This window comes from Bubalus kerabau, chromosome 16, assembly GCF_029407905.1.
Source record: "Bubalus kerabau isolate K-KA32 ecotype Philippines breed swamp buffalo chromosome 16, PCC_UOA_SB_1v2, whole genome shotgun sequence".
Classification (NCBI taxonomy): domain Eukaryota; kingdom Metazoa; phylum Chordata; class Mammalia; order Artiodactyla; family Bovidae; genus Bubalus; species Bubalus kerabau.
The window spans coordinates 64,006,708-64,078,796 of record NC_073639.1 but is presented as its reverse complement, the minus strand read 5'-3'; the positions used below and the strand labels follow the sequence as shown (position 1 = coordinate 64,078,796).

At 43.9% G+C, this 72,089-nt stretch overlaps 1 long non-coding RNA gene across 1 annotated transcript; it reads left to right on the top strand.

The window, feature by feature from the left end:
• The first annotated feature begins 27,062 nt into the window (after window positions 1–27,062).
• Window positions 27,063–65,454, top strand: LOC129630101 (uncharacterized). The gene is made up of 4 exons (XR_008703535.1): window positions 27,063–27,195; window positions 51,231–51,288; window positions 57,805–57,850; window positions 65,205–65,454. It is a non-coding gene; the product is annotated as an uncharacterized LOC129630101 (long non-coding RNA).
• The last annotated feature ends 6,635 nt before the right edge of the window (window positions 65,455–72,089 follow it).

Sequence of the window (72,089 nt, the reverse complement as noted above, 5' to 3'; positions counted from 1 at the left end):
AGAGTTGACTCATTGGAAACAACTCTGATGCTGGGAGGGATTGGGGGCAGGAGGAGAAGGGGACGACAGAGGATGAGACGGTGGATGGCATCACTGACTCGATGGACGTGGGTCTGAGTGAACTCCGGGAGTTGGTGATGGACAGGGAGGCCTGGCGTGCTGCGATTCATGGGGTCGCAAAGAGTCGGACACAACTGAGCAGACTGAACTGAACTGAACTGAACCACTCCCTCTGGGGCTTAACCTCTCAAGAATCATTTGGCAGGGTGTATTTATTTATTTATTTATTTATTTGGGCTTCTCTGGTGGCTTAGATGGTAAAGAATCTGCCTGAAATGCAGGGTTTGTCTGAAGAATTCATAGACAGAGGAGCCCTGCGGGCTATAGTCCATGGGCTCACAAAGAGTCAGACAGGACTGAAGGACTAAGTACACACACACACACATTTATTTATTTATTACCTTGAATTTCAGTCATTCCTTTTTTTGGTCTAAACTCAGGCACAGAAGTCGGCGTATTCAATTGATGAGGCATGTGATTTGCAGGGATACTACAGTGGAGTGGTTTTGAGGTCAAGTTAAAATCCTGCCATACCATTTGCTGGCTGGGTGAACTTGAGCAACTGACTAAACATTTCTGAACCTCTATTTTCCCATCTGTAAAATGGGGTCAGTAATAGAAACTACTCCATAGTATTGACTTGATGGTTGAACGAGATCTGCCCTGTAAAAGCCTCTTCACAGTGCTTGATATACAAAGTAAGTGCTTCATGCATACATAAAATATTATTATTATTTATTCAATAGATATTAACTGAAAACCAGTTAGCTGTCAAACCTAGCAACATGTAGAAATAAAAAAAGATCCTTCTGCTGTTGCAGAAAACCCTTATCTTCCTACACTAAGGTGGATCAATATGGACAGGAAATTCAAGACAACACGTACCTCCTTCCTCTCAATTTTCAAAAAGTCTTCCCACGAGGTCACATTTGGATGAAATCCAAGGCTTGGGTGATGCTTGGACCTTGATTTTTATCAGAATCGGCTTTTCCCAACTAGACTGCACTTGCCGTTGATATAGAATATGGCGTTATTTATTACTTGTTGAATACCCACAGTCTGTTCAGCCCTTTACAAGAGATAAAGAAGATAAGTCCTGGGCCCCCCAGGGGTTTGCGATTCAAGTTCCTCAGTCTCAAAGTGCACCAGCTCAGAAAGACTTTGGATGCCCTCGGCACATTGACTCTGAAGTCATTTATTCCTCCCATAAAGAAGATGATTAAGTGAGAGGCTGAGCTTGGATCTTCGCAGAGTTCTTCTAGATAGAAAAACACAGTAACAGCAGATGCTATTAAAAATTAATTAAAAAAAAAAACACCTCTTTTTAAACTCAAAACCCTGGAAAAGGAAGTCATCACAAATCATGGAACAGAGGTGGTTTTGATTTCCTGTCCTCCTTTATAAGTCTTCAACTTTTTTTTTTTCAAGTCTCCAACTTTAAAACTTTACCATCCAGACTGTTTACCACGTGGAGGAGGGGAAGGGAGGATGACAGTTTTTTTAAAGGTGGAGAAAGAAATACAAATGGATGCTGTTTTGCCTGGAAGTTTGGCACATTTATGGACATTCTTTCGGTTCCAGCAAAATATGCCAAGATCCTATTAAATTAAACCCTGGTTCTCTCACTGTGGTCCTTGCTCAGTGAAATCATGAACTTACGTCCATAAAATACCATGAGTTCATCACTGTTGTTTCCAGAAGGGAGTCCAATTCCCATGGACCCAATGAAAGAAGAGTCTGGATGTTTGGTTGCAAGGTAGTGAACTTGCTCCCATGTTGGTTGATTCTGTCCAGAGTTGCAGGGAACTTACACAGATGTGAAACGTGAAGAGGTTTGTCTGAAATGGGAGCTTCTTATTGTGATGTTGGTCCAATCCCTCATCCCAGAGAGAAACTTAGGAATTACTCTGGACTCTTAATTGCTCAGTTTTCCTCCATCAATCACATTATGGCACTCTACATTCCAGGTAGCTCTCTAATCCAGTCTGCTTACACCCTGGTCCAGGCCACCATCGTCTTTTTCTTTTTTTGGGTGAGGGGTGGTTGAAGGACTTTTATTTATTATTGAAGTATAGTTGATTTATAATGTTTTAGGTGTATAGCAAAGTGATTCAGTTATATATATATATATATATATATATAACTTTCCAGATCCTTTTCCATTATAGACTATTACAAGAAATTGAATCTAGTTTCCTCTGCTATACAGTAGGTCTCTGTTTATTTGTTTTATATATAGTAGTGTTCATTGGAAGGACTGATGCTGGTGCTGAAGCTCCAATACTTTGGCCACCTGATGCGAAGAGCCAACTCACTAGAAAAGACCCTAATGCTGGGAAAGATTGAGGGCAGAAGGAGAAGGGGCTGACAGAGGATGAGATGGTTGGCTGGCATCACAGACTCAATGGACATGAGTTTGAGCAAACTCCGGGAGACAGTGAAGGACAGGGAAGCCTGGCGTGCTGCAGTCCATGGAGTCGCAAAGAGTCAGACACGACTGAGTGAGTGAACAGCAACAACATATATGTGTATCTGTTAATCCCCAATTCCCAACTTATCTCCCACCTTCCCCTTTTGGCAACCATAAATGTGTCTTCTATGTCTGCATCATTGTCTTTTATCTAGAAGACAGACAATTTCCTAACTAGCCTTCTTTTCTTGCTGCTTTGTTTAGATTCTCTCTCTCCCTTTTTTTTCATTCATTCTGTCTTTTAAAAAAAAGTATTATTTGTTTATTTGGCTGAGCTGGATCTTAGGTGTGGCACTGGGGATCTTTAGTTGTGGCTTTCAAACTCAGTTGTGACATGCAGGATCTTAGTTCCCCAACCAGAGATTGAACCCATGCCCTCTGCATTGGGAGTACAGAATCTTAACCACTGGACCACTGGGGAAATCCCTCTCTGACCCTCTGAACACAAAGTTAGGATTAGGGTTAGTTGATACGTAAGTGGAAATGTTTGTGATGCCTTGGGAAGACTAAGAAAGTTGACAACTGCTAAGCATACTGTTTTGTTCCCCACCTTACCCCTCCATCAACCCAACTCCCTCATTTCTGTACCTGTAATCTAGTCAAGGCTATGGTTTTTCCTGTGGTCATATATGGATGTGAGAGTTGGACTGTGAAGAAGGCTGAGCGCTGAAGAATTGATGCTTTTGAACTGTGGTGCTGGAGAAGACTCTTGAGAGTCCCTTGGACTGCAAGGAGATCCAACTAGTCCATTCTGAAGGAGATCAGCCCTGGGATTTCTTTGGAAGGAATGATGCTAAAGCTGAAACTCCAGTACTTTGGCCACCTCATGCAGAGTTGACTCATTGGAAACAACTCTGATGCTGGGAGGGATTGGGGGCAGGAGGAGAAGGGGATGACAGAGGATGAGATGGCTGGATGGCATCACTGACTCGATGGACTTGAGTTTGGGTGAATTCCAGGAGTTGGTGATGGACAGGGAGGCCTGGCGTGCTGTGATTCATGGGGTCGCAAAGAGTCAGACATGACTGAGAGACTGAACTGAACTGAATCTGGAATGTTTATGTGATGGCTAGAGCTCCAGCAGCTCCTTTAAGCCATGAGATAACTTGGAAATGGAGGACAAAGAGAGAAGGAGCATGTCTCTGCCTCCCTGAAATTTTGATGAAATTGCCATATTTCCCTGATTGCCCACTTCAGGGATTCTTTGATGAGAAGAAAAAGTGAAATCTTAAATGTTTAAGCGACTGTAGTTGGGCTTAAATACCTAGCTAATACACTTTGACATGTTATTTCCTTTGACTTATCTCTCTTTCTATCCCCCAACGTGGACCTCTCCTTTTGGTAAGACCAATCTAAGCACATCCTTTTGTGATAATTTTCCCAGACTTTCATCTTGGTCTGATGCTGTATCTGAGCTCTGATGTTGCAGTGCACCTGTGTCCAAGATTTATTTTCATTTCCTTCATCTAATTTAATTTTTCAGTTTGACACCTGCCTTCTATCTTTCTTCTGGAACACTTAGAGCTTGGAGAAAGGAGTGTTGATACTATTTTTAGAATGGGAACCAAATTCCCTTCTTTTTGACCTTTATCTGTTCATTTATCTGCGAGAAGCTTATTAACTTCCATTGTGTGCTAGGAACTGTGCCAAGCACATTCCTCCAGGGGTTTGTATTCTAATACCCTGAACAACATTACAATCATTTCTTTTGCTTAAAAATTTCTAATTATTGACATATCATCTAGCGATCATCAACTTTCTGTCTGTCTATCCATCTGTCTATTAAGACACTACATGTAGTAAAAGGGAGGTTTCAAACTAGAAATATATTTTAAACCAAAAACATAAATGACAAGATGATTTAGGCAGAGGTTGGCAAACTAGGTCCCATGACCCAGGCTCAGTCCCACCACCTGTTTTTGTAAGTCTTGAGAACTAAGAATGCTTTTTATGGTTTTCAGTGGTTGAAAATTGTTTTTGAAACAGCAAGAGCAAAAGAAGGTTAATATTTTGCAGCACATGAAATTTATATGAAATTTAAATTGCCGTGTTATTAATGAAGTTTTATTGAGATGCAGTCACATTTATTCATTTTAGGTATTGTCCTTGGCTGCTTTTGCACTGCAATGGCAGAGTTGAGTAGTTGTGACAAAGACCACAGGACCTATGAAGATGAAAATATTTACTCTCTGACCCTTTACAGGAAAATTTTGCTGGCCCCTGATTTAATGGAATCCCTTCCTGTCAAATTAAGTGAGAAAATAATCACAGGATTTGGTAAAGTCACTAAGATGCCTGGTGATCTGTTGTTAGGGATTTTCATAGTAAGTTTTCCTCTCATCCTATGATTTTCCACTTCCAACTTAAAACTTCCTCAGAAGCAATTCAGTGAGACCATGGTTCCTAGAACCTTCACCTGGAAAAATTCAAGAGACCTTCAAGGTGAGATATAATCCTCTCCAGGGTTGGGGAGGAGAAATGGCTGCAGGGACTCAAGGACTTACTGGCTTTCATCTTCCTTTCCTATAACCCAGGTTGCTCAAGCAACTCTTTGGGTTCACCAAGGTTGATGAGTTCAACAACAGTGGGAATATCTGATCGCTCAGTTCTAGGAGTGGGCCACAGAGGAAAGCCAGCCCTTGGTCAGCACAGAGTGTACAGGCTCCTAGGGCAGCCTCAGAGGCTAAGTGTTGCAAGCACACTAGATATTTGCAAAGTCAAAGTCCCCAATCCTAGCTTCGTTCCAAAGGGACTCGGTGTTTTTTCACTGTAATTGAAGTTGATTCGTTTTATATTTACCCTCTAAGGTCAGGGAGACCTGGATTCGACATCAATCCATCTGCTCTTCCCCTAAGCGTTTCTAATCCCTCCTCCGTGGTGTAAATGGTTGATGATTTCTTCATCCTTTTCTCTTCCCAATTTTGTTCCTGTCACTGGGCCAACTCAGAGTAAACCTTCCCTAAGCGTATGACATTCTTGTTTGTCAGGTCTGCCCCTGGGTGAAGTCAGCCAGTTTCTTTCATTTTTAATTGCTGTCATTATTTTGGTAACATCGTGCACTAGTAGAATCTATCACCTAGCATTTTTTTTTTTTTCCCTTGCAGAATGGCATTGCCTCGAATCTAGTAAAACTAATGAATGGTTGGTACCCATCTCAGTTAATTAGTTTTCTTGGAACAATCTGTGTATGTCAAAGAGGGGAGAGAGCTGGGTAGGGGATACTTTGAGAGGATGACGGAGTATGACATGTTTGCATTGTATTATTTATTACAATGGGAGTTCTGAGCTTTCCTGGTGGCTCAGTGTTAAAGAATCCACCTGCCAATGCAGGAGACTGGGGTTCGATCCCTGGTCCAGGAAGATCCCACATGCCAAGGAGCCACTAAGCCCGTGCACCACAACTATTGAGCCTGTGCTCTAGAGCTGGAGAGCCACAACTACTGAAGCCTGAGTGCCTAGAGCCCATGCTCTGCAACAAGAGAAGCCACCGCAATAAGAAGCCTGCACACTGCAAATAGAGCAGCCCCTACTCTGCACAACTAGAGAAAGCCCACAACCAGGGAAAGCCCACAAAGCCGTGAAGACCCAGTACAGCCAAAAATAAATTTTTTTTTTAAATGGGGTTCTGATCCCAGGGTTAAGCAATATTACACAATGTATGAATTCATTCTCTGTATAGAAGTTGAAATGAACAGAAAAATATTGAGTAAAATTTGCTATTTCTTTAATTCCCACCCCTGCCTCTTCTCCACCCTTAATGTAAAGACAAGAACATTTGGGTGTATATTTTTGAGCTCCTGTTTCTGTGATGGATTTTTTCCTTTGTGGGTTGCTTCTTATTTGGGGCTGTGATAAACAACACTGCTACAGACATGTTCATAAATATGCAAGTAGTTTTGCAGGACAGATTCTTAGAAATAAAAATGCGGAGTCCAAAAAATGTGTATTTCATATTTTGATAGAGAACTGCCAATTTGCTTTCCAGCAAGACATTCCTAATTTAAACACCTGATTCACTTTGCTGTACAGTAGAAGTTACCACCACATTGTAAGGCAACTATCAGTTCAGTTCAGTTCAGTTCAGTTGCTCAGTAGTGTCCGACTCTTTGTGACCCCATGAATCGCAGCACGCCAGGCCTCTCTCTCCATCATCAACTCCCGGAGTTCACCCAAACTTATGTGCTTTGAATTGGTGATGCCATCCAGCCATCTCACCCTCTGTCGTCCCCTTCTCCCCCTGCCCCCAATCCCTCCCAGCATCAGGGTCTTTTCCAGTGAGTCAACTCTTGGCATGAGGTGGCCAAAGTATTGGAGTTTCAGCCTCAGCATCAGTCCTTCCAATGAACACCCAGGACTGGTCTCCTTTAGGATGGACTGGTTGGATCTCCTTGCAGTCCAAGGGACTCTCAAGAGTCTTCTCCAGCACCACAGTTCAAAAGCATCAATTCTTCAGCGCTCAGCTTTCTTCACAGTCCAACTCTCACATCCATATATGACCACTGGAAAAACCATAGACTTTACTAGACAGACCTTTGTTGGCAAAGTAATATCTCTGCTTTTTAATATGCTATCTAGGTTGGTCATAACTTTCCTTCCAAGGAGTAAGCGTTTTTAAATTTCATGGCTGCAATCATCATCTGCAGTGATTTTGGAGCCCCCCAAAATAAAGTCTGACACTGTTTCCACTGTTTCCCCATCTATCTGCCATGAAGTAATGGGACCAGATGCCATGATCTTTGTTTTCTGAATGTTGAGTTTTAAGCCAACTTTTTCACTCTCCTCTTTCACTTTCATCGAGAGGCTTTTTAGTTCTTCTTCACTTTCTGCCACAAGGGTGGTGTCATCTGTATATCTGAGGTTATTGATATTTCTCCTGGCAATCTTGATTCCAGTTTGTACTTCCTCCAGCCCAGCCTTTCTCATGATGTACTCTGCATAGAAGTTAAATAAGCAGGGTGACAATATACAGCAACTATACTCCAATAAAAATTCATTAAACATTTTTTACCCTTTATACACAGAGATAGCTCATTATTTTTTTAAGCTTATTGAAATACAATTAATGTGCAGTAAAACATCCTTTGTAGAATACATTTTGATGACTTCAACCTGAATCCATCACAGAAATCAAGAAATAGAACATTGCCATTGCCTCATAGTGTTCCCTTGTATTCTTTTGTAATCAATTCCCTTCTCCCATCTCCAGCCCCCTGGTAACCACTGATCTGTTTTCTGTCCATTTAGATTGGACTTTTCCAGTGGGTCCTATAAGTGGAAATTATTTTACATAATTTTTGGTGTCTGGCTCTTAGCACTTAATAGAATGAATGCTCGTGAGATTCATCCATGTTTTGGTATATGTCAGTGGCCTGTTCCTTTTTATTGCTGTGTAGTATTCCATTGTATGGATATACCATAATTTGTTTAGTCATTCCTCAGTTGATGGGTACTTGGGTTCTTTCAACTTTTTGCGCTATTGTAAATAATTATTTTAAGCCCGGTGGGCTGCTGTCTATGGGGTCGCACAGAGTCGGACACAACTGGAGCGACTTAGCCAGCAGCAGCAGCAGCATGTTAAAATATTCATTTATAGGTCACATTTTTAGGTGTGAAAATGTTTTAATTTCTCTTGGGTAAATACTTAGGAATGGAATATTACTAGTATGAAAGTGAAAATGTCAGTCACTCAGTTGTGTCCAGCTCTTTGCGACCTTATGGCCTGTAGCCTGCCAGATTCCTCTGTCCATGGAATTCTCCATGCAAGAATACTGGAGTGGGTTGCCATGCCCTCCTCCAGGGGATCTTCCCCACCCAGGGATTGAACCCAAGTATCCTGCATTGCAGGCAGGTTGTTGGAAAATGGTTACATTTATAATAAATGGTGAACTATTTTCTAAATTGGCTGTACCATTTTGCATCCTCATTGTATTAGTTTATTGAGCTGCCATGACAAAGTACCACAGACTGGGTGGCTTAAGCAACAGAAATTTATTGTTTCACAATTCTGGAGGCTAGAATCCATGTTCAAGATCAAGGTGCTGGCAGGGTTGGTTTTTGCCCAGGTCTGCTTTCTCCATGGCTTGTAGGCTGTCTTCTCCCTATCACTTGACATGATCTTCCCTCTGTGTTTGTTCATGTCCTAATCTCTTCTTATAAGGATAGCAATCATATTGGATTAGCCCCCATCCTAATGATCTCATTTCAACTCACTTATTTTTTTTTTTAATATTTATTTATTTGGCTTCGCTGGGTCTTACTTGTGGCATGTGTGATTTTCTGTCTTCCTTGCAGCTTGCAGTATCTTTTTAGCTATGGCATGTGAATACTTAGTTGAGGCTGTGGGATCTAGTTCCCTGACCAGGGGTCGAATCTGGGCCCCCTGCATTAGGAGCAAAGAGCCTTAACCACTGAATTACCAGGGAAGTCCCAATTCAGTCACCTTTTTAAAGAACCTATCTCCAAATACCCTCACACTCTGAGTTGCTGAGAGTTAGAACTTGAACATATGAATTTCGGGGGACATAACTTAGTGCACAAGACTCATCAAAAGGTATGAGGGCTTCAGTCATTCCACATCCTCATCAGCACTTGGGCTCATCAGTCTTTTAAATTTTTGTCATTCTGGTAGTATGTAGAACACATGGTTGTTTTCATGTGCCAAGTTTCTTTTTAAGCAAAGAAAAGCCCCGGGACTTCCCTGGCTATCCAGTGGTTAGGACTCCGTGCTTTCACTGCAGGGAGCAAGGGTTCGATCCCTGGTTGGGGAACTAAAATCCAGCATGCTGCATGGCTCAGCCAAAAGAAGAAAAAACCACCTCAGTTCTGTGGCTGAGTAGATCAGGGTCATCATGGTAACCAACCAATATGCCAGCCATTCCAAAAGACTGTGTCACAGTTTAGCGTCCAAGAAAGTATGGATGGCTCAGGGCAAAACTTTGACCACTCTTTGCAAATGACTTTTGTCTGACTGATGTTGTGAGGTATTCAGAGATTTTGAAAGTCAAGAGGAATTGTGAAAACTCTTGAAGTCAGGTGCAGCCAGCATTTGGCAGAGGCCAGTGGTTTCAGTTTTCTCAAGATAACCCTGCAAAGGGAGATATGGCCAATGGGACACTCTAGAAAAACAGAACTAAATAAAATGAAGGACAGATTTATGACACAAATAAGCTGCTCTTTTGGTAGAGTGGGGCAAGGTAATTTATCAACTTATTGGATTGATTATGATCAAAGTTGCCTAACTTGACAGAAATGTCATTCAAGATGAAATTGGACATTTTCCTGGGACACAGGGCTTCAAACAAGCAGAATGAATTGATAAGTGACTTGCGTCTTAATAATTACACTCTCAAGTGATGGAAGATATAAGTACAGATATAGATATAATTCAGCCTATCTACCTATTACCTCTAAGTGTATGGATATATGTAGATATATATTTACCTATAGATAGATGGATATCTTTTGTAATATAATCTATTCTGTTTGCGTAAATGGTTCCATTTCAGATTCAATGCACAATAATATTCATCCATTTTTTCATCTTCCCGTTTTCCTCTCTCTGATCTATGCCTACACCCAAGCCCACAAAAGCACCTCTGATAGATGGAGAGTGATATTATGATTGATTGGTTTGCCCCTGCCAGTGCATCCGTGTTTGGTCATGAGTGCAGAGGCTGCAAGGGGGCCGGGGAATAGAATGACTCGGCCTATAAGACAGCTCCTCTTTGATGAACAATCAGACACAGATGTCAATAACAATTAGATTGTCTGTAAACTCCAGTCACTTAGGGCTCCCAAAGCCTGTCCACAGGGCCTGGATTGAAACCCTCAGCCTCGTGAACTCCAAATCAGGTTTGGCATTGGGAATGAAAAGCCATCAGCAGTAATAGTATTACGAAGCTGTTGGTCGAAGAAGTACAATGGGCTTGGAATGGTGCTCGGGCCCTTGCATGTTGCAGGGCAAAGAATGAGCCATGGAAGCAATGAGATGAGAGGGCAGGCAAGATGGGGGCTGGCGGCATCTAGGGGCACCTGGGAATGAACGGGCACTTTGCTTATAAGCATGGACTTCATTGCAGCAGTACCCTGAGTGTGCGTCCTGGCTTTGCCACGTGTAACTTGTGTGATCTTGGACCAATGTTGTCACCGCCTCAGTTTTGTCATCATGAAATAGGGATGTCACGGGACCTAAAACCTAATATCATAAGAGGTATTATCTTATAGGGTGGTTGTAATAAGTAATCATCCTAATGAATTACTATTATCGGCAGAGCCGCAGGTGGTCAATAAAGTTAGCTTTTGAGTGTCTGACATGGGCCTGTTTCATGTGTCATGGGTATTTAATCTCCACCACTGCCCATTCTGAAGTGGAGCAGATAGAATCATAGATGTCAAGCACTTAATCCAGTGCCTGGCATTGAATAAATTATGATTATCTTTATAAAACATCTCCCTTGGGTGGTGCAGGGGACACTCAGGAAGGTGAAAACCAGGAAGTATTGCCCAGAATATGAAAGAGTCTCATTTTCTCAGTCCCTGCTGAAGGGCCTATCTTTCAAGCAAGAGGGAGAGAGAAACGGAGTGTCACCAGAAGGAAGATGTTCTTTTTTAATATCTGCTTCCTCAGGGTCTCATCCACGTGAATCAGGTGCTGCATGTTTGAGGGAGAAAACTTGGGAGTGGGGAGAGCAGAAAGAAGTAGGATTCCAAGGACAAGTCCCCGATCCCTCTTGAAGGAAGAGATAGGAAGATGGAAAGAACCCTCCCAGTCCCTCTGACTTGGGAATCGAGTGCAGAGCCATGGATTCTCCTCTGGTATTTGCACAGTAGGAAGCATTCCTAGCTGATCCAGGTAGAGGTTGACCTTGAATGATTTTAATTCCAGTGGCAAGTCTGCTTATTTTTTCCAGCTTGCTCTGCTTTTTCTCTAAGCTCATTTCCTGGTCTATCTCTTCCATCACTTCCTCCCCTGTTTTTTCCCAACTCAAACATTCTACACCCTTTAGATTGACCTGCTGACCCATCACATCAACAAAGAATGTGGATTCTGAGAAGACAGGCTTTGGTTCAAAATCTGTGTTGCTGGTTGTCTATGTGAAGTGGGACTAGTGGCTTTGCCTTGCTAAGCCTGAGTTTTCTCATCTGTCAAAAGGCAGAAATTGTGCATTTCTCTTAGGGTTGTGGAGCTCTTGTGGGCTTATCTTATAGTTACCTACTGCTGTGTAACAAACTGCCCTGAATCTGAGTGGCTTAAAAGAGGGAGAGTTATCCAAGGACCTGCTGCACAGAGCAGGGAACTCTGCTCAATGTTATGTGGCAGCCTAGATGTGAGGGAAGTTTGGGGAAGAATGGATACATAGATATATATGACTGAGTCCCTTTGCTGTCCACCTGAAACTATCACAACATTGTTAATTGGTTATGTGAAATGAAAGTTGTTCTGTCGTGTCTGACTCTTTGCGACCCCATGGATTACACAGCCCATGGAATTCTCCAGACCAGAATACTGAAGTGGGTAGCCATTTCCTTCTCCAGGGGATTTTCCCAACCCATGGATCGAAACCAGGTCTCCCGCATTACAGGCAGATTCTTTACCTGCTGAGCCACCTGGCTACGCTAAGATAAAATGAAATGTTAAAAAAAGCTTATCTGATAAAAAAAAAAAAAAAAGAGGGAGTTATATTGATCTTCTAATAAATCTACAACTTGGGTCCAGCTCAATGGGGACAACCTCTATGCTCCACTTGGTAACAGGTGAAATGTTGGATGCTGTAATCAGCTGCAGGCTTGTCCGTTCCTGTGTCTAGTGACTGGCCAGGCCTCTGTTGGACCAGACAGCCAGAGCACCTACACGTGGCATCTTCCTGTGGCTACTTGGCCTCCTTACAAGATGGTGCTTAGGTTCTAAGGATGAGCATGCCAAGAGAGAGAAGACCAAGTGGAAGAAATACTTATTTCCTTTTATGATCTGACTTGGCTGCCACAGAGGGTCACTGCTTCTACTTCCTGCTCATGGGGAAGTAAAGACATTTTCCCTCAGTTTCAGGGGGAACAGAAAGACTCCATTGGCTGACAGGGGAGTGGCAAAATTCTGGAAAGGCATTAGGAACTGGCAATATGCCATGGTCTTTTTTTGTGGAAATCCAGTGTGCCACAGTTAATATACATACAACTCTTTAATAGGAACTGGCACATGGGAAGTCGATGTTATCTCAAGTTCAAGCTCTTTCTACAATCTGAAATTGTAGGATCCCGGAGGGCTGAGACCTCATCATTCTCTGTTACCCTGAACTGGGCAAGACCTGGAGGGGATATTTGGCAAGCGTTGGTTGAATGATCAATGAACAATTTTCAATAGTTCAGTTGAGTGGCTCTTAAAACTGGCCCTTGATCAAAATCACCGAGGAGCTAGGTTCAGATTATCCCCAAGCTCTGCACTTTACTTACTGAATCAGACTCTCTGAAGCTGGAGTTTGGGAATGAGTGCTTTTTAATGACCTTTCCCAGTGGTTCTCATGTAGCCAGTGTGAGAACCAGCATTTCTAAACCATACGCTTAACTCAGGAGAATCTGATATTCCTACTAGGAAAGAAAGTGTTAGTCATCCAGTCGTGTACCACTCTTTGCAACCCCATGGACTGTAGCCCACCAGGCTCCTCTGTCCATGGGATTCTCTAAGAATACTGGAGTGGGTTGCCATTCCCTTCTCAGGGGATCTTCCTGACCTAGGGATCAAACCTTGGTCTCCCATACTGCAGGCAGATTCTTTACAATCTGAGCCACCAGGGAAGCCCACTAGGGAAGAGCTGACCCATTTTATAGATGGACAAACTGAGACTCAGGAGGTGAAAGGACTTGCCCAAAGGGACATAGTGAATTAGACTACCTTCTGAGAAGCAGCAGTGCAAGAACTCTAGGCACTGTGGTTAGTTGGTGAAGGTAATATTTTTCCATCAGAGTTTTGGTGGTAGTGGGGAGAAAGCTTTAGCGGTTCTTTAAGTGGGCAATTCTCAAATTTGGTTTTTCGCTTGCTTACCTCCCTTTGATTCTTTTGCCACATTAGAGTAGCATATGCAGTTAACTCACATCCTATTTTTCTTTATTAAATAGACTCACTTTAAAAAAATATTGTTTTAAATTTTTATTATTATGTATTCAGCTACACTGGATCTTAGTTGTGTCACACAGTATCTTTGTTGCATTATACAAGATCTTTTGATGGGTCACACAGATTCTCTAGTGTGCCCTGTGGGCTCAGCAGTTGTGGCTCTGCAGCATGTAGGATCTTAGTTCACTGACCGGGGATCAAACCTGTGTCTCCTGCATTGACAGGTGGATTCTGTACCACTGAGCCACCAGGAAAGCCCTAATTTTTTTTTTTTTAAATTAAAAAATTTTTTTGGCTGTGCCATGCAGCATGTGGGATCTTAGTTCTCCAACCAGGGATCAAACCCACACCTCCTGCATTGAGAACACGAAGACTTAACCACTGGACCATCAGGGAAGTCCCAGGATTTGCTGCTTTAAATAAGACTAATCAGCCAGTCCAGTCCAGGTTCCTGGTGCAAAGGACATGGGGAATCTGCTCCCCACCATCATTCAAGGGGCACCCAGGACTCCAAAGACTGGATGCGAAGTCCAGGGTCTTCATGGATTCAAGAAAACACAGGGACCTTGCTGAGCCTGTAGCCCAGGAATCCTGAACCCAGGCGAGCCAAAAAACATGTTCTAGAAACAGTTTTCTTGGATCAGGAGGAATGGAAGAGAGGAAATGTTTTCCAAAGTGGAATTGAGAGTGATGCGCTTCTCTGTTTGGTGATGAGTTCTGTGTGGTTCATACTCACGTATGGAGATAAATATTTTCCTTCCATTGTCATGGAAGAGGGAGGAGTATAGAGAAATAAAAGAACAGAAGGGGGTTGTGGGGGGCAGGGGAGATAGGATGGATCAAAAAAAAGCAAAAAATGTTACTGCGGATTTATAGAATCCTGGAAATAGTTTCAGCATCCTTTCTGGCCTGGCTGCTGCTGTATTACCTTCAGGTGGTTGCCAATATCTGTGAAAAACTCGTGCTCTTGGCTTGGGGGCTCAGAAAACTGGGCGTACGTAGTGCTGAGAGAAGATGTCAAGGGACCTGTATGTTCTTTGGATTTTGTGTTATAGAACATCGGCAGCAATTTCAGAAGTGTTGCTGTTTCAACCGGGTTGGTATTTCACACCAATTTTTTTTTTTTTTTTAAATAGAGTCAGCCGAGCCCAGAGCATCGAAATACCCCTGGAAGGGCCAGCTATCCCTCCAAAAAGCCATGAGGTCGGCAGCAATTGTGTCTGCTGCTTGGAAGGGAACCAGTTCAAGCCGTTTTCAATTCACCGTGGAGAGTCTGTAGGAAAATCACGTTTTGTTGTAAAGGACACTAGCTCTCACAAAAAGTCTTGTCTTCATATTTTTTTGCTGTGCTCCAAGTGTTGAACAAGTAAATTTGGAAAACTGCCATTGCACAAAAAGTCAAGCTAAACTGCCCAATGGGGAGGGAGTGGGGTACATTTTTATAAAGAATGCCATCCAGGGACTTTTTCCCTGGTGGTCCAGTGGCTGGGGCTCTGAAATCCCAATGCAGGGGGCCCCGGGTTTGATCCCAGGTCAGGGAACTAGATCCCACATGCCACAACTAAGAGTTTGTGTGCCGCAGCTAAAGATCCCACATGCTGCAACTAAGACCCGGTGCAGCCAAATAGATAAATATTAAAAAAAAAAAAAAAAAGAGCACCATCCACTCTCTGCCACAGATGGGACAGCAGTCTGGAGTCCCAGCACCATTCCAGGTATTTCGGAGAGGTTATTTAATTCTTCTCAACAACAGGAGATAGGCATGTTATTTCCCATTTATAGAGGCTAAAACTGAGATTCTGATGGATGAAGGGATGTCCCCTAATTGAACAACTTGGAGGTGCTGACATTGAGATTTGAATCCATGCTGGTTTGACCCTTGAACCTTGTGATGAAGCAGGGACATTTTCATATTCTTACAAGACATATTGCTCTCATTCATGAACGTGTTCCTTTGACAAATATTTATTGAGCACTTACTATATACCTGGCATTGTCTTAGGCATTCTTGATGCAAAAGTGAGCGAACCCAAATGCAGGTGGTAGAACCCTTTGCTTTTCTTCTATCCATTCCCATCGACAGTGCTCTACAAAATTCACTTGGAAACAGGGTCCTTTTCTGCTTTCCTCTGGGGTAGCTGTTGTGCACTGGGCTTTAGTTGTGTGTTGATTTAGTTGCTTCTTTTCATCAAACGTTGAACTCTAAGAAAATGAAGGGCTATATCCCAGAATTTTGGAAAAGGCATCTCCCCAGCTCCAAGTAAACATGGGGCTCTGGACCTAGTATCATCATATTCCACCCTCAGCCACAGTGATTGGTCCAGGCAGGAGCATGCGACTCAGACTCAGCCAATCAAATTGCTTCCCTAGGATTTTTACAAGGGAACTGATAGCAAAGACTATGTTTGTGATGTTTACTCAGGTGTGGCTATAATTCCAGCTTCTTGATGGGAGCTGGCTTTGAAAAAGAGTGGAGACAGAGGACTGCAGGGTCTGAGTCCTTGATTCTGGGCATCCCTAGAGCCTGTTTCCTGCCTGCCTTTTTCTGTAGTTCAACAGAATTATTATCTCTCTACTTCCCTACTTGGATGAATGTCAATTGGAGTTGATTTTCTGTCACTTACACCCAGAGTCCTCATGAGTGTATCCTGCATAATTATCATGACAAATAGGTGGAAAATAACTAGATACTGTGCTAAGGCCATTTATATCAGCAAGTGTGGGAATCAGCTCAGACTTAGGTGGGCAGGGGTAGTGGCACTGCTAGGGGGGTTGAATATCACAGTAGGTGAAAGTCTGGGCTTTTAGAGACTAAAGGTCTTAGGTTTAAATACAGGCTGCAGTTCCAGACTAGCTGGATAACACTGTGCAAGTTACTTAACCTTTCTGAGCTCATGATTGTGAATCTGGTCAGCAATGGAAAGGGCCCTGCAAGATGATATATGTCTGAGTCAAAATACCTGGAGCTGAAAAGTATCTAAAAGACCCCTGCACTCTCCTTTGTGCTGGAAACTTGCCCCCATCATCTTTTACTTCACATTCATCAGCAACGCTGGTTGAAAGTCCCCTCTGTTTGTAAGGCACTGGGGAATAGCATCAAATAAAATAGACAACACCCCAGCTCTTTTGGAGCTTACACTTACACCTTATGGGTAACACTGCCTTGAGGCAGGAGGCATTCTGGGTGCTGTGGGTGCATTTGGGAGGGACCTGAGAGTTCCAGAAAGGCTACCAAGGGAAAGTGATATGTAAGCGGAGATGTGGACAAAACGTGAAGAAATAGGCTAGGTAAGCAGGGAATTGAGGGGAAAAGCATGCTGCTGGTGGAGAAGCTGGCACAGGCAAAGGCTTAGAAGTGAGCCTCAGTGGGGCTTCTTTCAGGAAAGCGATGGTGCATTGAACATGGCTGGAGTATGAAGCAGGCGGGGTTGGAAATGGGGCTGCAGAAGACCATAGGGAAGATATGCTGAGTTTGGGGTCTTATGTTAAGATGTTAGGACTTTATCTTTAGGGCCATGGGGACCCTTAGAAGAGCTTCTGCAAGAACCTTCCAGGTGTCCTCTGGAGGTCAGAGCAGAGGGCAAATCAGGACTAGAATCCTGGATCCAAGATGGAAAATTCTTAGGACTTCCCTGGCGGCCCAGTGATTAAGATCTGCCTTGCAGTGTGGGTTCGATGCCTGGGTTGGGGGACTAAGACCCCACATGAGCCTGTGCCTGCAACTGCTGAGCCCAGATGCCAAAACTACAGTCCCTGAGCAAGTCTCTGTGCTGCAACTACGACCCAACACAGAGAAATAAATTAAAAAAAAAAAAGATGGAAAAATTTTGAAGAGTCTAGCCTCCCATTTTCCAGATGGACAAACTGAGTTCCCAAGAGGCTGGTGAGCAGAGGGGCTGGAACCAGAGTCCAGGTCTCTGGATCTCAAACCAGTGCTTTCTTCTGCCCCTGGAGTTCCTCTCCTCCAAGTGTGAACCTGGGCCAAATCCGGCCCCCTCGTAGCTCTTCTGAACTCAAGAAATCTTCCATTCCTCACGTACACACAGCCATGCTGTCTCAGGAAGCTCGCAATAAATTTTTTTTTTTTCAGGCAACGCCTTGCTCCCATCCCTGCAAAACAATGTATTTATTATTGCTAAGCCTTTTCCATCTTTGAGGAGAAAATGCATACCACATGACTCCCCAAAGCCGAGCTGTCCCGGTTTACAAATACAGTACGTTAATAGCTTTGTAAACATTTATTCGGGATGACAGCTGAGGGAAACATGTGGCATTAATTAGAAGGCTCAGCAACTCAGCCTATTAAGAGGGAGTTTAAATCTGAATTAGCTGGCTTTGCTGAGACGAGAGGCTCTGGGGAACAAAACTTCGCTCTAATGTGTTCTGACTCTGTGGACGTTGGGGTGTGTCGAGGTCCACGGGAGCCTCTTAGGGATGAAGCCTGTGTCATGGCAAGATGGTCTCGGAGTCATGGGGCTGCAAAACGATCAGGGTTAGCCTTCCCAACGGTCTGCCTTACTGGGTCCTGAAACTCGCCATGGCTTCAGAGGATGGGAGCATGCCCGTGCAGGAGACATAAGAGATGTGGGTTTGATCCCTGGGTTGGGAAGATCCCCTGAAGGAGGAAATGGCAACCCACTCCGGTATTCTTGCCTGGAGAATCCCATGGACAGAGGAGCCTGGTGGGCTACAGTCCCTGGGGTCGCAGAGTCGGACATGACTTAGCAACTGAGCATGCAGGTTCTGCACAGAGTTCTCCCATCAGAGCATCCTGATTGTCTCTGCCTTGTGGTACCCATGAGCCTCCTCAATAAACTGAGTGCTCAGGGAGCCCAGAAGCTGGCCCTATTTCCCACTTCCTCTGTGTCCAGCAATGCTTGGTTTAAAGTAGATGCTGGAAGGGGTGATTTCATCTCAGCCTCTAGTTCATCAAAGGTTGCGAATTTTGATGTTTGAGATTATCCCCAATGGTTGTATATCTGCACATAGAAGTGTCCTGAGAACATTGAAAGGAGGTGACATTTGTCACATGACTCTGAACTTATGTCCTATGCTTGGAACATATCTCTTGTTGATATATGAACATCCTTTTATTATTTATTTTTTAAATAAATCTTTCAATTGGGCTATTCATGAATAGTCCAATGACATTGTTTTGTTGCACCTGGAATGGTGTTCAATATGTTCATTTGTTACATGCATTAAGCATTAACTCACATCCTGGTTTGTGTGTGATACTGTTTTGACTTTTCTTTATCTGTGAATGTTCCCAAGAGCTTCTAAATACAGAAGGGACCCAGGTCTGCTGTGAACTCTTAGAATCTGGATGGTGCTCTGTGACTGTATGTTGAGTGCATCTATGGAAGAAGGAATGACCTCGGGAAGTTGTGTGTCTTCTCTGGGGCTCAGTTTTATCATCTGTAAAATGGGACGGTAGACATGGAAGAAGGGCTGGGTAGTCAAGGGCTGAGGATGCAGTGAGTTGACTCACAGCATGCTACACAGTTCTGGTTTCTTTTTTTCTTCTTCTTTTATTTTTTGCAGTCTTTAGTTTCTTTCGTTTATTTATTTGGCTGTGCTGGGTCTTAGTTGAGGCACATGGATCTTTAGTTGTGGCATGTGGGATCTAGTTCCCTGACCAAGGATCAAACCTGGGCCTCCTGCATTGGGAGCTCAGAGTTTAACCACTGGACCACCAGGGAAGTCCTTACACAGTTCAGGCTTCTGTTCTGTTGGCTCTGCCCTCTGGCCCCTCTACCCTGATGCCATCACCTTTGTCCCCCTGCTCACCCCTTCCTGGTTGAGCCAGGCTCCCATCTTCCCAAAACTGCAAGCAAAGCCTCACCTGGTATCTGATTTGGCTGGATGACCCAGAAGCTGATCTGATCCTCTTTCATTTTGGCTTCATCTCCAAGCCACAACCTTCTCCCTCTCTTCTCCACTCACTGCACAGGCCCTGGAAGTTCAAAGACTTGGTGGTTTTCAAAGATTTTTTTTTTCCTTCTAGGAAACGAGATTGATAACACAAACAGTGTCTGTTTTACAGACACTCTGGAAGTGGCCCTGGATGAAGTGGGGGTCAGGAGAGTTCCTCTCCCTCTCTGGATTCTGGGATGTGGTAGAGCCTTGCTGTTATTCGTATTCTCATTTAATGGATAGAGAACCAGTGGTGTGAGGGGGCAGTGCCTCGCCGGGCTGAGAAGTGGCAGAGCTGGGGCTAGAACATGGCTCTTTTCACTGCATCTTGTCTAAGAGTGCAAGAGTTTAGAAGAGCCAAGGAGTAACTCTGGTAGGGATCATGGGAGATATATATATAGGTAGACAGAAGGTAAGAGTAGGTGGCCAGGAGTTAGACTTTCTGGATTCCCATCTTGCCCTCAGCACTTAGAAACCATGTGCCTGGGCAAGTTCAGTCACCACGCATGGCTGGTGGCTACCATATTGGATCATTTGGCTATTGAACACAGGCTGGAATCTAGGGGTACCCGGTTTACAATTGTAGCTCTGTTGCTCGTTTGCTGTGAAATTTGGATAGGTTACTTAATTTCTCTAAAGCTCAGTATCTGTATCTGTAGAGTGAGACTGAAATAGAAGTCACAGCACCTGTTCAGATCATAGTTCCTGGAGCCACCAAGCTCCCCGCCTCTGAGACAAGGTCTACAACAGACCACTTCAGGAAGATGGTGAAGCCTTCCAGAGACTCTTCAGGCATTTTCTGACAATTTCACTGAGCACTCACCCCGTCCTTGGGTCAAGGTAAAGAGGGGGCTCACTTGGATTCTTTGTTGTTGATTCTCTGCCGTGTGGACCACAAGTGGTTTTGTTTGGTCCTTGGAGTGTGCCATTTCCTGTTGGCTGGCTGACTGCATGGAGGGTGAGTCAGGGGATGGGGGTGGGCTGGGAGGGAAGAGATCGGTGCAGAGGCAGCCCAGCCTCCCCGGCACTAACCGTCTGTCCATCTAATAACAAAGGCCAAGTTCTGGGCCTCTCTTGGCCTTTTAGGTATAGATAATAAACAGTAGCTAAATGTAAGGGCAGAGAAGCCAGTGAATGGAGGACAAGGCCAACCCACGCCAGGGAAATAACCGAGACTAGTGGGCTGTAGGGTCTGAGCAGCTGCCTTTATAAACCCTCCCTGGCCTTTTCCTTGCCTTTCCCCCTGGCCCACCCTCTTTGTTTTCTTCCCATCCCCCCCTGCCCCTCTAATGTAGGAAAGAGGAGGTTGCTTTATTTATTCCGAGTGTTTAGGCATTTCTGTGGGTCCTCGTTGTAAGCACTTCACAGTCTCCTCTACCCCAACACTCTCCAGCACCCCATGGATCCCTGCAGATAAGAGTTATGATTTACAAGTCTTCAATCTTTCCCCAAAGAAAACAGGGATGTTTCTCAGAGTTTGGAAGATCTCCCAGGTTTGCCAGACTCACAGTGAAGTGGGCATCTCAGAGCAGTACAGAGAGTGGGAAGCTTGGAGATGTCTCTCCAGAGCTGACTTGGACCACAATCTACCCATCACACCTTCCTGCTGAGTCTGCAGCAGGTATGGGAGAGTGACCTTGAGAAAAACAAAAAACAAAAAATGAGAAAGCAAAGGAAAAGGGCTACTTCTAGACTAGTGCTCTTTCTAGATGGTTCTTGGGTTGGTAAAATGGAAGAATTCAGTTTTCCTTCCATTTTCTCCGCCTGGGCCTAGCTTTACCAAGTACGTCCCCAGCAGATTCATATGTTGGCTCTCTGCTTTCCTAGCTCCTTGATGCTAAAGAGGAAGGGTCGGGTATTCCCTGGTGGTCCAGTGGTTAAGGCACGAAGTTTTCACTGCTGAGGGCCCTGATTCGATATCTGGTCAGGAACCTAAGATCCTACAAGCTATGCATGTATACATGCTAAGTCACTTCAGTCATGTCTGACTCTTTGCAACCCCGTGGACTGTAGCCCACCAGGCTCCTCTGTCCATGGGGATTCTCCAGGCAAGAATACTAGAGTGGGTTGTCAGGCCCTCCTCCAGGGAATCTTCCTGACCCAGGGATCAAACCCACAGCTCTTATGTCTTCTGCATTGGCAGGTGGGTTCTATAGCATGGCCAAAAAAAAAGAAAAAAAAAAAAAAAAAAAAAAAAGGGACTTCCCTGGAAGTCCAGTGGTTAAGACTTTGTCTTCCAATGCAGGTGGTGTGAGTTTGATCTCTAGCTGGGGAGCCAAGATTCCACTTGCTTTGCAGCCAAGAAAAACCAGACCATAAAACAGAAGCAATATTGTAACAAATTCAACAATGACTTTAAAAATGGTCTATCATGGGCAGAGGAGCCTGGTAGGCTGCAGTCCATGGCGTCGCTAAGAGTCGGACATGACTGAGCGACTTGACTTTAACTTTCCACTTTCATGCATTGGAGAAGGAAATGGCAACCCACTCCAGTGTTGTTGCAAGAATCCCAGGGACAGGGGAGCCTGGTGGGCTGCCGTCTCTGGGGTCGCACAGAGTCGGACATGACTGAAGCGACTTAGCAGCAGCAGCAGCATATCAAAAAAATCTTTAAAAACAAACGAAAAGGAATAAAGAGGAAGGGTCATGTTGAAGAGAATGTTTGAAGCATACGGGAGAGCAGATAATTTCATAGGACATGGACCAGACAAGCGGAGGTCCTGACTTGAGTTCAGATTCTGCTGCTGACCACAGTGTGACCAGGGTCGAAGATATCACCGCATTCCTGGCCTCCACTTCTTCATCTCTAAACTGGTAAAAGAGTATTTCTCCTACGTGGAAAGATTTTCAAGGAAATCTTTCTTGGAAAGAGAAGACTCCATCTTTATTTAGTAATATCGAACCCTGTGTATGATGCAGGCCTCACCTCAGTTGTCTTTCCTCTGTAATTTAGGAACTTTGAGGTTCTCCTTTGTAGTAGGATGTAAAGACCAAAAGTAATGGCCATGTAAAGCACTCTTGGTTAAAAGATGGTAGGAGAGATGTGGAAAGTGTTGTGAACAATCACAGCTCAGATCACGTTCATGGCCAGGTTCCTAGCTGGGTTCATGGCCGGGTTGATAGCTGGGTTCATAGCCAGGTTCACGGTCAAGTTCATGGCCTCATTCTGCAGTTTGCCTTCAAGTCCTATTCTTTAAAAGAAGAAATCATTATTGGAGCTGCCAAATCAATATTAAAACCAGTGACTTATGAAAGGACCTGGCAGTCAGAACAGGGAATCTTTTTGCACCTCTTAATTTTGCAGAAGGAAGGAGGCATCTGATCTGGGGCTGGTCTTTCAGTAACACCAAACCCAGAGACGGAAAAAGAGTTTTCCCCAGTCATCCGGTCTCATTTCTCGAAGTCTGAGATGATTCACATTGGAAATATTCCAAGGAGGAGGAAGGATCAGAAACTTTAGTTCCCCATCTTCTATGTGGGAAAGATGCCCACATGACTGAGTGAAATAAGATGAACTTTCAGAAAATAAGAACTTTCAGAAATCCAGTGATGCTCAGTAAACCCATCCTGGTTTTTTTGTTTGTTTGTTTTTCTTTCGTAAGCGACATTTTACTCAGAGCCCTCAGACGCTGCCAATGGGAGGGTATGTCAATCAATCTTTCTGAAGGGGACGTTCTTTTATTTTATTTTTGCCAGAAGTATTTGGACTTTTATTTATTTATTACTTTACAATATTGTGTTGGTTTTGCCATACATCAACATGAATCCGCCACGGGTATACACGTTCTTTTAAAAAAACGGATATGCCCTTGGTCTCAGAAATCCCACTTCTGGGAGATTATCCTGAGGATGTGGTTGGAGCGGTTATCTTGAGGTGTGAGGACGAGATGGTGATGTCACGGCAGCATCGCTGATGGCAGTGAAACACCTCCCTAAATGCCCACAGTGGGAGACGGCGTGTGAAATTAATCTGTAATCTCCTGCTGGAAGATGAAGCAGCTGTTAGAAATTATTTCCTCCTCTTTTTCTCCTTCCCTTCCTCCTTTCCTTCCTTTTTTTTTTCTTTCAGTCTTTCTTTATACAAATATTTGTTGAGCGCGTAGTCTGTCCCAGACATGTGTCCAAGTGAACTCAGTGTAATAGCTAAGTGGACAGGCATGGAAAGATGTTTATGATGTATTAAGTAATAAACACACAATAAAATAAAATAAAAGGCTAGTTTCATGGATGTATTATATGATCCTACTCTTGTAAGTATATATATATATTTTCTTTCTTTTTTTTTTTCAGTTGTGCCATGTGGCATGTGGGATCTTAGTTCCCTGACACGGGATTGAACGCATGCTCCCTGCAGTGGAAGCGCAGCATCCTAACCACTGGACGACCAGGGAAGTCCCCTATGTATTTATATGATAGGATATGAAATAGAATGTTTGAAAAGACACACACCAAAATGTCACTGGTCAGTTTTCTCTAGAAGTTGAGATAATGAATGACCATGATCTCTTTAAATCTTTTATGTTATCTCTTTGTTAAATTGCTTATGGTGAGATTACGTCTCAGGTAATTCAAGTTCACTGAGGTTCTGCATGATTTGGCCTCAAACCTGCCCATTGTTTCCCGACCCCCAGCCTGTCCCACCCTGGCCACATAGCGTCTCTGTCTCTTAAACGTGGCAGGTTTGTTCCGACCTCAGGGCCTTTGCCCGTGAGGGTCACTCTGCCTGGAAAACTCTTTCCTCAGGTCAGTGCCAGCTCCTTCTATCTATTTCAGTCTCTACTTAAATACCCATTCCCCAGAGAGAATATCCCTGCTCACCGAACTAAAATTAGCATGCCCTGCACATTTTATTGCATTTCCCCATATTAGTGACTTCATAGTGCTTATAAATCCGAAATTCTCTGGATTTTTCTCTAACCTAATTTCTCTCTTTTCCACTTGAATGTGAGTTTTCTGTGCACAGTTGTGTTGTTGTCCAGTCCCTCAGTCGTGTCCGACTCTTTGTGACCCCATAGACTGCAGCATGCCAGGCTTCCTTGTCCTTCACCATGTCCTGGAGTTTTCTGTAACTCACAGGGATCTTGTGTACTTGGTTTCTGGAAGAAAACTTGACCTATAACAAGAAATCAATAAATATTTGTGGAGTGAACAAATTCTGGGAAATATATATATTCTAAAAAGAATTATTTTTCAACAGTCCTCCTTTGTTGCTTACCAGAGACATGTAGGAAAGTGGTAACTTACAGCGGGAAGATTCTTTCTACTCAGCCAGTGTACTGTTTCTGACCGTGCAAGTGACCTTGTGTTTCAAGTACCTGTACCACTGAGCGTGCCATGCCCAAGAGTTGGCATCTACCCAGCTGGAAGGAGGCACTTGAATCCTCACCCACAGATGGTACCCCAATGCCTCATCTATAGCTTTGGAGCTTTAGTCACCCAAGTTGCAACTCTTGCTCTGTGGGTAATTTGCTGTGTGACATCTCTCAAGTTTTAGAACCTCTCTGGGCTGCCGCTTTCCCCTGTGTGTAGTGATCTTATCCAGTTCCAGATCGATCAGGATGCTACAGCATCAGTAAGCTAAAGTCACACCATCAGTGCCCTTTCACAGCTGTCTTATTCCTTATTGGGCATCATTATTCCCATTGTAAACCTCTCAGACCAGGCTAGGATAGCAGAAAGGGAAAAGAATAGTATTATTTGAGCAACTCCTGAATGAATGCTATGTTAACTTCATGACAGCATCCCGAGGCACGGTTATACCCATCTTGCTATTCTTTAGTTGCAGAGTTGTGTCCAACTCTCTTGAGATCCCATGGACTGTAGCCCACCAGGCTCCTCTGACCATGGGATTTCCCAGGCAAGAATACTGGAGTGGGTTGCCGTACCCTTCTCCAGGGAATCTTCCCAACCCAGGGATCAAACCCATATCTCCTGGATTGCATGAGGATTCTTTACTGCTGAGCCACCAGGGAAACCCTATGCCCATCTTAGAGATGAGGAAAATGGAGGTAATGTCTTGCCCAGGGACTCAGAGTGAGCAAGGGGCGAAGAAAGACTTGACTCTATATCTATTACTATGATAACATTGAGGCAGGTCACCTCCAAGTTATAATGACACACAATTCTTAATGGATGCTAATTTCCTTGACAGCCAAGCCAAGTTGCTGAGCAACAGAGACTGACAAAGCCCTAAACAGCCAGCTCCCTCTATATCTGCTAGAATTATTTTTCTAATAATTCTAATAACAAAGGAAAAGATTTAAGGAAAAAAGTTTGCAATAATCCATGTCTTGGGCAGCCTTGGGCAGATATTGTACCAAAACCCTTCTGTGAATCAAGTCAGTTTGTTTACTCACCATCAGGGTCCATCCAGCTTAGTTTCAAGAGGGGAGCTATAGTTCGAAGGAGGCTAATGCTGGGGAGGCTAGCGCTATTGGCATTGAGCTGGAGACCCAGATCTTTCATTGCAAGGTCAAGAGTTCTTGGTCTTGGCAGGTGGAGGGGAAGAGAGTGAGTTCTAGCCTTTATTTTTATTTGCCTATTTATTTATATTGGGGTGAAATTGACATGACATAAAATTAACCGTTAAAATATTTTTCCTAGTTTTTTTTATTGGATTATAATTGCTTTAAAATGTTGTGTTAGTTTCTGCTGTATCGCAAAATGAATCAGCTATATGTGTGTGTGTGTATATATATATATCCCCTCCTTCTTGAGCTTCCCTCCCACCCCACATTCCACTCCTCTAGGTCCTCATAGAGCACCAAACTGAGCTCCCTGTTTTCAACTCCTTTGGGCATATACCCAGGAGTGTAATCGGTGGACCACATGGTGAGGAGCCTGGCGGGCTACAGCCCATGGGGTCACAAAGAGTCGGACACAACTGAGCGACTGATACACGCACACAAACACACACATAAGGTGATGCTATGTTTAACTTTTTGAGGATCTGCTACACCACTTTCCAAAGTGACTTCTACACCTTACATTCCCATATACAAGCATTCCTCCACATCTTCACCAGCTCATTATGTTTTATTTTCTTACTTACAGCCATCCTACTGCTACTGCTAAGTCGCTTCAGTCGTGTCTGACTCTGTGCAACCCCATAGACTGCAGCCCACCAGGCTTCCCCATCCCTGGGATCCTCCAGGCAAGAATACTGGAGTGGGTTGCCTTTTCCTTCTCCAGTGCATGAAAGTGAAAAGTGAAAGTGAAGTCGCTCAGTCGTGTCCGACTCCTAGCGACCCCATGAACTGCAGCCCACCAGGCTCCTCTGTCCGTGGGATTTGCTCCAGCACTGGAGTGGGGTGCCATTGCCTTCTCCGACAACCATCCTAATGGGTGTGAAGTGGTGTCCTATTATGGTTGTGATTGTATTTCCGTAGTGCATAGTAACGTGGAGCATCATTTCATGTGCTTATTGGCCATTTGTGTATCTTCTTCGTGGAAATGTCCATTCAAAAGTCCCTGGCCCAATTTTTAATCAGATGTTCGTGTTTTTGTTGTCAGGCTCTAAGCTTTCCTGACCTCATAGCTGTGTTGCTGTGGGGCCCATTGGTGAAGCTGCCAGATGCAAAGGAGACCTGCCTAGATAATCCCCGGACAAAACAGACTCAGGAAATGAAGAGAGGCTGCCCGGGTGAGTCTAACGTTTTGAGTTTGGCCAAACTTGCAAAAAATTAAGAAGCCTTCCCTTTATAGAATGCTAGAAAGACTTCTGCAATTCTGGCTTAAAAAAAACAAAAAAAACCAAAAAAAACCACCACTCTCATTCTAGGACACAAGCAGTTCTCATTATGAGAACATTCTACACCCTTAAGTCCCTTTAATCACTTCTAACACTCTCTCTTTATCTCTCATATGGAAACAATATGTCTTATTTTCCATACGCTGTAATTATCCCCTTTGATAAAACCATGTGCAGAAACATGTACAACACGCCAAGTATTATCCACCTGGCCCATTTACATAGACTTCCCCCTCCCTTTAGATTTTGCTTCATGTATTTTTACAGCCATATTACACAGCATCAGTCAGAGAGACAGTGAGCGGAAAATGTAGCGTGATTCCAAATTTCTCCCTCTCCTTTCATCTTCTGCTTCTTCCCTGTAATTCCATTAACCCGTCACACCAAGCAAACAAAACTTTGGAGCCAGGGAGATCTCTCAACACCTCTGATGGAGGGTGTAGGTCTCATTCTGTCTTGGCACCGAAAAGTCCTTGGAAGTCTGGGAGGAAGGCTCATCTTAGCTCACCTCCAGCCATGGCCATGAGGTTGGAGTGAGGCTCCCAGCACCGACCTTATTGGAAAATGAATCCCAGTCTCTGGAGTTTGATCCGTTCTGCTAGACTCTTGAGTCTTTTCGGAAAGCCATGAATTGCAGTGACAACACCTCTGGTTTTGGAATTATGAGGCTCTATGCTAAATCATGAGTCTACTATTTTAACGGATTTGGGACCTGGGATGAATGAATCATTCTTGGACCCAGTTTCTTGGTCTTTAAAATGGGGATAATATCCATGCCCACGCTACAGTGTTTGTGTATTATAATGATGGCCAGTCTTTTATTTTATATTTTGTAAGATTTAAGATTCTCCAGTCAAGAATACTGGAGTGGGTTGCCATTCCCTTCTCCAGGGGATCTTCCCAACCCAGGGATTGAACCCAGGTCTCCTGCACTTCAGATAGATTCTTTACCAGCTAAGCCATCAGTGAAACCATTTTTAAAGTCCTTATTGAATTCATGATAGTATTGCTTCTGTTTTATGTCTTGTTTTTTTATTGACCATGAGGCATGTGGGAGCTTAGCTCCCCGACCAGGGATCAAACGCACACCCCCTGCATTGGAAAGCAAAATCTTAACCACTGGACCACCAGGGAAGTCCCATGATGGCCAGTCTTGATCAAGTACTTATGTGCTGAGCACTGGATGAAATGTTCCATAATTTGAAAATGTAACCCTCACAGTTTTACCTACATGCCCCTTTCAGCTCCGTTTTACAGATGGGGAGACTGAGACTTAGGGACATTACTGTAACTTGGCCAGATGGACAAAGCTGGCCCTCGGGGGAGCTGGGATGAGCACCCCGTCTCCTTGGTGTCACTATCCTCTGTGGCCTCCTCTCTCTCTGGTGACATAAAGTGTGTCCCCTGCCTGGAGGGGTTCAGCCTATGGCAGCTGGTAAGTGCAGAGTTCTGAGCACATAGTAAATGGGATCTCTTTACCCCTTTCCTTCCCTTTCTTCCTCAGAATGAATCTTCCATTGGGGGCCTTTCTTGAAGACCAAAGTTCAGGAGGGCAAGGCAGAGTTCTGTATGGGATTTGCTTAACGTTGCCAAAGGCTTTCAAAGGTTTCGGGGGTCTACAAAGCCCCTGAAGAATTTGGCTTGGAGCAGTTTTCCCCTTCGTTTCTAAATCCACGAGCAGATTAGGCAAAATGGAATCCGTATGTTTCTGATTCATTTACACTTAACTCATCAAAATGTTCCTTTTTATGAGCTATTTGATGTCCAGAAAGCCTTTTGAGTAGACTTTATAAGCCTTTTAAAGACTTTGCTCTTAGAAACAGGCGGTTGCATTTTGCCAAGAATAAACAAACTTGAACCTCAAAAGTGCTGAGCTCGCCAAGGATCCTGATGCCAGAGGGCAAATTTGCGAAGTCACCCCTTCTTCACTCCTGACACCTTCTTCCATTTCTTCAGCTCACCCCCCTGCCCCCCAATCTTGGCCTCTGCTTTACTTGCAGAACTTTTTTACCCCAGTTCCAAACATTTGCACTTCCTTGCAACATACTTCTTTTATAGCCACTTATCCTAGCTGGGGCAGCCCCCAAGCATCTCTTCCCTACCTGCCTGGGTGCAATTGAGAACACATGAAAAGATGCAGTTAATCCCCAGTAGCTTGGAAATCAGTTCTGATATGCTTAGAAGCTCCCACTGACAACAGTGTGTAGCTGGAATATAATAGCCGTGTTTTGCTTTCCCTGTATTTCTTTTTTAAGGTGGTTATTGTTGTTCAGTCACTAAGTCGTGCCTGACTCTTTGCAACCCCATGGACTGCAGCACACCAGGCTTCCCTGTCCCTCACCATCTTCTGGAGTTTGCTCAGACTCATGTCCATTGAATCTGTGATGCCAACCAACCATCTCATCCTCTGTCAGCCCCTTCTCCTCCTGCCTTCAATCTTTCCCAGCATCAGGGTCTTTTCCAATGAGTCAGCTCTTTGCATCAGGTGGACAAAGTATTGGAGCTTCAGCTTCAGTATCCGTCCTTCCAATGAATATTCAGGGTTGATTTCCCTTAAGATTAACTGGTTTGATCTCCTTGTGGTCCAAGGGATCTTCAGGAGTCTTATCCAGCACCACAGTTTGAGAGCCTCAATTTTTCAGTTTTCAGCCTTTATGGTCCACCTCTCACATCCATACATGACTACTGGGAAAAAGCTTTGACTATACAGACCTTTGCCTTTCATTTATGGAGGTGATACTGGATATATGTATAGAAGAGTGGTGTGCAATTTCCTTGGGAGAGTAAATAAAGATTTAAGAAAAAATATAGTAAGCAAATGATTATAGAGATGCTGAAGTTGGCAAAACTTTTGAAGGTAGCATCCAAAGGATTGATGTTTGGGAGACATACATCAAGTCCGTTTTACAGGTGATGAAGTTGAGTCTTAGCAAAAAGTCACAGGCTCAAGAGATAGGCCAGGGTCAAGTTTAGATCTCAAGTGTACGGGTGAGCTTTGGTTGTTCAGATCATGTCCTGGATGGTATTTTCTTAGATGTCTTTAATGGGTTTAGTGGTTTTGTTCTGGGCCTGGGCCATGCCTCCAAATGGCTACCACACTCTACCAGTGGAGGGAGGAGGGAGTGAATAGGCAAGTTAATGAATGAATGAATGAAACATTTGATGGCTTCTTTCCAAATTACTGACTTCAAGAAAGAAAGATATCTTAGGAGGGACCAGGCCAGGCTAAGCTAGATCCTAAGTGGATCTTAACTGCTCCAAAATGTAGAGGTGCTTTTAGTCTTAGACCAATGGCTGTCAACTGGTGGGTGGTTTGGGGACACTCTCTTGCCTGGGGATGTCTGGAAATTTCTGGAAATGTTATTATTTTTAAAATATTTACTTTATTTTTTTGGCTGCTCAGGGTCTCTTAGTTGTGGCGTACAGGATCTTCAGTCTTCCTTGTGGCATGTGGGATCTATTGATAGTTCCCAGACCAGGGATCCAACATAGGCCCCATGTATTGGGAGCATGAAGTCCTAGCCACTGGACTACTAGGGAGTCCCCGGGGATGCTATTAGTTGTCATCATGGAGGGGGTGTTTGGATCAGGTGGATATAAGTCATGGATGCTTCTAAATATTCTATAGTGCACAGAGCATCCCCCAGAATGAAGACTTATCCAGAATGTAAAAAGTGTCCAGGCTGAGAAACTGTTTTAAGTAACTGATGGGATCATGGAGACTTGAAAATAGAGAGGGTCTGAGGATATTTTGAAGAGTCTGGTCTTGCTGAGGACTTAGAAATACTTTTTTTTTTTTTTTTCTTACTGGCTGGCTGTCATGTTGCGAGCTCTCTCACATTTTAGTTTGCTGATTGGTGCAGGTATGTAGTTATAAACAAAGATATTGATCGACAGGAGTAGTCATTTGTTGATATCATAATCTCTGTTCATTGCTGTGATAGTCCAAAAGCATGTTTGACTCCTGTATCCACAGTTTATACCTTCAATTGCCCAGTAGAAGCCCTGTGGATTTCTACAAGTGTTTTTTCTTTTTTTGGTTTTGTTTTTAAATTTTTATTACTTTTTGGTCACACCACATGGCATGTGGGACTCTTTGTTCCTCAACCAGGGATCGAACCCTCACCCCCCGGCAGTGGAAGCATGGAATTTTAACCACTGGACCACTAGAGAAGTCCCTGTTTTGTTTTAGAAGGGAGTGTCTGTGATGAAATATTTCTGGATAACTTTGAAATTATTTTGTCTGTTAGTGCTTTGGATGCTGGCCAGAAACTCAAAGATAATTCGGTACCTACATCAAAGAACGAATCAGAGGCAATAGTATTGGTCTCTTTGCATGTTTATCTCTTGCACCAGGCCATATGCATCTAGAGAGCAGGGGTTATATTCTTTTCATGGCTATTCCCTCAGCACCTGATATCTTGTCAGTCACCTAAGAAGGGCTGAGTGAATATTATTTAAATTAATGTATCATATTTCTTGGGCTTCCCTGGCAGCTCAGCTGGTAAAGAATCCACCTGTAATGCAGGAGACCTCGGTTGGATTCCTGAGTTGTAAAGATCCCCTGGAGAAGGGAATGAAAACCCACTCCAGTATTCCTGCCTGGAGGATTCCCATGGACAGAGGAGCCTGGCGGGCTACAGTCCATGGGGTCTCAAAGAGTTGGACACGACTGAGCGACTAAGCATAGTATAGCTCATCATATTTCTTTTTTTTTTAATTTTTATTTTAATTAATTAATTTATTTTAATTGGAGGCTAATTACAATATTGTAGTGGTTTTTGCCATACATTGACATGAATCAGCCATGGGTGTACATGTGTCCCTATCCTGAACCCCCCTCCCACCTCCCTCCCCATCCCATCCTTCAGGGTTGTCCCAGTGCACTGGCTTTGAGTGCCCTGTTTCATGCATTGAACCTGGACTGGTGATCTATTTCACATATGGTAATATACATGTTTCAGTGCTATTCTCTCAAATCATCCCACCCCACCCTCGCCTTCTCACACAGAGTCCAACAAAAGTCTGTTCTTTATATCTGTGTCTCTTTTGCTGTCTCACATATAGGGTCATCATTACCATTTTTTAAAATTCCATATATATGCGTTAATATACTGTATTGGTGTTTTTCTTTCTGACTTACTTCACTCTGTATAATAGGCTCCAGTTTCATCCACATCATTAGAACTGATTCAAATGCGTTCCTTTTTAATAGCTGAGTGATATTCCATTGTGTATATGTACTACAGCTTTCTTATCCATTGTCTGCCGATGGACATCTAGGTTGCTTCCATGTCCTGGCTATTGTAAACAGTGCTGCGATGAACATTGGGGTACACGTGTCTCTTTCAGTTCTGGTTTCCTCGGTGTGTATGCCCAGGAGTGGGATTGCTAGGTTGTATTGCAGTTCTATTTCCAGGTTTTTAAAGAATCTCCACACTGTTCTCCATAGTGGCTGTACTAGTCTGCATTCCCACCAACAGTGTAAGAGGGTTCCCTTTCTCTGCACCCTCTCCAGCATTTATTGTTTGTAGATTTTTTTAAACATAAATTTATTTATTTTAATTGGAGGCTAATTACTTCACAGTATTGTATTGGTTTTGCCATACGTCAACATGCTGACCAGGGTGAGATGGTACCTCATTGTGGTTTGGATTTGCATTTCTCTGATAATGAGTGAGCACATCATATTTTTTAAGCTCACATTCTATGTCGATGCTGGGCTGTGATATTTCTCTCTTATAAGAAAACTGATGTCCAGGAGGGTTAAGTTACTTATTTAAGTTCATACAGCTGGATCTGTGGAAGAAGATACCAAGAAGCATCATTGATGGAAGTTAGCTGGCCTTTGCATCCCATTGAAAAAGACTATGTGCCTCAAACGTAGAGAACAAATGTATGGATAACAAGGGGGCGAGGAGAGGTGGAATGGACTGGGAGATTGGGATTTACATATATACACCATCAGTAGTGGGCATAAAATAACCAAAGAGAGCCTACTGTATCAGCACTGAGCCTACTCAGTGCTCTGTGGTGACCTAAATGGGAAGAAAATCCAAAAAAGAAGGGCTAGATGTAAGCATCTAGCTGATTCACTTTGCTGTACAGTGGAAACCAACGCTACATTGTAAAGCTATCATACTCCAACAAAAATTAGTTGCAAAATAAAAAAACAATAAAAATATAAAGTCAGTGATTAAACAACCAAAAAGAAAGAAAACAAAAAGAGTAAGTGTCTTGTTAAAGGCTTTGTGAGACTGAGTTCTCTGCTGCCAGTTAGAATACTTATCCATCATAATAAATGAAAATCTTAACAGTGAAAGAAAACAAAAGGACAGAAAAGCAAGAGTGTCACCCAGAGCACTGACTTTTCAAAAAATATTAAATTTACTTATTTTTAATTGGAAGATAATTGCCTTACAATATTGTGTTGGTTTCTTCAAACATCAACATAAATCAGCCATAGGCATACGCATGTCCCCTCTGTCTTGAACCTCCCTCCCCATCACATCCCTCCAGGTTGTTACAGAGCACCAGTCTGAGTTCCCTGAGTCATACAGGAAATTCCCATTGGCTGTCTTTTACATCTGGTAATCAGTATGTTTCCATGCTGCTCTCTCCATAACATCCCATCCTCTTCAGGGCATTGACTTTGAGGAACCTGAGTCCTGGATCATTCTGAGTGTCTTTGGGGGAACTTACTCTCTAAGAATCTCCATCTCTTCATCCCTAAAAGGGGTACCCTTAGAGTTCTTGGCTCAGAAGCTTGTCCTGCAGGTCAACTGAAGTGATATGTATAAAACCCAGGTGCTGGGTAGGTAGGAAGAACTCTGTAACAACACAAGCTCTTATGTACATGTGTGTGTGACTTTTCTTTTTAAGGAACAACATTTTGCCTTGTGAAGACTAATAGGAAAAGAGCAGTTTAGTGTAGAAAGAGAGAAAGCCAACTTCCCTTCCCCTCTAATACTGTGAAAAATTAGCTCTTTTGCTTAAGAGCCCACAGATCCTTGAGGAAAGTAAGACATAAAACATGAGCAGAGAGCAGACGCTGGGAAAATGCCATCTTTTTATTGGCACTATTAGAGGGAAGTATATGAACTGTATAATACCATCATAAATACAGTTATTTGTAATGTCAAAGTAACAATGCTGGCCACAGTGTTTGTCTCTCTCATTCTCTCCCCTTGAAATGCTTCATAACCAAGCATAAAATCACAGGAAAATGTGAATAATATTTTCATTCATTAGGGGTTCATAATGATATATTAGTAATGTTATCCTGTGTTCTTTAGTATGAGGTTCTTTGCTTCTCTGCAAGAATATTAGTTCCTCTTTTTGTCTAAGCGGCAAAGCTTTTTCATTTAAAAACATTTGTAGAAGAATGAGGTGCTGGAGTGCATATCTTGACAAACCATCAAATGGCTCTCACACCCTCCCCCTCCCCCATTCCAGTTGGCATGGGAACCTGCCATTCCCACCAAGGAAGCCGGCTGAGAGGAAGCCATAACTTATTGGGACGGAGAGTTATCAAAGTTTGCTTTGAAAAGGAAAAAAATTGTTAGTGAACTTTGCTCTTTTGTTTCTCTCTCTTTTTCTGCCTGTTACCCACACACACACATACAAATAAATAAATATATATATACACATATACATATATATGATGTTTAGACATCTGGCCAACTCAGCATTCATGGACACAATGCATGCATCTCAGAACATCTGGTTGACCTGAAGAAGCAGATATACACGCATATACCACGTCCCCCCACTCTTCTAAACAACACATTAAGGGATGTCTGAATTCCTGAGAGATGCAGTGTGTGGATCAGGTAATAACTTCTAAGAATAGGGATAATACTCTAAAATCTTGGGATTAAAATGATTTGTTTGCCTCCATTTTAAAAAGTTTAATGTGTGTTTGTGCCCTGTAACCAAATCTGTTTTGGATTTCATTCTAAGCTGGAGCAGACTGTGATATTTCCCCCTAGCTTCAAGATTTCTTTATTCTAGGAGAGGAGTCTAGTGAATTATTTTAGCTTGTGGGGGAAATCATTTTTTTCTTTAAGTTTTCAGTAAAGACCAGAATTGAAATATTGTTTTCATGAATGGGGAGGTGGGATGGGACTTGGTGGCAATTGTGTGTGTGTGACTTGGGAGTGAATTTTTTGTTTTGTTTTAATTTTTATTTAGTTTTTTTTCTGGCCATGCCGTGCAGCTTATGGGGTCTTAGTTCCCAGACCAGAGATAGAACCCAAGCCCTGGCAGTGAAAGCTTGGAGTCCTAGCCACTGGACTGCCAGGGAATTTTCCAAGAAGTGAGTTTTTAATACCAGAACATTTACATTTGAAGCAAAAAAAGAAAGGAAGTAAGCTTCCCTTTCTGTCTCCCCTTCTCCCTTATATGAAAGGTATACATACTGACTCTATAAAATTTGGAAAATAGGCAAAGTAGGAAGCAAAGAAAATCAGCTATAATCTAACAGATCTCTCTAACAGAGAGATCACCATTGGCAAACATTTTGATTTATTTCCTTCAGGTTGAGATAATGCTGTACATACAATTTTAAGTCATTTTTCATGTACTGTCACATCATAAGCATTTTCTCCTGTCATTAAATATTCATTAGAGTCATAATTTAAAATGTTTTTGAAATACATCATTATACTACAATTTTACTTAAGCATTTTTAATTGATGGATATTTAGCTTTAAAACAGCTTTATGATAAACATCACTGTGATGACCATCTTTATGCATAAATCATTGCATCTATATTGAATTAAAAAAACAAAGAAGTTAAGAATGGCTGGTGCATAGAATGTAAGGGGTGAGTGAGTGGGCTTCCCTGGTGGTCCAGTGGCTAAGACTCTGTACTTCCAGCGTAGGAGGCCTGGGTTTGATCCCTGGTTAGGGAACTAGATCCTACATGCTACAACTAAGAGTTCCCATGCCACAACTAAGACCTTGCACAGTCAAATAAATAAATTAATTAATTAAAAAAGAAGAAGAAGAATGTAAAGCATGAGAACAGAGTTGAAGTTGGATAAATAGGCAAAAAGTAGATCTTTCCAACCTCTGTATCCTATACTGAGGGCTTATTGTTCAAATATAAGAATCCTAGTAATGAGGACTTCCCTGGTGGTCCAGTGGTTAAGACTCTGCACTTCCACTGCAGGGCGTGCAGGTTCCACCCCTGGTCGAGCAAGTTCCATAAGCTGCCCGAGTGGCCAAAAAAAAAAGAAAGAAAAAAAGAATAGTAATAATGATGATGAAGATAATAAAATAAGTACAATTTAATAAGTCTTTACTGTTCACCAGACACTTTTCCAAATAGCTTTTCTTTATTATCTCATTTCATCGTGACAACAACCCTGAGCCATAGGTGCAGACTGCAAAAACCAAAGCACAGACAAGGTGAGCCATCTGGCCAAGGTCATAAGGCTGGTAGGAAACTGGAGGGTAGAGCTGATGTGGTTCCTCACTTTGGCCAGTTAATTTATAGCAGTAGAGGCCATGGTCAGTTCAGTTCAGTCGCTCAGTCATGTCCGACTCTTTGCGACCTCATGAATCGCAGCACGCCAGGCCTCCCTGTCCATCACCAACTCCCGGAGTTCACTCAGACTCATGTCCATCGAGTTGGTGATGCCATCCAGCCATCTCATCCTCTGGCGTCCCCTTCTCCTCCTGCCCCCAATCCCTCCCAGAATCAGAGTCTTTTCCAATGAGTCAACTCTTCGCATGAGGTGGCCAAAGTACTGGAGTTTCAGCTTTAGCATCAGTCCTTCCAGTGAACACCCAGGACTGATCTCCTTCAGAATGGACTGGTTGGATCTCCTTGCAGTCCAAGGGACTCTCAAGAGTCTTCTCCAACACCACAGTTCAAAAGCATCAATTCTTCAGTGCTCAGCTTTCTTCACAATCCAACTCTCATGAGAAAACCATAATTCAAAAAGACACATGTACCCCAGTGTTCATTGCAGCACTATTTACAGTAGCCAGAAATTGGAAGCAACCTAAATGTCTATCAACAGATGAATGGATAAATGAGATGTGGTATATATATATAGAACGGAATATTACTCAGCCACAAAAAGGAATGAAATTGGGTCATTTATAGTGACGTGGATGGATTTATAGTCTGTCATATGAAGTAAATAAGAAAGAGGAAAACAAATGCTGGATATTAATGCATATGTATGAAATCTAGAAATCTAGAAAGATGGCGCAGATGAGTCTGTTTGCAGGGAGGGATAGAGATGCAGATATAGAGAATGGACACATGGACATAGTTGGGGGAGGGGGTGAGACGAATTGGGAGAGCAAGATTGACATAGGCGCACTGGCACGTGTGAAACAGCTAGTGGGAACCTGCTGTGTGGCACAGGGAGCTCAGCTTAGCACTCCGCGATGACCTAGAGGGGTGGGGTGGGGGAGGGCGAGAGAGAGGTTGAAGAAGAGGGCTATATGTATACACAATGCTGATTCATTTCATTGTATGATGGAGACTCAAAGCATTGTACAGCAGTTGTCCTCCAACAAAAGAAATCTGAAAAAAAATTTATAGCCTTAGGGAGCCATGGAAAGATTTTTGGAAGGGAGGTAGGGGCACAATGGATGGATTTGCATATTTAAAAGGCATGCTCTGTCTGCAGTGCGGAGAAGGGATGAAGGCCAGATGGAAGCAGTGAGACCAAAGCCAAGGGCAAGATGGAGATGGTGAAAGCCAGTGAGAATGGAGAGAATGGATTTGAGGACTGTTGTGGAGGTTGGGTTGGTAGGACTTAGATCTGAAGAGAGAGGGACAGGAGCTTCGAGATGGCTTTGCAGACTTGGGCAGCTGGGTGGAGGGTGGGGCCGTGTGTTGAGAGGCAGGGGCTATTGCATGATCTGCCCAGGGTCACTCACCTTCTCAGTGGAGGAGGGGAGGGTCTTGAGACTGAAGGCAGGAATCTATGGGTCTGGAGACAGTCTGAGAGAAGCAAGCTGTGCTCAATGAGAGCTTTTTCAATCGTGGAGAAGTGGAAAACAGTCAGAATTTGAAGATGGAGTCCAAACAACACACACAGGAATACGCCATTGAGTACGCCATCATGTCATGTCATGTCATGTCGAGTATGCCATCCCTTCCCTAGAGGGGCTGCACTACAGAACCGGGGTAGAGCAAGAGGTGCCTCATATTTATAACCCCCTGCAGAGCCCCTGGAAATCCCCTGTATATGAAGAAAAGCAAGGAGACAGCAAGAGAGGGAGGGTCAGGAGGGGGTCACTTTGTTCATTGCCTGACTCCGGGCAGCCACTCAGACAGAGATGACTAAGTCCATGTAGGGGCTTCTGTAAATGGCCTGACTGAGGCCTGGGGGTCTGTTTATTTTGAGGAGACAGGTAATGAAGACAGGTTAGGCCTTTAAATGTAAAATCCAGTTGAGTAAGTTGTTTTTTGGGGGAGTAGTTTGCACAAACAAGGTGACAAAGTGGGGGGAAAAATCTGGGTTTTAGTGAGTTTTTTAGTAGTTCAAACAAAAAAAAATTGGGGTTTTGACAATTCTAAATTTGAAAACCAATACTTTAATTATTATTATTATTTTCTTTTTGGTCTGGTGATAATGGGAACATTGCTTTGCCTCATTGAACATTTATTTATTTATTTATTCATAAAATGAGGATAGTATGGCTACCCCAAAGGATATCATGTCAAACACAGGACTTACCATACATTAGATATGTCAATGTGAGCCTCATTTTCTTTCTCCTACAATCTTTTTTTTTTTTAAATCATAACTCATTAATTAAAAAAATTTTTTTAATTTTTATTTATTTTTAAATTTTGGCTGTGTTGGGTCTTTGTGGTGGAGCAGGAGTTTCTCTAGTTGTGGTACATGAGCTTTCTAGTTGTGTGCAGGTTTAGTTGTCCCGTCTCAGGTCTCAGGCATCTCAGATCTCCTACCAGGAATCGAAACTACATCCCCTGCATTGAAAGGTAGATTCTTAACCACTGGACCACCGGGGAAGTCCCTCTTCTACAATATTGACTTAACCTTCTTCTCCAATTTGAAGACCCTGAGTCTCTTCTCAATGTTCCCAGCCTTGTAATTTTGTAGTTCATAATATGAGGGTTGGCTCCTGCCAGGCTGGTGGACTATCTCGTAGTCATGTAGCTCTTTAAAATGCGCAAAGTACTTTCCGTAAATATTCTCATTTAACACTCCTTATCACAGCTCTGTCACTTAGGTGTTAAGAGCATTCCCATGTAATTGATGAAGAAACTGAGTCTCAGAGGGGCAAAATGACCAACCTAAGCTCCAGAAAATGTGCCATGGGGACTTGGACCTTGGTCTCTTAAGCTTGGCTTGCTCTTGGTATAACCCATCCTTCTCTTCTGCAATCCTAGGAGGGAGGGAAGCCCTTTGCAAACTGTTCCCAGTTTAAAAAATAAAGCACTGTGTTTTCCATGATGACAGCTCTCTCTGGCGTGGGATTGGACTCTACCAGCCAGGATTTCACCCTTATTCCTTCTCTCATGCTGGCAATGACTCTGGGATCTCAGACATGCCAGCTCTCACCTAACCAGGGGTGGAACCTCTATCTCATTCCCTCCATCAGCCCTTTCTTTCTGGCCTCGCAACCTCCATCCCTCTATAAATGTATTTGAGCCTGCAGGACTATTTGTGTTTACATCTGATGGTAAGCAGCAGGCATCTGAGGCAGAGTTGCTGATACTGAAAACAAAAACCAGAAAACCAAAGTAAGTCCATGTATCCTGAATGGACACGAGTGACTTTTATAAAGGAAGGACAGGTAGTTGGTACAATCATGGCTGTGTGTATGTTTTGGTTTTGATTAAAAAAAATTTTTTTTAGCCTTCAATAGCTTAATTTTTTTTCTTTTTTACTAAACTTTTAATTTTGAATTGAAGTATGGCTGATTAACAATGTTGTGATCGTTTCAGATGAACAAGCAAAGGGACTCAGCCATATATATACATGTATCCATTCTCCTCCAAACTCCCTCCCATCCAAGCTGCCACACAGACTCACAGACTTAGAGAAAGAACTTATGGTTCCTGGGGTGGGGGTGGGGGAAGATTTGGGGGAGAGTTTAGGTAGGAAGTTTGGGATGGACGTGTACGTACTGCTCTATTTAAAATGGATGACCAACAAGGCCCTATTGTAGAGCACAGGGAACTCTGCTTAATGTTATGTGTTTGCTTTTTGTTTTCTGAATCACCGCTTTGGAGTCAGGTGATTCTGTGGCAGAGTCTGAGCTCTGCTCTTCACAGCTGTGTGACTTTGTGCAACTGTCTTAACTTCTCTGAGACTCACCTTTCCCTGCCACTAGATCAGAATCTACAGGCTAGCGAAGATTTTCCACTCTTGTTCGCTGCTGTTTCCCCAGGTCCAAGAATACTGCCTGAAACATAGTAGTTGTTCTGAAAATATTTGTTGAATGAATCCACCAAACAAAGTGAGCAATACTTTCTTCCCGGGGGCTTTTAAGAGGCTGTAGAGAGAAGAGGCCTGTGCAGTGCTTAGCTCAGCATCTGGCCCACTGGGAGCTGCCCATTCATGCGAGCTGCTCTTGTGATGGGTGTTTCTCCTCTTTGGAGGTGGAACAATGTGGTTCCATTATAAAAACCAGGTTGGAAACGTCCAACTGCTCAGAATAAGGTGCTCTGCTGCCAGTCACTTTGGATGAGGGAGGAAACTGTCTGCTGATGATCAGAGACAAGAGTTCTTGTGAAAGAAGGGAGAGGTCACATGCAGTCACCTCCAGCTCTTGTGGCTGAATCACCTCTGCCCCAAGTTCGAGGGAGCTTAGGAGACGTTTTCCAAGTGTACGAAGGAACAGGCAGGACTGGAGAAGCTCTTGGCTGGAAGCTCCATGTGGTTAGAGGAGTGGCTTGTAGTGAAGGAAACCAGGGAGGGTGGTAACGAAAGACCCCGTTGCACTTTGTAGAGGAGTCCTGGGCATTTGGAGTTGGTGTTCAGCTGATGGACAGTTTGGGTCACTGGGCTGTGATGACCTTGGGGTCCCTGTTGGGATTTCAGGAGACAGAATGCTGTCTCATGTCTCCTGAAAGCCGTCATCTTCTGTGCAAAGAGGCCATGTGGCAACCTCAGGTTTTTTTACTGGGGCAGTCAGTTGTGTTGGTGAACTAAACCAATGCTTGATGGTCTCATGACATGGCTTTCCCAACATGACACCACAGTCCAGCAGTCCAACTTAACACCCCTAAACGAACACAGCGTTGCTCACCAACGTGTGTTCTGAAATCATGTCACATCCAACATAGACATTCCACTCTGATATTACAACACCAACCAACAATGTCTTCAACCCTGCCCAGTTGTGAATGAGACAATACAGAGTCTCATTCAAATCCAATGTAACTCATAAATCACTCTTCACCCCCTCATGGCTCCCCAAGACAACTATGGCTCAACAAACCCCCGAGCTGTCCGGTGCTGATTCAGCGAAGTGTAATTGGCCCAGAGAAATGGAAAGAGAACACCAAATAGAATGATTTCTTTGGAAAACCCAGCCTCGCTCCTAACCAAACTCTGTGGCAATGTAGGACTGGGGTTTTCCCAGCCTTGGGGGAATGAAGAAACCCAAATCTATCCTTTCAAACTTGCCAACATGCAATATTTCCTCTGACTTTGACCATTGTCTCCCCTTTATCTTGTTCCCTCAGCCACCATTAGGCTTGGCTAACCACGGTTGTGATGTTGGTGCCAGATTGGGCGTTGGACACAGCTCGGAGAGAGGGAGAGAGAGAGAAGTGGAGGGAACATGCCAGGCCCCGGGAAGTGCTGTGGATGGCAATTCTCAGCCTCACTCGAAAGGGGGCTTTCCACTGGCAGCTCTGTGTGGTCTGCTTGTCCATCCAAGACAAACCTCAAACCCAACACTCGATTTGGCAGACGCGGGGCCAAAAAAAAAAGAGAGAGAGAACAAAGTTTGCTCCCTTTTTCAAAAAGTGGACCCAGGGATCCCAGGCTGTGTTCCACTCCTCTTGGTCTTTTTCCTTTTTAAACAAACCGCCTGGCTTTTAAGATCTTCAAAATCCCATTAAAGGCTTTTACCCCTTCATATATTGGAGGCGTTTGATGAAAGGAGGTAAGGGAAGGAAAGAGATAATGGGGCCTCGGAGAACAGAGACCAGAGGCCTTAATTTCGCCTGTCTCCCCTGCCGGTAATGGTGTTGGATGTAAACACTCCTCTGGTGAACGCTGGAGCGTGATTACAGGATGGCTGGGGAGAGAGGAAGTGTTTGCAAACCACAGGGAGGAATGTCGCCTTTGAAGGCGTTTGGCATTTATTTTTTGCAACCCCTCCTCTGTCCCTCCCCCACCCCCCAACAACCCCAACCCTAGTACTTTTCTCCACGGCTTTCTTCTCTGGGTTCCTTGTACTGTAAACACAGTGACAGAAATTAGATGTGGGTAGATCTGTTAAACATTTTAAGTCGAAGTGGGCTTGGCAGTTGTCTCTCTCCGCGGGATATGCGAGACGCAGCTAATAACTCCGTAATGGGTCTTTTGTTTTTGTCTGGGGACCGCTGGGAGGGAAGTGGAGGGGCCAGGGCTGAGGAAGGGGGCCGCAGGATGGAAAGGGGAGGGGGTGACCAGGCTGCTGTTATGGAAGCCACCCAAGCTTCCGATGTCGTGGGGCCAAGGAGGCAGAGCAAGGTCTCAGCCCTCCGTGCATTCCAGAAGGCTGGCCAGTGACCACTGCTCAGCCCGCATGCTCTCTGCCCTTCATGGTGGGGGCATGCTCTCTGGTCTCCTGGTCACAGAGCATCTCTTCTTGACAGTTTCGTGCTGCAAACATCTACTGCTGTCTTGCCTCTTCATTTGTCCCATCCGTGAAATTCCCAGTTACGTCAATGGGGGTTCCATATGCAAAACATGTGCGATCCGTGAGACCGAGGAGCTACACCAGGGAGCTAAAGTGTTGGCCTGGTGGGTTTTCTGCCGACATGTTTTGCTGTCTGAAAACCTCTGCTTGGGATCAAGTTCATGTTCTTAATTCTGGTCAGATGGTTGGAATGGGAGCCTAGAAACCCACAGCTGGAAGCTCCATCCAGTGATCACTTAATTAATTCAACTAATACGTGACAGAAAGCATGCTATGTGGCAAGTGGGGCAAGATGTTGGGGATGTGATGGGGAATAAGACCAGCTTGTCAATTTTGCATTCTTGAGGAGCTGGAGTCTAGTGTGTGGTATCAATTTATTTCACAATAAGACATTTTCACCAGTGGTGGGAGGTACAAAGAAAGAGAAAGCCATATGGTATAAAATGGGGTGCCTAATTTAGACTGGGGCATGGGGCAGGTTCAGTGGTCCAGTCTTTATCTTTAATGGGATGAAAGTTTAATGCACAGATTTGTAACCTGAAGTCTAAGGGGTTTTGGTTTTCAAGGGTTCCATGAATTCCAGCGCATCTACCATTCTCTAAACTATCCAGGGTAGATGTTTCCCATCTTTTCCTAGACCTTTCCAATGGTGGAAATAGCACACCTTTTCACCAAAGCCCATTTGGGTGTTTTAACCCTCCTGGCTATGAGCCAAGCATCATTTTTAGTGTGTGTGTGTGTTAGTCACTCAGTCATATCTGACTATTTGTGCCCCCATGGACTGTAGCCCACCAGGCTCCTCTGTCCATGGGAATTCTCCAGGCAAAAATATTGGAGCAGGTAGCCATTCCCTTCTCCAGGGAATCTTCCCAACCCAGGGATCAAACCCAGGTATCCTGCCTCTCCTGCACTGCAGGCAGATTCTTTACTGTCTGAACCACCAGGGTGCTTTATCAATAATAGCCACAATTCACAATAGTGGAAACATTTATTGGACGTCTACTTAAAAAGACCCTTATGCTGGGAAATAAAGTAAAAAGATGCTGATGCTGGAAAAGATTGAAGGCAAAAGGAGAAGCGGATGGCAGAGGATGAGATGGTTAGATAGCATCACTGACTCAACGGACATAAATTGGAGCAAACTCTGGAAGATAGTGTAGGACAGAGGAGCCTGGAGTGTTGCAGTCCATGGGGTCGCAGAATTGGACAGGACTTAGCAACTAAACAACAAAAATTTTAAATAAGTTTCTGTGCTAAGTAGGCTTGTTGCTTTACATGATATGACTTTTCATTGGAGACTTTAATAGAGGAATTGCAGCTCAGAGAGGTTAAGTCAGTTCTCCAAGGTTACACAGCTACTAAGCGATGGAATCAGGATTCCAACCCAGGACTTCAAACTCTTAGGCCATTATTTTTCCCAAGAAATATCCTATCTTTCATAGCCCTTTTGGTCCATTGGTACTGTCTTTCATGTGGGATTATAAATCCCCCAAAGTCAAGGAATATATTCTTTAACTGCTTTGTAATCAACATTCTCAAAAAATAGACATATACTTTATTGTATGGATGGCTCTTTGCTGTCACTGGGGTTACTTAATTCTTCCTTATGTGCAATTATAATCTCTCCTCTATTTTTGTTCATTATAATTCCATGTGTTGTGGGCCATCCAGTTATAAACCATGAGCACCCAGCTTTTATCTCCCTTGGATGTTTGCCCCCCTCCTTTTTTTTCCAGTTTTTCTCAGGACTATCACCTCCCTGACGATTTCTGCTCCTCTAGTATATTTCACTGGATACTCTACTGACTGTCTGCACAGAACTGGACAAGGTGATTCCAAAGGAGCTATTGTAGAATTTCCCAAAGGGGTTAACATTAAAAAGAGATATTTTCTAGTATTAGCAGAGCTGAGATGAAAGCTGTTCATGGGCTACAAGGGCTCCTGGGGTCTCTTGCTTTGTCCCGAGAATTGATGTTTTTAAAACAATTCTCTATATGGTTTTTCCATAAGCTTCAATTGGAATCCAAAAGACTTTCTGCTAAAATAAAAGCCCCCAATGATTATACTTAGTATTTTTTAATATTAAAATGCATTTACTATTTATTGTGCTTGTGCTCAGTCGCTTCAGTCATGTCAGACTCTTTGTGATGCCATGGCCTATAGCCCACCAGGCTCCTCTGTGTGTGGGATTTTCCAGGCAAGCGTGCTGGAGCGGGTTGCCATTTCCTTCTCCAGGGCATCTTTCCAACTCAGGGATCGAACCTGTGTCTCCAGCATCTCCTGCATCGCAGGCAGATTCTTTACCGCTGAGCCACCAGGGAAGGCCTTAATATTTATTAAGCATTATTATGTATTTATTTAAGTATTAAGTATTTGTCTGATATTTATTAAATATTTCTATGGCTTTCACAGCACTAAAAATGGGGTTCAAAGATAAAAGGATGATAATTAGAGTGAGGTGTTATGCTAAATGCTTCTCGCTAAAATACGTGATCTCATTTGATTTTCAAAATGATTACATAGGGTAAGCACTATTTTTATGCCCATGTTATAGATGAGGAAATCAAGGCTTAGAGAAATGGAGGAACTTGCTTGAGGCCGGATGGTTGGTCTGGCCACAGAATCTGTGCCCTTTTTAACATTTAAAAAATTTTTGTATTAATTAATTAGTTAATTTAATTTTATTAATAGCTGCAATGGGTCTCCACTGCATCACAAGTGCTTCTCTCTAGTTGTGGTGCAGCACGTGGGATCTTAGTTTTCCAACCACGGATCAAACCCATGTCCCCTGCATTGGAAGGCAGGTTCTTAACCACTGGACCAGGGAAATCCCAAGTCTGTCGTCTTCACGGCATTGTGCCAGGTTGTCTGTCACCTTTTGATTTTTCAATCTAGTGGGGGAGACAGACTAACAAACGGATGCCATATGATAACATACATACTCTAGATCAGGGATGTTACAAGGTGCTGGGCTGGGAGGGGTTGGAGGAGAAAACACTCTAATTTGCCCAGGGAAACAGAGGAAGGATTTTATTTTCTTTTTTAGAGGTGGTGACAACTTGGACACTCTTGGAGTTACAAGACAGAGGAGAGAGACATCATTCCAGGTGTGGGTGGAAAAGGTGACGGAAACTAGAAAGAAATGACACATAAGGGAAAACAGCATCAGATTTGCATTACTGCGAAAATCACGGGGCGAAGACGCTGGAGAAACAAGCCAGGCAGATGGAGAAGGGAGTTTTACCTCAAGTGTTTTGGGCTCATCTCTGCCCAAATGGCGATGCTTTCAAGGGAGTGAACACTGACTCAAAAAGAAAGGGCCATCACCCCGAGCCGGTCTCTTTTCCCAACATTTTAGTTCCAGCCCCTGCCCACTGTTTAAAAGCAGCATCTGCAGAAAGCAGAGGTCTCTGCAATTCATATGAGCCTGTCTCCCGCCCTGAGAACACATCATTTATTTCCTATAAGTGCCTGTCTCCCTCTTCCTCAAATATGCTCAGGGTTACAACTTTCTCTGCTTCCTGGGGGAGTTGCCCACTCTACACGGTCATTACTCACTCCATAAAGGCTGTCTCCAAACCCTCCTTCTCAGCCCTTTTCTCCTGACCCTTTGCAACTGACCAGTGAGAGGGTGAGCACGCCGCCTCTCTGACTGTTGGCAGCAGCTGCCATCTTGGATTTCATCTGGAAATGGATGATGACGCTGGGGGAAAGTGTCCTTTTCTTCTCCCTCCTTTTCTCAGCTGAAAGTCAGTATAATTTATTTAGGGGCCTTCCTACTTCTTTTCTACACATCCAACCAGGAAAAGGGAGATTTATTTCCTTCTAACCTAATTATAACATTGATTTCATGCCCACATCTTATGGTGCTGAGGTGGATCAGGGGTGGATCAGAAGCTGAATATGTGGGTCAGAAGCTTCTCAGTATGACTACAACTTCATTTAACCTCTCTGGGTGTTATTCTTCTCCTTGGTGAAATGAAGACATGATTTCTGCTCAGTTTATTTCTGTCACGTTCAGTGAGGTAGATGGGATAGATACACAAAAACATACGCTGTAAGGCAGGCTACACATAGAAAGTATCAAGAAGCAAATTAGTGATCATGAAGGTAATTGGATACTGAGTCTAAGAATCCTTAGACCGTATTGCAAGGGCTTGTCCTGTTATCTCCTCTATTTGGTAATTGTGTAGTCTTGGGCAAGTTGCTTAGCTTCTCTGTGCTTCAGTTTCCTCAACTGGAAAAGATGATGGCGGCTTCCTCAAAAGGTCCTCATAACAAGACATGAACACAGAAATGCTCAGAGAAGCTCCTGGCACATCATAAGCAGGGTATAAATGTGTTCTTGTTAGTATTATTATTGTCAGTATTATTCTTTACAACTTGTTGCTACTTTTGTATGTAGAAATCTGGACTTCTGCATACGAAAGCTCATATTCTGTAAATGTATTCTCGTTCATGATAAAAACAAATAATATCCAGAACTTGGTAGTAAGTGGAACCCTTTAACCTCACTGACTCAGTGGACATGAATTTGAGCAAACTCTGAGAGATAGTGAAGGACAGGGGAGCCTGGCGTGTTGCAGTCCACGGGGTTGCAAAGAGTCGGGCACAACTGAGCAACAACAACAACTTCAACAGAAACTGTTATTTACAAAAAGGGGGTTTTGCGACTAGGACCCTATCACACCAGGCTCTTTCTAGATTCTTTATCATGTGGCTTTAAGGTCTGTAGAGGGTGGAAATTGAAGCAATGCATTCTAATACAGTTCAGTTATACACTCTTAATAGGTAGTTGATAGATCCTGTTCACACGTTCATGGTGAGAAGCCCCCTTTGTGGTTTTCGTGTTCTTTTTTATTCATTAGAACCCTGTTAGCAATAGCTCTGATAAAGTTTTCTGATAAGATTCAAGCTTGGACTCATGATGAACTCAAACTAACACATTAAGAACTCTGGTTTTTGGGGGCCATGCACTGCTTAACTATCACTATATTTAACTTCACCCCAGGGATGGTAAAACTTTAAAAAAATAAAAAAGAGGCAAAATGTATGAAAGAGATTAAGGCCCGGTATGAAAACTATTTTTATAGGCAGTTTGGCCTCAGCTTTGAAGTTCAATAGGGAGTGATGTATTGCTATCAGCTTGGATTTCACACCTATTCAATTCTGTAGCCAGGTAGTGATGAACAACCTCCTTAGGGTATAGAAGAATGAAACAAAATTAAGGCAAGCTGTGAAATGGTCTCCTTGCTGCAATTTCATCTCCGGGAGAGATTTGGATTTTCCAGAGTGTGTTTAAACTTTTTTTTTTTTACTTTAAATTAGAATGATGGTGTGAGAGTATTAAAAAAATTTTTGCAAAAATCAAAAAAAAAAAAAACCCAGTCACTCCTAATACTTACACCCAGACAAAAACGTTTTCATTTCTACACATTACTTGCTAGCCTTGGTCCATAGGCAAACTTAGAACTACAGTGTTGTATGCAGAATTTACTTTTAAATGAGTTCCCCCCGCCCCCACATTCTTTAATTAGGCCCCTTATCCTCCTTTCTACCTCACTTCCCCAAGTGAAAAAACAAACAAATGTGAAATGCCAGCATTATTATCTTGCTTGGAACGTGACACTCACTGCATCCTGTCTGTGACAGTGTCCTTTCTCAAGCGGTACCCAGCTCATGGGATATGGCTTTACATTTTTGTCGTCCAAGGTTTTAAAACAGAGCAAGTGCCATGTGGTGTTTCTTTAACAAATGGTGTTAATTCAGAGTCTTTTCCCGTGTGGGAAGCCATTGTGCCCAAGATTGGAAATGAGGTTTTTCGTTGGCCTTCCGGTCTTACAGGGTGCATCATCCAACCTCCTAGATCCAGCTCAGATCCAGTAGGGTACCCAGCCTGCCCTGAGGTTGCCCTGGGAACACGGTCACTGCTATCAGCCCCTGGCTCAGAAATTACTCAGGGCTCCCCTTCCCTCATCCCATGTGTCCCCTGGACATTCCAAGCTTGTTCTGATCTCAGGACTTTTCCTTCTGCCACCCTCACTGCCTGCCATCCTCTTCCTAGCTCTTGCATGCGTGTGCTCCGTCGCTCAGTTGTGTCCAACTCTTTGCAGCCTCTTTGTAGTCCGCCAGGCTCCTCTGTCCATGGAATTTTCAAGGCAAGAATACTGGAGCGGGTTGCCATTTCCTTCTCCACGGGATCTTCCCTACCCAGGGATCGAACCCACGTCTCTTACGTCTCCTGCATTGGCAGGCGGGTTTTCTTTATCACTGGCATCACCTGGGAAGCAGCTCTTGTATGGCCAACTGTTTTTCATCACCTGGGTCTTTGCTCCAATATCACCTCTTCAGAGGTCCCCCCTGAAGTGACAGGGAGGTGACACCCCACCTGGTCACCATTCTCTGCCACCATCACCCCATTATGTTCTCCATAGTGCTTGCCACTCTCTCCAATAACCCTGCTTATTTATTTGTGAACGTGTGAACATCTGTCTGCACCCCAGCCCCCTACATTTGATGCCTTCTGTACATCCACATTGGACACCATGCCTGGCCCAGGTAGGTTTTCAGTAAACGAATGCTCAGCATATGAATGAGAGTGTAGCTCACTTACTCAGATCTCAGATCCTACCTGCTCCATTTCAACCTTCCTCCATTAAAAAAAAAAAAAAAGTTTTATTTTTTAGAGTAGTTTTTAGTTTCCTAGCAAAAGAGCAAAAAGTATGGAGGATTCCCCTAGATTCCTTGCTCCCCTCCTTCCTACACACAGCCTTCCCACCATCTACATCCCCACCAGAATGGACGTTTGTTATAATCAGTGAAGCTACACTGATGCATCACCAGCACCCAGAGTTTCCATTTTGGCTTAATCTTGTACATTCTGTAGGTTTTGGCCAATGCATCATGACCTGTATCTGTCATTGTAGTATCATTTCACTGCCCTGAAACTCCTCTGTGCTTGGCCTGTGCTCCCTCAACTGCCTTTTAATGTACCTTAAGCCTTTACTCTGGCTGCAGAAGCAACAGGACACTAAGCTGTCACTCTAGTACCAACAGCTAGTAGTGTTTATGTTAGGCTACTGTGCCGGAGAAGGCAATGGCAACCCACTCCAGTACTCTTGCCTGGAAAATCCCATGGACGGAGGAGCCTGGTAGGCTGCAGTCCATGGGGTCGCTAGGAGTCAGATACGACTGAGCGACTTCACTTTCACTTTCACTGGGCTTCTCAGGTGGCACAGTGGTAAAGAATCCACCTGCCAGTGCAGGGGACGTCTGCTCAATCCCTGGGTTGGGTAGATCCTCTGGAGAAGGAAATTGCAACCCATTCCAGAATTCCATGGACAGAGAAGCCTTGTGGGCTCTACGGTTCACGGAGTCACAAAAAGTTGGACATGACTGAGCACACTCACGTGTTATGCTACTAGTTATTAGCATAAACTAGTAGCAAGCAGCGGAGAAGGCAATAGCAACCCACTCCAGTACTCTTGCCTGGAAAATCCCCTGGATGGAGGAGCCTGGTGGGCTGCCGTCTATGGGGTCGTGAAGAGTCGGACACGACTGAACGACTTCACTTTCACTTTTCACTTTCATGCATTGGAGAAGGAAACGGCAACCCACTCCAGTGTTCTTGCCTGGAGAATCCCAGGGACGGGGGAGCCTGGTGGGCTGCCGTCTATGGGGTCACACAGAGTTGGACACGACTGAAGCGACTTAGCAGCAGCAGCAGCAAGCAGACCTTGCAATAAGGACATTGCAAGCGTTGTCTTATTTCATTCATAACAATCTTATATTATGGATCAGGACACTTTCCCCTCCTTCTGCTTTCCTATTTCTCATGCACTGCTCTCATACTCACATCCCAGCTGACCTTACTGTTTGCCTTCTTCTCCTTAGCTGCTTCCTTTGTCTTTCCCATTTTTTTTCATTGTTTTTAGCTGCTCCCTTTGGCTTTGAGTTTTCTTTTTTTAATTAAAAATTTTTTTTTAATGTGTATCATCTTTCATAGTCTTTTTTGAATTTGTTACGATATTGCTTCTGTTCTTTATGTTCTGGTTTTTTGGACACAAGGCACATGGGATCGTCGCTCCTCCACCAGAGATGGAACCTGAAACCTCGGTTTTGGAAGGTGAGGTACTAACCCCTGGACTGCCAGGGGAGTCCCGTGACTTTGCTTTTCTGTTTTCCGTCCCTTTAGTACTCCACTGGCTCTGAAGATGTGCCTGGAGAGATTTCCTAGACCAGTTCTTGAAGGTAGTGGAGCAAGGGATCTTTTTATAAACTCAATGTAGTTTAATGATCATTTATTGAAATCTGCTCTATGAAGGTGCTGGTGATCTGGGTCTCTTCTGAAACTTGCGTGGCATTTACCTTCTCCCTTCCTGCCCTCCTTCCATGCTCCATGGAGTCTGGGAACTGCTGATGCCTGTGATTCTCTGGAAACGGGGATATGGGAGATGGGACGTGGCTGCTGTGAGCACCCAGGGGAAGGGCACTCACTGCACAGAGAAATGGGGGAGAGAAGGAGCCTATTTTTCAGAGTCTGAGTGTAAAGTTCACTGTGTACAGTGATCAAGAGGAAGGTGTCCCAGGCCACCGTGCACTTCACTGTCACCTGGATAGAAGACGTCTGAAACCAGCCCTGGGGCATGAGCATTTGTCCTGGAGAAGAGCTTCCACCTTGCCCTTGTTTTTGACTGCTTAAAACTAGCTGGAATGAATGGATAAGGAAGTTGTGGTATATATACGCAATGGAATATTACTCAGCTATAAAAAGGAAGACATTTGAGTCAGTTCTAATGAGGTGGAGGAACCTAGATCCTATTATACAGAGTGAAATAAGTCAGAAAGAGAAAGACAGATACTGTGTATTAATGCATATATATGGAATCTAGAAAGATGGTACCAATGATCCCATGTACAGGGCAGCAAAGGAGATACAGATGTAAAGAACAGACTTTTGGAGACTCAGTGGGAGAAGGAGAGGGTGAGATGATTTGAGAGGATAGCATTGAAACATATACATTACCTTATTTAAAATAGGAAATCAAGGAGAGTTTGATGCATAAAGCAGGGCACCCAAAGCTGGTGCTCTATGACAACCTGGATAGGGTGGGGAGGCAGGTGGTGGTGGGGTTCAGGATGGAGGGGACCCATGGCCGATTCTTGTTGACGTGTGGCAGAAAACCATCACAATATTGTAGTTATCCCCAATCAAATAAATAAATTGTAAAAAGTTATAATGTAAAAAACCAAAAAACAATATAAACAACTCATTAGAGCACCTATGGGTCCTTGCATTAGGGGTGTGTGTGTGTGAATTGATACCAAATGAAAAACCCCTCTTTCCTCTCAACAGCTGCCCTTTAGAATCTCCTTATGGTGGAATCATTCCCAGAGTTCCCCTCTTTGCTGACATCTGTGGGCTTGATCAAACCTTACCTGATCTCCCTTAACCATTCCTAAAACTCTGTTCCTCAGATTTACCACTTGTGCCCCACACCAAAGAACTTGTACCAGGAGCACTGTGTCTCCCTGCCCCTCAGTTGCACGCTTAAAGTTCAAGCGAGGTTCCCAGACATCAAATTCCAGTCGAAATCTCATTTTCCACTTGTCCCCAGTTGGCTATATCTAAGCTGTCCTCTGAATCCTGCCCCAGTCCTCTGTAAGGTAATGTCTGCTCTCCAGTTCACGTTTGGGGAAATGGAGGCATATGGAGGTTATGCATCTTCCCTGTAGTCACACAACGTGTGTACGGCCAAGTCACAGTCCCCAAAGCCAAATCTGTCTGAATCCAAAACCTCTTTGTTCCATTGTGTCTTCTATGAGACTCTCCAGGTGGTGGGGAAACTAGAGGCAGAACTATTGGTTACTGAGCGCCTAGCTGTCCCCCTCCTGGACTTTACTTCCTTCCTCCCAAACAGAGCCTGCCATTTGGTTGAGGATTGAACCACCAACTCATTGCTCAATTGACATCATGTGGTGTTTTCTCTTCATCTGTAAAATGGGCTTAATAATAGCAGGGGTGTTGTGGGACAGATTAATTAATGTTTGGACAAGTCTTTTGTGATTCCTTGGATGAAAGATGCAATGCCAAGGGCTGTTCAGAGGCCTATGCTATGCCGTGCTTAATTTAGTATTCGTTGTACTTCCCTCTTTGCAGGTTCCACAGTGATTGCTGACTCAGGAAATATTTACCAGGGCAGGCGATACCCCAATATCAGGTCTGACTAGTGATGGCAGAGGGAATGGGTCATGATGTCTTTGTGAGGATTTGTGGCCTCCTTACATTTTTTAAAATTAATTAATTTATGTTCTTATTTTTGGCTGTGCTGGGTCTTCCTTGCAGCACGTGGCCTCCTCGTTGTTGTGTGCAGGCTACTGTCTAGCTGTGTCTCACTGTGGCGAGGCCCTTCTCATTATTTATCTGTTTATTTGGCTGTTTCAGGTCTTAGTTGTGGCATGTGGGATCATTGTTGGGGAGTGCAGGGTTCTCTCTAGTTACGGTGTGTGTGATTAGTTGCTCTGAGGCATGTGGGATCTTAGTTCCCAGAGCAGGGATCGAACCCATGTCCCCTGCATTGGGAGGCAGATTCTTAGCCACTGGACCACCAGGGAAATCCCAGTCTCATTTCTTGTTGGTGGTCTGTCCTTCCATGTTGGGATTCCACTGATGCACAGCCCTTGGCTGGGGCTTAAGGATTTAAGAGGAATGGCATAACAGGATGGGCTGAGGATACCCAGAATGGCTGCACCCCAACACAAGACTCTTGCCTCATTTGGAAAGATGATGATGGTCAACAGTTTAGGTATCCCAAGATCTTGGAGATCAAGCAAATGTGAAGCAGAAAATATTCAATAGCTACCTATAAAGGGAATGAACGGGTGATAGATGGGCTTCCCTGGAGGTTCAGTGGTAAAGAATCTGCCTGCAACGCAAAAGTCACAGGAGACACAGGTTCGATCCCTGGGTCAGGAAGATCCCCTGGAAGCGGGCATGGCAACCCACTCCAGTATTCTTGCCTGGAGAATCCCATGGACAGAGAAGCTTGGTGGGCTACTGTCCATAAGGTCGCAAAGCGTCAGACATAGCTGAAGTGACTTAGCTTGCTTGTGTGGGTGATAGATAGATTTTACACAGCCATGTCCACCAAGTCTCAGAAAAGCATAATCTGTATAACTGAAAGTCGAAAAGCAATTCCTCCCTCATGGGTTCTGCTTCTCTTTTCATTGATTCTGCTTCTCTTTTCATTACTCTTTTCAATGACACGCATGATTGCTTTAAGTTTTAATCTTTTATTAATTCTTATTGATGTATATGCTTTACAATGTTGTGTTAGTTTCTGCTGTACAGCAAAGTGAATCAGTTATACATATACACATACATTCCCTTTTTTTTGGATGTCCTTCCCATTTAGGTTACCGCAGAGCCTTGAGTAGAGTTCCCTGTGCTACACAGTAGGTTCTTATTAATTATCCATTTTACATAGTAGTTGTATATATAAGGAGGTTTTTATATGCAGATGATTGTTTTTTTAAATCAATATTTAATTTTAGAATCATTTCACATTAATAGCAGAAAAATCGTGACGATGTACAGAGGGTTCCTATAGACCCCACTCCCAGTCTCCCCTACTATTAACATCTTATGTGAGTGTGATGCCTTTGTTTCGATTAATGAACCGTTTTCTGTCCCAAGATTCCACCTAGGATACCACATTGCATTTAGTTACGTGTCCTTAGACTCTCCTTGGATATGACAGTTTTCCAGACTTTCCTTGTTTTTCATGATCTTAACAGTTCTGAGGAGTACTGCTCAGACATTTTGTAGACTGTCCCTCAGTGTGAGTCTCTTGGATGTTTTTCTTGTGATTAGACTAGGGTTATGGGTTTTGGGTTTTGGGTGATGAAGGCCATGCAAAATGTGAATTGCCGTTCTCATCACAACCTATCAAGACTGCATACATATATGTTTTTAAGGCTACATATTTATTACTGTTGATGTGAAGTTTTATTCTGTGACTTAGGTAGTGTTTGTCAGGAGCTGATCATTTGTAAACTTTATTTTTATATCATGGAACATTTCAAAGCTATGGAGAAGGATGAATGAATGGGTGAATAAGTGGGAGGATGGATAGATGGATGAATAAAGGATGGAAGGAAGAAATGATGGACAGATAGGTGAATGATGGATAGATAAATAAGTGATGAATAAATGAATGACTCATAGTGGTAATCAGGTGCCCCTCCCACACAGTTCCTTACGATCAGAAAATGATATAACTTAACTACTCCTTCAGCATATGTTTGAAACTTCCCTAGTACTCTTGCCTGGAAAATCCCATGGACGGGGGAGCCTGGTACTCTTGCCTGGAAAATCCCATGGACGGGGGAGCCTGGTGGGCTGCAGTCCATGGGGTCGCTGAGGGTCAGACACGACTGAGCGACTTCACTTTCACTTTTCACTTTCATGCGTTGGAGAAGGAAATGGCAACCCACTCCAGTGTTCTTGCCTGGAGAATCCCAGGGACGGGGGAGACTTGTGGGCTGCCGTCTATGGGGTCACATAGAGTCGGACATGACTTAAGCGATTTAGCAGCAGCAGCTGCAGGACTTGTTTGGGAAGTTTCTCTCTAGCCCTTGACTCTGTGCTTACCGAATACCTAAATGAAAGCAAGAAAGGAGCCTTGGTTTAAAAAAAAAAAACAAACAAACTTGAAGGAAGATAAATTGTCCACATTGAACTTAGAAAAAGTCATCTGTCCTCCAGCCTTACTTGATGGTTTAACTCATACATCTGAATGCCCTGGTCTTTTCCATCAGACTTGTTTTTCTGGTATAAAGTTTTATTTTCATGCTCTCATGAAAGTCCAATCTTGATTTTCATCAATCTAGCTATTTCATTAGCCAACTCAAAGGTTATTGGTAAGAGGCCCTTTTGCTGGATGAGCAAAGCCCTTCACCTAGTCAAGGCCCTATGGGGATTTTCCCAGGAACTAGGAAGACTAGCTTAATAAGGATGCTGCAGAATACAGAAGGGATCCAGGAGCACCGGGTCTAAACCTTAGCTCTGCAGAGTGGCCTGGCCTGCCTAGGTCTTAGTTTCTTCATCTGGGAGATTGAAATAAACACCTCTGTTTCACAGAATCTGAGAAAGAAAATATATTTGTGGGCTGTAAAGTCTTGTAGGCATGGAAAAAATAAATATTTGGAGAACTTCTAGATGGTAGTGGGTACTTTGTCTTGGTTATGGTGTTAGTCCTCAGCCCTTTGTACAGAGCCAGGCACATGGCAGGGTGTCAGTCAAGGCTTGCCAAATGAATTGAACGAGTGAATGGAGATGGACGGATGAGTGGATGAATGAATAAATGGATGGAAGATGGGATGATGGATAGACGGACGAATGAATGAATGGATGGAGGGATAGGGGAATGAATGATGCATGAATGAATGACGAAAAGTGGTAATCAGGGCCTCTCCAGCAAATGAATCTTTTCTTTTCAGTTCCTTGTGATCAGAGGGAGGCAACCATCCCAAATTTGGCTTCTGCCTTACAACTGTTTTGTGGCCTTGAGCCAGCCAACTAACCTCTTAGTTGCCTGGCTCATAAAAGAATGATAATGACACCTTTGAGGGGTGGGGCTGATGGCATAGTGGATGTTGAGAAAATTAATTGGGTGGTGGTAAATGGCTTTGAGAGCGCCAGATGAAAGGTGCCGCAGAGGTGAGCTGTTATTATCCATGTTACCTGGGGTTTCCTCTGCCCTCTTCTGCCTCCCCCGAGAATGGCTTCTCTCCTGGTGCCCCAGAAGCGAGTTTTCCTTGGAGAGGGAGCCTGCCTTTCATTGGACTGACTCTTCCCTGGGGTCATTAGGCAGAAGTCTCCCAGGTGAGAGAGAGAGCTATAATCCCAGAAACCTGGCTGTCCTGCTTTATTTCCTTCCAGAAGGATTGATTTTCCCAGATGCCAACCAGGCCCTGCAGTGCACGGCAGCCTGAAAACAGACTCTCTTTTTCCTCTTCCTGGAATGAAAAAGAGGGACGTCCCTCCAGATACTAATTTTGAGGGTCCCACCTGTTGGCACGACCTCAGCACTGGAGACCAGGTGTGTAGCATCTGGTGTCCAGAGAGACCTGGGAATTCACTGACATCCAAGAGTTTTGCAGGCGCCCTCCTTTCCATAGGTGGCATCCCAGGTTGAAGGCACAGACTACATGTATCTTTCAATTTATGTTTTTCTCACAGAGGACAAAGGTCCCAGGCTTTGGGGTTGGGAGGTGGTTTAGATCTGCAACTGTGTGCCCTTGGACAAGTTGCGTAACCTCTCTGGAAATTTCTGAATTTTGAAACACATCTGGTTCTGGGGTTTGGGATTAAGGATGGTGGGCCCATATTCCTTTTTATGGTTACCTCTTATTTCTGGCAAGCATTTAAGAGTGGATAAAGTGAGTTAATTTAAACAAAAAGAAAAACAGCAAGTAAATAATAATAAGAGAAGTGCTCAGATCTGGCTTAAATTGTCGAGCGGTACAGAAAGGACGAAAGTTCAAGAAAAGCTGTCCTAAGGGGGATTTTCCATCCATTTAATGACCCGTCCACTCTTTTCTCTTTTTCCCTTCCTTATGCTGCTCCGTGATCACCAAGCTGCCCTCTTATTGCCTCCAAACTCAGACCATCTCTGCGGGTGATGGTGAGTTAATGAACAATCCTGTCTTACCCATAAAACCAGACGGGGCGCCAGGAGCTCATTTGACATTCCCGACACTTTTGAGAGACCAACTTCGAGGTGGCCGAGGACCCCTTGCACGAAGTCGTTCCCTGGAGATGTGGGGTTGGGGAAGGAACCGTGACTCTCAGCATTCGGGGTCCCGAGGATGGTCTTGGGGTGAAGGCTGTGGCTTCTAGACCAAACTCGCTAGAGTGCTGTGTTCTGAAAGGGGCTGCTTCAAGCCTTTCAAGGGGCAATCTCCCTGGCCTTAAGTAGTTTTAAAAACACCAAACAACATTAGTGCCCACAAATGAGGGACATTTAAACCTAAACCCGATTACAGCCAAGAGTGGCGAGGCGGCCAAGGTGCTATAAAGAAATGATGTTATTATGTCCAAGGGATGCCATTAAAACTCTGTTTACAAACCAAATGTGCCAGAGAATGGGTCAGGGAAAGAATTATTAGCAACAGAGCTATTTGATCTCTTTTATGATCCAATGAGTCATATTGCTCCATGCTCTAGAAGGTGAATAATGAAAACCTCAAGCCTGTTGATTTATAAACAGGCCCAGAATTCCCTGTTCTTTAACCTCAAATGCCCTCTTAAGTGTGACTTACCCTAAATCACACGTGACATCAGATGCCACCGGGCCTGTCCCTGCCTCCACCCCCACAAGAGGTAATTGAAGAGGTGATTGGCGTAGAGGATGCATAAAATTCCCGTTCACGATAATGGATAGCTGGGGGAAGGGTCAATGGCCAGGACTTAGAGCCATGGCTTTGTTTCTACATGCCCCTGTCTGCAGGACTTGCAGCTCCAAAGCCATCTTTGTCCACGCTCCTGGATTCTCCATAGACCAAGGAAAGTGAAGCTTGGGGTGCACATAATCCTTTGTCCTAGTGGCCACAGTCTTGCCTCTCCACCACCCCCTGCCCCCAGTCCCCGAAAGATGTTCTGAGGAGTAGGACCAATGAAGTGTTCCACCTGAACTCCACCCATTACTGAATGCAACCTTGGGAAGTTTCCTTGGGGTCTCTGAGTCTGTACAATGACACGGCCATCTTCAAGTGCTTCCTTACTATGTGAAGATGCTTTACACATGCCATGAGCCAGCTTAGTCCAAACCTCATAATAACAGACTAACTTAATCACGACTTGACCATGTGGCAGACACTGCTTTAAGAACTTTGCATCTATCCATGTATTTCATCCTCACAAGATCTCTGTGAGGTAGTACTGAGAACCTGAATCCTACAGATGTCCCTACGACAGGACTTGAGTCTGAGTGGTTAATTTGGGATATCAAAAGAGTCTGCGTTAAGAAAGTAAGACTAGAAAGGGAAGAAGTTGGGCAAGCCACCCCCTTGCTCAGTAATATCAGCATCTCTACAGCGGGCAACTGGGGTGAAGTTTCATGGAGGATCTTCAGGAAGATAGCATCAGACATGCCCCAGTTGTCTCACTGGAGAGGCAGAAATTTGGGGGTAGTTATGTGTCAAATCCAGCCCATCCTAGTGGATGGGGGGCTCCTCCGGGGGTCTTAACTCCTGGTACCCCTCATCTGTGCCATGTGCAGGCCAAGTGGGTCCCTGGGACCAAGGAAATTCCTTGGGCAGAGAGTTGCAGGTGCTTGTAGTTGGACGCATTGGGTTGACCTGCATGGGAATGGTGTGGAGAGGGTATGGGTGTGTCCCCATCGTGTCCACTGCAGGTCCGAGCCAGGGATAAGAAGACTGGGCTACAGAGAGCTGGGAATCTTCCCGAAGCTTCTCCAGCTGGCAGGAGGGGGAAGTGTTAGTCGCTCAGTCATGTCTGACTCTTTGCAACCACATGGACTGCCAGGCTCCTCTGTGCATGGGATTCTCCAGGCAAGAAAACTAGAGTGCCATTTCCTTCTCCAGGGGAATTTCCAGACACAGGGCAGGAGGCGGGAGCCTGTGTCTGTATCCCCTGGTGGATAGTTTTTTTTGTTTTTTTTTTTTTTAAGATTTTTTTTTTTTTTTGATGTGGACCATTTTTAAAATCTTTTATTGAATTTTTTACAATATTGTTTCTGTTTTATGTTTTGGTTTTCTGGTCATGAGGCATGTGGAATCTTAGCTCCCCAAGCAGGGATTGAACCTGTACCTCCTGCTTTCAGAACCGAAGTCTTAACCACTGGATTGCCAGGGAAGTCCCCAATGGTGGTCTTAGATTTAAAAAAAATTTTTGGCTGCACCATACAGTATGAGAGATCTTAGTTCCTCAACCAGAGATTGAACCCATGACGCCTGCAGTGGAAGCGTGGAGTCCTAACCACTGGACCACCAGGGAATGCTCTCCCCTCGTGGTCCGATTTCAGGGTCCACAATGAAAGTTCCTGGGCTACACATTATAACCCTTTGAGGAAGGTATCACTATCCCATTTATCAATGCAGCATCTGAAGTTTAAAGGGGTGAATTGACTTGGTCCCACAGCACATTGGCCACTGATCTAGGACTGCAGCTTGGCCCCTGCTGACTTCAAAGTCCAGGTCAGCTTCAGCACAGCGCCTGCCTTTTGCCTGCCAAGGGGACCCCCGAGTTGTCCTGAATTAGAGCAGTGCCCCAGAGTCTCCAACCAGAAGCTCAGGCTACAAAGATATGAAGAAGGTTCACGCTGTCTCGTTTCCTTAAGGTCAACCTCATGGCTGGAGGTGAGGGAAGGACTGTGTATCCACCTCCAGGCTGTCTCCAAGGGGCTGACTCTAGTCTCTAGTCTCTTCAGTCTGGTTCTGGCCCCTAGAGTCTGCCAGATTCAGCTCGGTCTTGATTCCATCTCCCGTTGTCCCCCAGGTTATCTGCCTTCATGCTTTGGGGGCCTGTCAAAAATTCTGCACCTTTGAGTTGGAACTGGCATGAAAAGCTGTAATTATATATCCTAAAATGGAATCTTGGAGGCCTTTAAGCAGAAACTCAACTCTCCGCTTCCTTCTCCTTCCTCCCTCCTCCCCTTCAAAGAATGATACAGAGGCTTTGAAAGTCCCACTGGGCTCGCAGGCACCCTGGCAGAGAGTGGCATTAGGAAACCGCAGGCGCTTGTAGACACTCTCGACACGCTGTGGTTTTCTAGTCCACTTCGCTAGACCGTGCCCAGCGCTGTTCCCGGAGTAGTCTGTCATTGTACTTACAACTCACATCACAACCCGAGTCAGCCCATCACCCTGCGGAGCCAACAGCCTGGCCATTTTCATGCAAAGCCAGCAAAAACAGACCGACTGGTGGACTTGGAAAACACACAGGCTCCCAAGCCTCTTCTTTCTTGCAGAAATAATAAATGATAGCAGCATTAAGACCAACTGGGGCCAGGTGATGACAAGAAGAAAAAGAAAAAAAAAAGAAACCCAGTATCTTCCAAGTTGGGGACTGGGAGATCAGGCCTGGCTTGGGCACACATTTCCTGGGTGACCTTGGGTTTTATGCCTTCCTGCCTCTGGGTCTCCTCTGTTTTCTCATTAATACTGGGTGAAAACTCAATCTCAAGCTCTTTTCCAAAATTTGGGTATTGTATTTGTTTCTTGGGGCTCCTGTGACAAACAACCACGTACAGGGGGACTGAAAAGAACTGAAATGTATGCTCTCCCAGTGTGGAGGCTACGGCATGGGGTCGAGGGGTTGGAGCACCGTGCCCCCTCCCAAGGCTCCAGGGAACGATCCTTCCGTGCCTCTTCCAGCTTCTCGTGGTGGCTGCCCATCCTCATCACTGCTCGGTTTGCAGCTGCACCTCTCAATCTCTGCTCCCGTCTTCTCGTGCCTTCTTGCCTTCTGTGTTCAAAGTTCCTTCCTCTTATAGGGACACCCGTCATATTGAGTTACAGCCCATTTCACTTGAGTATGACCTCGTCTTGACCTGATTGCATCTGCCAGGACCCTATTTCACAGGCTCCAGGGGTTAGGACATTAACACGTAGTTTTTGGATCACACAGTTCAACTCATAACAGGTATCACTGAGTGCTTTCTTACCAAATAGAATTTAAGGAGGCTCACTTTTTTTTTTTTGCGTGGCATGTGGGATCTTAGTTCCCCAGCCAGCAATCAAACCCGTGCCCCCGCACAGTGGAAGCTTGGAGTCCTAACCACTGGACCACTGGGGAATTGCCTAGGGAGATTCATTTTTGAATTTTGAACTAGGAGATGTTCATGGCTTGACCTTAGTGGGGAAGAAATTGAGGAAACAAGAGCAGCAACCAGAATTCACCAGGGCTGTGATTAAGGTGGAATGTGTGGCTCCCTGACAGTTTGTTAAAATATCAGGGGACTGACCTACTGCCCTGAGATGTCCCTGCCCATGCATTCCTCTGTCCCCTGGCTGCCAAGGGGGCAAGGTGATTTGTTCAGAGTTTTTCCATTGCTGGAGTTTCTGATTGGTTTTTCAACTCTGCTGAGCAATACAGGGGATCCACTGTGATGTCAGGACACCCTCAGTGAAAACCTTGGCCACGTTGGCTGAGTCTCATCTTCCATTGTATGCGGGCTGTCCCATAGATCATAAACTCCACAAGGGTGGGGATGTCTGTTTGACTTGCTCGCTCATGTAGTTCCTGGCTCAGGGAATTAGGGGCCAGATCACATAACGCATGCATGCATGCTCAGTCGCTAAGTCGTGTCCAACTCTTGTGACCCCATGGATTGTAGCCTACCAGGCTCCTCTGTCCATGGGATTCTCAAGGCAAGAATACTGGAGTGGGTTGCCATGTCCTTCCCCGGGGGATCTTCCTGATCCAGGGATGGAAACTGTGTCTCCAATATCTCCTGCTTTGGCAGGAAAATTCTTTACAACTGAGCAACCTGGGAAGTCCATATCACATAATAGACGCTCAATAAATATTTGTTGAATGAATACACAAGATCTTTGACAAATGCGATGACAAACATTAGCAAAGGAAGCCTTAAGAAAGAATCTGTCTGCACCAAAATACTCTCTTGAAATGTTCAGAGTTTCTTAATTTGGTATCCATGCATACCAGGAATAACTATCTTGGAACCTGGAGTCCTCTAATATTCTTGTAGCCATTGACCTTGTCCTCATTTTCCAGCGGAGCCTAATAACACTTAAAGAGGTTGAATTCTTGCTCAAAGGCACATAGAAAGTAAGTGGCAGAAGCTAAAACCCTGGTCAAACCTGATTAGCAGGGCTGGTATGTCTCCTATTCCACACTCTAAGAGAATCATATAATTTGCTCCAAGGCTCATGCATGATCACATACTTCTTTGTGTGATTGTATAAGTAATGCCTGTCACCTCCACTAGACTGGGAACTCTGTATTTTTAAATTAACTTAAAAGCTTTATTTACTTATTAATTTGGCTGTGTTGTCGAATCTTGATTGTGGCATTTGGTATGTTTTGTTTTGGCCCTCAAGCTTAATTGCCCCAAGGCATGCAGGATCTTGGTTCCCTGACAGGGATTGAACCCGCACCCTCTGCAATGGAAGGCGAAGTCTTAACCACTGGACCACCAGGGAAGTCCCTAGGAATGCCTGCAACTGTTGATGGCACACAGCAGGTGTGTGCTGTTGGCATCTACCAAGATGGGCCCCATGATCTTTGCCTTCTGGGGTTCATGCTCATGGGTTGTTCCTGGATGCACAAGTTGACCTAGGTATCCTGTAGTGTATTGTGAAAATAACTAGGGTTTGCAATATAAGAGATGCTGCAACTTCCAACCTCTTCTCTCTTGGGTCCCTTCAGGGCGCACCTGGCACTCAACAAAGATGTGTCTTTTCATAGACTCTACCAGGGCTTCCCTGGTGGCTCAGATGGTAAAGAATCTACCTGTAATGCAGGAGAGGTGGGTTCCATCCCTGGGTCAGGAAGATTCCTCTGGAGAAGGGAATGGTAACCTACTCCAGTATTCTTTCCTAGAGAATTCCGTGGGCAGAGGAGCCTGGTGGGTTACAATCTATGGGGTTGCAGAGTCAGACACGACTGAGCAACTCACACACACACACAGATGCCTAGGAAAAGTGCAGACTATGCCTCTGCACTCTTTTTGGGGGTTCCATCCTCTCTGGCAGGTCTTGACTTCGTGTTCTGTGTCTTCATTGCCATGCCCGCGGCCCCCAACTTTGCTTCTCTTGAACTGATGTAGTGAACTTGAGCTCCCTGGGGACGTGCAGCTGCCAGGACATAGACGCTCCCTCCCCACCATCAGCACGTGTCTCCCTTGCTAGGAGAAGTGAGACTGACATTGGAACTTCTCACATTTCTTCCAGTCTCTTCCTCTTTGAAGAACTCATTCTTTGCCCCTCAGTTGGCCAAGAAAACTATTCTTGCTCCAGTTTTGGGACTAAGACATCAGTCCTGGGCCAAACTATAACCCAAGATCACCGTTCACCTCCCTTGGGACATCTAACAGGTCACTTAGCCTCCCTGAGCCTCAGTTTTCCCCTCTGTAAAAAGGGAACCATTGTGGTTCTTACCTTCCAGCAAGCGCTGAAGTCAGACAGTTTCTAGTACCATGCTTGACACCAGTAAAAGGTTTATAAGCGCCATGTGGGTTACTATTGTTACTGTTTTTATTATTTGAAGTGCTAAATGATACCTCTTCTTCCTGGAAGTTTCAGTTCTCATGGAAAGGATGCTCTCCATGAGAGACAAATCTGTTTTCCTTCCCACACATACTGTACACACTGCTCCCTTGAACTTCAAAGAGAACCCCCACCCCTCACTCCCGCCAGGAAGCTCAACTTGTTATAAGTACAGCAGGAGAAATATGGGCGCTGCTGCCACGGCCTGGGAGCAGCTGTTTGATATCACACCGGGGTGGCCAAGACTTCGGGACGGGCCTGTTTACTCCTCATAGATAATATCTGGAATGAACCGCGGGAAGGACGCTCAGGGTCAACCTTCACCTTTGTAGTTGTTTAAATATCGATTATAATGCATCTGAGGCTGAGCTGGACGGGGGTGAGGAGTGAGCGATGTGTTTGCAGACCTTCCATCCGTCCACTTGCAAACTTCATTTAGAGAATCTTAAATCTCTTAACCGAGCAGGCGATTCCCAGCGCTCGTTTTTCCAGTTAAGAAAGAGTTAAGCAACTCCTCGTTAAGGACTGATTGTTGAAAACTCTAAGATGCTAGAGGCCTCCCCCATCTTAATTACATTTGCCAGGGAACATATAAGACAAGATGGAGCTTTCTCACTGATTTAGAATGGGAGCAGGATGGTAATTGGATTTCAGGAAATAAGGAGTCCAGGGACAGAGATGTTTGGGAAGAAACTTGTTTTTAAAAATGCAATGATTTTTCTTAACTGCAGAACTTTCCAGTCTCTCAGATGTTCATGTGCATCTTGTGATTTTTTTTTCCCCTAGCTGGATCCAGTAGGTCACATTTCTGCAAACTCTTTTGGACCATGGGGTCAACTTATGCAGTATAATGTGAGACCAGCATTCCATGGAACACTTCGGTCAAGGCTACTGTGTGAAATAAAACAGGCAAACAACTTAGAACAGGGCATACAGCCCTGGGTATGCCCTTGGTAAATACCAAATATTGTTGTTAATATTATAGAGGGGGTTGAACTTCAAAGGCACCTCCAAGTCTAAAAATCCATGATTCTAGTTATAGTATCACCACAAAAGAAGTGGGCTTGTTGGCTTGGGAAAAATGAAAAAAAAAAAAAAAAGAAATCAAATAATTAGTAAGGCAAGTCAAATAATCTCCAAGAAAAACTCTAGGTTACTCATTTCAGCGTTTGGAAGAAAGGCATTGTCTTGGGAAGGTGGCATAGTTCGGTGAAATATGGGTTGGATCCATGTCCTACTTGGACCTGCATGAGCCAGGACCATGTGGAAACCACCTCACTGCTTGGGCCCTGGGCTTCCTAACTGTCAAAAATAAACAAGAGATGAAAATATCTCCTTGCCACTTGTAGCGTGGTCCACAGAGATTAGCAGCGTTGACACTGCCTGGGAGTTCTTCTCTTTCTTGGAGAGCGTTCCACCTACTTACCACTTCCAGGCTCTGTTTGGAGACTTGGTAAAGTGGCCACTTTCTTGGCTAGATGTGACGACACAATTTGGAATTCCAGGTTAAGAGGGCAGTTCCCGTTTTAGGGAGAGGACTGGTGCTGATTGTAACGTACATCTGTGGTTCTGGCTGTCTATGAAAAAAACCTCATCAACCTGGAAGACTAACTCTGGGTTTCCTGTCACCTCCGTGATCCTTTGCTCTCTCTCTCTTTCTCTCTCCTCTTTTCCATAATAAAACAGAAATGTAATCAGACTCTGGAATGTGCCTTGGCAGAAGGAATAAACTCAGGCAGCTTAGTTTATTAGCTGTTTCCATGGGAGAGAACTCTCGGGGCCAAACAGATATTTACAAATATTGAAATACTGTGCCGATCCCCAGTAGTGTCTGGAGATAAATAGCTTCTCAGAGAGGTGGTACTTTTTTTTTTTTTCCTGCACCCTCTCCTCCTCCATCCTATTTATCTATTCTGCTTTCATCTGGATCATCCAACACAGAGAGGGTCTTCAGAAGAAAATTCTTCCCTGCCTTTGCAAATTCAGGACCCAAGGGCATGGAATTTAGTACTTCAGGGGATGAGACCATCAATGGGGTTTTGAAAGATGATTGTTTTGGTATTTTCAGTGATTTAGCCAGCTGGCAGCCTTTGTGAGCAGAGGTGAGTATTCCGTAAGAGGTGTTCTCAGCCAAAGAGCTCCTCAGAGTAGTCAGAGGACCAAATTCAGGGATTATATTAGCATTCTCTTCCTCTGAGTATGTATTCGTTCAACAAATAGGCATTGAACCCCCTACACATACAAGGCAATGTATTCAGCACTGGAGTTTCCATGTTGTATCTGTGAGGACGTCATGAAAGGTCCTTCAAGCAGAGAGCATTCAATGCAGGGGATTGAATCCCTAGGTGATGGAAGAGTCAAGGGGGCAAATGGGGAAATGAGGCAACTCAGAGATTACCAAGAGCAGGAAGTCGTTACTCTCCCTAGGGAAAAGGGACAGAAAGAGAAGCTTGTGTTATGAGAGCTCAAGTGCCAGGACCTCCATATGGAGCCAAGATTGGTTAGCTGCTGCCAAAGCAGGATGGATGAGTGGAGTGAGAAATACCGTGGCTCTTTTCTCCTCCTTCCCTCCAGCCTGCCACCATTGACTGAGCAGGAAACCAGAAAGCAAAGCAGTTTGGGAAATGTAGTTCTCTGTGATTTGGAGCTGCTCATGGCTGGCACATGTGGTAGATGGGACCTGCATAGTCCTTACTCTCTTGGAAGGATGCGGGTGCTGACTATTGCCTGGCCCTACCCACACTCTTGACACCCATTTCTCAAATTAAAACTGAATCTAAAGGGTAAGAGACCAGTCTTCTAATTTTTTTTTTTAATCTGAAAATATGGGAATTTGCCAAGGAGAAAGCAAGTTCACATTTCAGAAGGAAATCCACTTAGTGGGTGAGCAAAAATGTGGATGAAGGAGTCCACAGTGGTGCCACCTTAACTTTTGAGCCCCAGACTGAAGTTAGTATCAGGTCTTCTTCCAGCCCTGAAAACATCTTCCCCTGTAATAAGAACTAACATTTTTGGGATGCTGGGTGTGTCATGGTCCTAGATGCTTTCCATATATTATTTCATTATGCCTTATATCATTAAACCTTATGCCAATCCCATGTGGTAGCTAGGCTTACTACACCCAATTTATAGATTTGCAATCTGCAGCTTAGCTAAGCAAATCACTTTCACTTATCCCATTGTCAGGAAGTGGTAGAGCTCAATTTGGAGAAAGTTAACCTGACTTCAGAACCCATTTTCTTTTTTTAAACTTTTTATTTTTTATTGGAGTATAGTTGATTAACAATGTCATGTTAGTTTCAGATGTACAGCAAAATGATTTTTATACATATACATGTATCTATTCTTTCAGAATCCATATTCTCTTTTTTTAAACTTTTTATTTTATATAGAAATATAGCCAGAGGGATGGAATGGGGAGGGAGGAGGGAGGAGGGTTCAGGATGGGGAACACATGTATACCTGTGGCGGATTCATTTTGATATTTGGCAAAACTAATACAGTTATGTAAAGTTTAAAAATAAAATAAAATTAAAAAAAAAAAAAAAAAGAAATATAGCCAGTTAACAATGTTGTGATAGTTTCAGGTGATCGGTGAAGGGACTCAGCCATACATATACATGTATCCATTCTCCCCCAAACTCCTCTCCCATTCAGGCTGCCACCTAACATTGAGCAGAGTTCCCTGTGCTATACAGTAGGACTTTGTTGGTTATCCACTTGAAATGTAGCAGGTTGTATATGTTGATCCCAAACTCCCTTACTATCTTTTACCCCTGTCCTTCCCATAAGTCAGAATCTTGTATTCCAAGCCTTGTCTCAACACTGCCTGTAATGTCTTGTACGTGGGAGATGCATAATGTTGGTGGATTTGATTGTGTGGCAGATAAAAGGAGAATGCTACTACTTTGCGTAGGATATAGTTCAGCTGCTTGAGGAGCAATTCCAAATACTTATAGCTTAAATGAGGTAGATACTTAATTCTCTTGCACATAAAAAACTGTGCTGGCTGCCAACTCTGAACCTTGGGATTTTTTTCCCCTCGGGTTTCTTCTTCTTTTTTTTTTCTTTATCATCCTTCAGGTGTTTTCACTGTCAACACTTTTTTGTAATTTAGCACCAAGTCTATAGTCTAGCCCATGAAAAGAGGACAGTGAAGATGGGAAAGAAATGCCCCTTCTCCTTAAGGGCTTGGCTGGGAAATTGCACACATTTGTCTCCATCTCCATGGTTATAAATTCCCACTTAGCTGCAAGGGAGCTAGGAAAAACCCACCTAAAATCCAGTTGTTCTATCAATATAGTAGAAAAGAAAAACTGGTATTGGAAGACAACTGTGGTTCTCCTTTCTTCTTTAATTTTCTGATTGCAAAATTTTACCATGTTTCATCTCCGCTCATGTACAAATCTTCAACATGGGCTAATTTTGTCTGCAATTTACACACGAGGCGACGGAGGACAAAAGAGGTGAAATTATTTGCTCTAGGTCACAAACTGTGTCAATTATGCGGGGAATGAGGTTTTCACGGGAATTAATTTTATACGTGGCCATCCACTTATGAATTCTTCTTTATATTATAAATGGTTTTTTGCTTCCAGATATAACCTCATTACTGTGTTAGAGTTGGATAATAAATTCTTATGTAATGAAGACCCCATGCCTATAAACGCCCTTTTGTTTGGTGCTCAGAGCTGTTCAACTATTAAGAATTATTACTGAGAATATTACCAAACTCAATTTTTGGACATTTGCACAATTCCAGCAAGTCTGAGCTAAGTACTTCATATGAAACAATAAAAAAAAAAAATTAGTGTCAGAGCTCAAGTGTCTGGAGGATTTAGTTAAGAATATTTGTTTTTGTGGACAGAAACTTAGTCTAGCTCACGCCAAGAGGATTAAGTGTAGCATATACCAGATGATATCCTGTGTACTCAAGGGTTAGAAATAAAGTTTAGGAGATGTCATTAACTGGGAATTCATTGTCTGAGCTCACGTTGTACAGAGTCATGCAGAGAATCAAGCGTTGTCATGATATGGTAAATGACCAATAAGCTCATCATGCATGCTAAGTTACTTCAGTCATGTCTGACTCTTTGTGACCCTATGGACTATAGCCCACCAGGCTCCTCTGTCCATGGGGATTCTCCAGGCAAAAATACTGGAGTGGGTAGCCATGCCCTCCTCCAGAGAATCTTCCCAACCCAGGGATCAAACCTGTGTCTCTTATGTCTTGTGCATTGGCGGGTGGGTTCTTTACCGTTAGCTACCACAGGGGAAACCCATAAACTCATCACTTATGCACATATTCCCCCCTTCCACTTCACACAAGCCTAATTGTCAACCAGGGCACCAATATCTTTATGGGGAGGTTGCCAGATGCTAAAGATATCCAACAGTATGATGCAAATATGATGCAAATGCTTGCAAAGTGGAATTGCAAGTCTTGCAAAAGATGCAGGGTTTCATAAAATGGATGAAAATCTTGCTGGATAGTGGCTCTAATTACAAGCAAAGCATTTGAGGGATGAGCATGTAGTAGCATCAGACCAGTTGACATGACAGGTGCTTCAAAAGAGAGTGATTTGTGAATCAAAGGATTAAGAGAGTCTCTTTGGAAAATTGATGGAGCCCTCCAGTATTTCTGAAAAATTATCTTTATGCTCCTGCTGCAGAAAGTTATATGTGAAGGGAATGTGTCATATTACGGTGTCATATTATCTATCTATCTACCTATCTATCTGTACAGATAGTCTCTGAAGACTTGCCAAAACATGATTCAAGCTTTGTTTGTTCTTAGAACAAGCACAGTTGACATTACAGCTGGACTGTTGTTAGAGATGATAAAATAAAACCTGTTTTGATGATTTTCGGTTTGAAGAGTTTTCAACCCCCTAGGGTCCCTTGCGTGTTTTAGTAGATTGTGGAATTGATTGCCTGCACCTTTTGAAAGGCGGGAATGGAGATCTTGACTTGCCTGTCAATCACAGAGCTTTCAGTTCAGTTCAGTTCAGTCGCTCAGTCATGTCCATGAATCGCAGCACGCCAGGCCTCCCTGTCCATCACCAACTCCCGGAGTCCACTGAGACTCATGTCCATTGAGTCGGTGATGCCATCCAGCCATCTCATTCTCTGTCGTCCCCTTCTCCTCCTGCCCCCAATCCCTCCCAGCATCAGAGTCTTTTCCAGGGAGGTTTAGATGGCTGGAAGGGACACAAGGAAGTTGTATGTGATGGGGGGACACCAGTTCCTGGCAGTTGTCTGAGCACTGGAGTAATAAGTATGTTTCTGATGATGATAACAAAAACAATAATAACAAACATTAATTGGGTCATTATTATGTTTTAGGCAGGGTGCCAAATACTTTGCATGGGTTATGTCATTCCATCTTCAGATAATTCTGTAAGGTAATTACTGTTTTATCCCCATTTAACAGTTGAAGTGATAAGGGTTTAGTAGAGTCCAATGCTCTACCACTCATGTTCAACATTCAGTCCTTTGGGAGACTAAATTACCCCCTTTTTCAATTGTAGTAAGAACATTGAATATGACATTGAACAAATTTTTAAGTGTACAATACAGTATTGTTGACTACAGATAGGATGTTATGCAGCAGATTCCTAGAACTTATTCATTTTGGATAACTGAACATTTATACCCATTAAACAGCATCTCAGGGACTTCCCTGGTGGTCTAGTGGCTGAGATTCTGTGCTCCCAATGCAGGGGACTCAGGTTTGGTCCCTAGTTGGGGAACTGGATCCCACATACCACATGTAAAAGTTTGCATGCCACAACTAAAGATCCTGCACGCAGCAAAGATTACAGATCCCGTGTGCCTCATGTAAGACCTGGCACAGCCAAAAAAAAAAAAAAAAAAAAAAAATCCTTCCCATTCCCCACTCCCTCCAGCCCATGGCACCCAGCATTCTACTCTCTACTTCTGAGGGGCTATATTAGATACCTCATTTAAGTGGAATCATACAGTATTCATCCTTTGGGGACTGGTTTATTTCACTTAGTGTAATGTCCTTCAGGTTCATCCATGTTTCCCCTTAAGGGAAAGGATTTCCTTCTTCCTTTTTTAAGGCTGAATAATATTTCATTGTACATATATACCACATTTTCTTTATGCTAAATTCCCTTTTGATTCCTGCAAGTTGATCAAAAATCGGAAAGTGACTGGGAGACACGGTGGAGTGAATTTGAGATCCAAATCAAGCGGAATTCACATCTTAGCTTGCTTTAGTAGCAAGCTTGGGGAAGTGACTTAATCTACATCATATATTTCCATTACTTTTGTGTGTGTGTTGATAACATTTAAGATCTATACTCTTGGCAACTTTCAAGTATTGGGTTGGCCAAAAATTTCATTTGGGTTTTTCCATAACATTTTACATCTTACAGAAAAACCCAAATGAACTTTTTGACCAACCCAATACACAGTCCAGGATTATGAACTATAACCACCATGCTGTACATTAGATCCCAAGAACTTATTCATATTATAACTAGAGGTTTGTGCCCTTAGAATACATTTTTAAAAATAATGTTCTTTCTTTCTTTATTTTTGACTGTGCTGGGTCTTTGTTGTTGCCCTAGCTTTTCTCTAGTTGCAGAGAGTGGGGACTGCTCTCTAGCTGCGGTGCTTGGGCTTCTCATTTGGGGTCTTCTC